Below are 51,009 nucleotides of genomic sequence, written 5' to 3'. Positions count from 1 at the left end.
AAGTTTTGCCTTGGCCATAACTTGGAGTACTAGCAGTATAGAAATTTGGTTTATTCTTCTTATGATTTGATGACTTCTGTGCACTTTCAATCTTGGAATAGTCAAACTTTCCCTTCTTGGGTGGACCGCCATAATCTGAATTACCCTTCCTAAACTTATTTTCTCTCCTAGTAGCTTCTTCCTTGTCAATTCGTTCCCAAGTAAGAGCAGCTGAAATTAGCTTGGAAAAATCCCCAAGTTGCAAGATTGCCACAGATTTTTGAATGTAACCATTCAAACCCTCTTCAAATCTTCTGCACTTGTCTCTTTCACCATCAATAATACCTCCAGCATAGCGAGAAAGCCTTAGAAAGTTTTGTTGATACTCTGCAATAGACATACTCCCTTATCTTAAATTCAGAAACTTTGTTTTCTTTGCATCACAGTAGATACGAGGGACATATTACACACGAAATGCTTTCACAAAATCATCCCAAGTCAGCACTGGAGGTATTGCTTTTGCATTTGGTACACTTACCCACCAATCATAAGCATCTTTTTGTAAAAGAGAGATAACATACTTAAATTTGGCAGCATTAGTACACTCTAGTTGTTCAAAGACCATCTGTATGCGCTCTATCCATTGTTCAGCTACTGTGGGATCAGTGGTGCCTTCAAATTCAACTCCACCCTTTTTCCTCATCTTCTAAAAATTCATTTCACTAGGTTCTGACATTGTCCCAGCCAAGTGACGAAAGAACTCAACCATCTGAAATGGAGGAGTCATAATAAGAGTACTATGACCCATTACTCTTGGATTATTGCCCACTTCATTTTCACTAACACGATGATGATTTAGGTTAGGCAAAGGTACCTCATCTCCTTCTTGGAGGTGAGGTGGAGCATTATAATGGACTTGACTTTCATCAACGGATTCAATATCTCTATTCGAAGAAGAGGCCATATTAAAATTCCTATAAAAGATAAGATCACACTGCATTAGGGACATGTACATGATTTATATGTACAAGGAATACAACAAATTATATTAAACAAGTATGCAAAATTTTATAATCTCCAAGTTATTTTCAAGAAAGAAAATAACAAAAATATTAGGTACGATCACAACAAAAATCCTAGAATCACAAACCTAGGCTCTGATACCAAAACTTGTAGCAAACCCCTTTGGGAGAGTGCTACTTGCGAAACAAATCAAATTTACTACTTACACCATTAAGAAGATATAAATAATAAAAATATTCAAAATAATTAAGTAGCGGAAACAGGCCCATGCGATGAGGTCCAAAGTGCAATATTTTTATTTTTGAAAATACTCTTCATAATTTTTATTTTATTTTTTAAAATGAAATACAATGTCAAAATTTCAACATAAGGTGATACAACCCTTCTTGAAAAATCAACATATTAAAGAAACTTTCTAACAAAATTATACTTTCATTCGACATCACTGCAAGTTTGTATTGTACATAAATTTCAAACTATCGTTTATAAAAAGGAAAACTAGTTTTCTCCTTTGTACATATATATAAGACAAAGTATAAATTTAACATATTACAATACTTGAGTTATTAACACACCTTAAAACAGGAAAATAAGTTACCAAATTCAAGTTACAAGATTTTGGTCTTAATATCCAAGCCTCTAAATAACATACATAAGTGTGACATATATATCTTGTACAAATCCCAAAACTATACAAAATCATGGTGCATATACAAATGTGATCTCCATAAGTGCTCCCAAAAAGACTACTTCATAAGGCCGTATTCAAATTTCATCATCTACATTACCGACGATGGAAAACAACTATCGCTAAGCATAAAGCTTAGTGGCGTCTAAACTTTGGGCTTGGATCTATTAACTTCTTCAATTCTCATTTTCAGTCATAGGTAGATCAAATGAAACATAATTTAAAACAAGCAAACAAATATATCAAAAGTATCAAATATCAACCCTTAAAGTATTTTCAAATATCAATAACAATGTTCAAGATTCAAGAGTTGAGAAAGCATTTACAATCAATCCAAGAAAGCTTGTAAAATATCCACTTTTCGCCCAACATGTACGTCATGCCATTACACTAAGCATAATCAGATATCAAGATGGACCGAAGTCCCAAATCAAGTAGGGTCAAAACCCAATAGTCAAGAGAATCAAGAACCATATTAAAAATGGCTTCCTAGTTCATTCTTAACACAGACAAGTTTCATAATTTCAGACGAACTATAAATCCAAAGTCAAAATGGAAAAAGATCCAAATTAAGAGGCATGCCAAGATGAGTGACAAAGTCACTTCCACAAGAAGGACAAAGTCCCAACAAGAATGCAAAATGATCAAACAATCCATACGAGTGGGCGATTTAGCAAATATCTTGCGATACTTGATATAACACGAATACAATGCTATTAATTGAAGACAATAAAAATAAAATATGAGGTTATTTTAAAATATTCCAGCAAGTAAAAAGAGTACAAAGTTTATACACAAACCTTGGTGTTTTACCACAAAATAGTTCAACCACAACTTCAGGACGTTCGAATCGTCTACGCCCTAGACAAACCAAATCCGTCCACTTCCTCAAACACTTCCCCTTAGATTTTACAAGGATATATATACCTTAAATACATAATAAAATATCTATATAAGTTCAGTGATTTAACATTTCAAATTAAACATGATATTGGTGAAAATTACCCAAAATGTTTGAAACAGAAATTCTGGACAGCATCATTGTCTCGTGTTATGACTCAGATTTGAATATGAAAAAGGACACACTAGAGTGTGTGGTCTTCTTTAGAGTTGTAGATATGTGTCTTAGTGTTTCATAACATCTTTAATCACCCCGATATCAATTTTGTACAAAATATTATGCTAAACGTACTAACAGTAGTACAGGGAGGGTTTGTAAAATAGAAAATCTGGGCAGCACTTGCCCTGTACTTCATCACCTATTTTTGGGTAAATAAAAGACAAACCTCATTTTGGTTCCTTCATAAGAGTTATAGATATATGAAATAGCTTTTAAGAAAGTCTTATATCACTTAATACGAAACTCGATACAAAAATATATGAAGAAAACATTAATAGTTGTCTAGTGTAAAAACGGGTTTAGTAACTTACCACAAAAGAGATGAGCAACTTGAGCTTCACCAAGAACGAATTTTGTTGGTTGGTTTAGTGGAAATTTATGGTGATTTTCATGAAGTTTTCAGGTGATAAGAAGGAGAGAGGGCATAGGTTTTCTTTTTCTTGAAAGAATGAAAATGGGAAGTTTATGGAAGACTAAGTCAATCAAAGTTATCTTGAAGAATTTTGGATAAATATGAAATAAAAATGGCTGCCCAACTACTAAATATCCTTAGATAAATACAAAAGGGTGGTAGCCCAAAAATATAATTATAATGTATTTAACAACAATTCATCAAAATAATATTAAGTGTTACACATAGCAACACCATGGAACTTCTTTGTCAATATTAACACAACCTAGAGTAAGGAATTTTCATGTATTGTAAATTTCACGTTTAGGAAGTGTGAAGTATAACTATCTCCTCATTATAAAGATGCCCAATCGAAAATATAAATATTATTAAATATTTGGGGTGGTACAGGGCGGTTTCCTTCTCCAAAGCCAACTGGTCTATTTTGCTCTTCCATCGTCGGTCGTGGCTTGAATCTCGTTCATCTCGATTCGGAGTTGGTCGATCTAGTTGATCTTCTGTTGGACCTGCGAGGTTGTTTTGTTAACCACCACGACTTTTTCCTCGTTTATAAGTTGAAAGACCTTTACCTTATTTACCAGGTCGGCATGTTTCCGCCTCAGGGTTGAAGCTTCCTTCTAAGACCTATCTAGCTCGGCTGGAAGGTCCTTGACGGACCTGTCTTGTTGTTCGCTGAGTAACTTATACATATCCTGCTTTCGAACCTGCTACTTGAGCTGGAGCTCGAGCTAGTTGACCTCACCGCGATACTGGAGGATACTCTCATGGTGAATTACCGAGGCCTGCAAAACAATGAAAGTCGTGAGAGATATCAAAACCTAAGTAATATTCAAGAAGACGTAGCTATGTCTTACCAGGTTTAGCGCCTGCTGCGCCTCATTTAAAAGACACGACACATACACCTTGTTCATCTTTGCCCGGTCTTCCTCGGCCATTGTACATTGGAGGTAGCAGGCTATTCCCACGAGAGTAGATAGAACCCAGGCATCCATCTGGACAGTAAGAATAACTGCTCTCTTGCGACCAGGGTCCACACTCAAAGCGGGAAACTAATTAACCAACTTTGGGATTGAACTCGGCCCTCCAGCTTATGAAGATACATCCTTATTCAGGATATCCAGGTCGCCAGCCCGAAAATATCTTCCAAAGTAGACGAATCCACGCCATTGCAGAAGGAATGAAGGGGGCCATCCGCACCATGGGCTCCTTCACTTGACTCCTCTTTTCCTGCTTGGGCCTCCTCAAGTATGGACACAGTGTAAGAGGGCGTCCCCATTATTTCTATTAAACTGATCGCTTCCTTCGGTGCAGAACCGGTCTCATCCCTTATACCCGTATCGACCTCTAGAGACTAAGGGTGGTTAGCCTCACGAATCTCCCCTTCGATTGCCGCCTGCTCCCCAGGAGGGGTCGATCCATGGGCAACAAAAATGACATCTTCTTCCAAATCATCCCTGAGCCGGAGAAGTGAGTCGGAATCTAGTACCCTGGAGCCGGTATTCTTCTTGGTCTTACGAACCACCCTCTTCTTTGGCTTCACCTCATAACCCGGGAGGCCTGAAGATTTTCTTTTCCTCTTCTTCTTTTCCACCACTGAAGCCCCGGATTGTCCCGTAACATAGGGATCAACGGATAAGGACATGTCCTTATCACCTTCTAACGGACTAATTTCGGTGGTCTTAGGCAAACCTGTGAAATAAAAAAAAGGTCAGTGTTACGTAAGTTAAGAGCACGGTAATGTCTATTCAAAGGAGAACATTACCATGAGAACGTGCCTCTCATCGGCCCTTCGAAAGCTTGCGACATGAGCGCTCGAAGTATGACATATATTTGTAGATGCCTTCGATCAACTCCTTGAGCCGGGGGACCGCATTTGGAACCCGGGCAACAGCTGCGCAACCACAAATACAAATGATGAAAATGGAAATGAGTAAGAATTGACACTTAAGGAAAGACTGCACTTACGAGATACATTCCATTTTTTGGGGAATGGCATAAACTCGGGGGATGGGGGTTATTATATCTTCGGTCTTCACCCGAACAAAGCGTCCCTGCCAGCCTCGGTCTCGATCCTTGTTAATGCTCAAAAAGGGGGCCTTGCTGGCCCAGCAAGTAAGCTTGATTAGTCCCCTTAGAAAATTCGAGGACTATATAGATGGAGCAGGTGGTCGATGGTGAACCAATGAGACTCGGTGTTATTCACAAAATAACGGTGGAGTATCATGATCCTCCATAGAGACGGGTGGATTTTCCCAAGAACATCCCGTATCTCTTGTAAAAATCCAAAACAACTAGGTCTACCGGGCCCATCGTGAAGGGATAAGTGTAAACACTTAAATACCCCTCCACATGGGTAGTGATTTTGTCTTGGGCCCGGGGACTACCACGTCCTTATCTCCCCATTTACAATCCTCTCGGACAGTGGGCATCTATCTTCGGTGACAGAGCATATATATCTCAATGCACATTCACCTAGGTCTTGTTTGGAAGAGGCCTTCTCGACCTTGAAGTCGTCTGCAATTGAACAACCCCCGGGAATAAAGCTTTTCAAGGGGGCTCGGGGGCCAGTTCGGTGGCAGCCACTTCGGGAGAATCTGTCTCGAGGACGACCATTTCGAGAGCAGCCGCTTCGGTACAGGCGACCGGATGGGAAGATGAAGAGGCATCCTGTTGAGGAACTTACTCGGAAGTTTTAGCCATTAGTATAGAGAAAGCTTGAAAATTTAGAGAAAAGGTATAGAGATTTGAAGGAGCAAGTTTAAAGACTGAAGAAAAAAGTATGAAGACTTAAAGATTTGAAGCAAATATGGGTAGGAACCTAAGAACAATTCTGAAGATTTGAAGATCAAAGGGAAATATATGAAAGTTTGAAAGAAGTTGATAATAGCCGGGAAATTTGAAGGTAGAAGCCTGATTGGAAGTGGAAAAAGAGCAAAGGGTAGAAGCTTTTATAGGACAAGCACGCGACGCTTCGTATTCGGAGGAACCAGCCGATAGTTGACACGTGCCCAAAATCAGAACTACGTAATTGATGGGACATTTTGACTTCTTCATTTTTTTCGGTTGTAGCATACGAAGGAAGGAATCGGAGAACATCTATCTTTTCTTATCATTTCGTCAAACCTCCTCTCTGAGAAACGAGGGAACTATTTGTATACGGGTAAAAACGGGGCCAGTGAGCACCCTGATTTCTCCGTGGGGCAAACGAAGCAAGAACATAACTACAAAAAATCAGAATCGAAGCTAGGAACCTCTCGTACCAAGGTCTGAACAAAGCATCTGCCACCGGAGCCATCGACTACACCCCCCGAATTCGGTTCGAGCTCCAAGACCTCAGAAAGTATTACCAAATGTCCGCACACGATGAATAAATATCTGTGATATCCGTGCCCAACCAGATATCACGATGTGGATCTCGGCCCGTATCGACAGCGGATCAGTGATTAACGAAAGAATTTTACCTTTTTAGAGTTATACTAGGAATGAAACTCTACTAATATATAAAGGGAGTGATATTTATTCCAAAAAGATACTATAACACGTATATCAAGGCAATATACATTTGTTTTCTTTGCTTCTAAGAGTTATTTGAAAAGTTCTTATTTCTGCCCGTAGTTCATCATAAGTATTTGGCTTCGAACTGAGGGCAGAACAGTCACTAAGCTCAGACCCAAGCTTGGGCCTAACATCATAACTGGTTTGGTTATTTATTCTATCTTCAATTCACCTATTTAGAGCTATTGATTACTTGTATTGAATTAGTCCACATATCCTTAAAATCGGGTACAAATTCAATTGTTATTAATTTTTAAGGATAAACAATGTCTCTTCTTTCTTTTTTCATGTATACAAATTTTGCAGAACCACTAAATCAAAGCTCATTCCAGAGTCATCATCTTCATTTTCATAATATCCAATATCCGAGTCTTTATCTATATCGTCCTCTTTTGAATGTTGTGAGGTTGCTTTTTCTTTCTGTGATCCTCCTTCCAATATGTGTTTATCCGTTGCAAGAATTTTTCTAATATCTGCTTAATGATATTTTCTATTTTTTCAGTATTCCTTTTTCTTGATATTACTTGTCTTCTCCTGGATGTCTCTCCTATATATAAACAAACGAATAAGTTAGAGAAATAACATGAAAATGAATTTGTATTGAGGTAACTTAAAGCAAGAGAATTAAAGCTCAGCTAAACCCCGTAAAAAGAAAATAAAAAAAATAGATAAACAAGTGATAAACTAAAAACTTCAACCTTTGTACTTCAGTTATGCGTATGAACCGTCTATAAATATTTCCTCATGGGACGAGTTAATAAGGATACCTCTTTAGATGTTCGGGCTTATGCATAACGTTCCTTAACGGGTAAGTTGTTACGACATATATGGGGTGACATTGGAAATATGGTTGTTAGCTTCCTGGAGGCGCTTAGAAAGGCGAGCACCAGTTTTTCTAGGTGAGGGTAACTAGTTTTGGCCTCACCTAAGGTCATACTAATATAATAAATTGGAAATTGCGTACCTTGTTCTTCCCGAACTAGGACTCCACTTATCGATATCTCCGAGACCACCAAGTACAGTTGTTCGTCTGTCTTTGGTGTGTGAAGAAGCGACGAGCTCGATAAGTACCTCGTTAGCTCCTCCAAAGCTCGTTTGCATTCAGGAGTCCATGAAAAGTTATTCTTCTTTTTCAATAGTGAGAAGAATTGGTGGCTTTTAACGAACGACCTCCAAATAAATCGCCCAGGGTGGCTATGCGCCCGGTAAGCCTTTGCACGACCTTTACGTTGTTCACAACCGTGATATCTTCGATGGCTTTGATCTTGTCGGGATTGATCTCGATTCCTTAGTTGGATACCATGAACCCGAGTAATTTACCTGATCTGACTTTGAACGCACATTTTTCCAGGTTCAGCTTCATATTGTACTTCTTTAATATGCTGAAGGTTTCCTGTAAATATTTTAAATGGTCCTCTACTCGAAGATACTTAACCAACATATCATCAATGTAAACCTCCATCGATTTTCCTATTTTTTCCTCAAATATCCGATTTACTAGGCGTTGATAAGTGGCACCGGCATTGTTTAATCTGAATGGCATCATGTTATAGCAGTACGTGTCGTACTTAGTGATGAATGAGGTTTTTTCCTGATCATTCTGGTCCATCCATATTTGGTTGTACCCGGAATAGGCATCGAGAAGACTGAGGGTTAGGCATAGGGAAAGAGTCTTTTGGACATGCTTTGTTCAGATCCTTATAATCTACGCACATTCTTAATTTGTCCTCTTTTTTAGGGACTAACACTAGGTTTGTTAACCAATTCGGGTATTTAACCTCCCGAATGGACCCTATTTTAAGGAGTTTAGATACCTCATTCTTGATAAAAACATGTTTGACCTCTGACTGGGGCCTCTTGTTCTGCTTGACCGGATTGATTTTCGGGTTCATGCTTAGCTTGCGAGTGGTTATCTCCGGTGGGATCCATGTCATATCAAGATGGGACCAAGCTAAACAATCTATATTAGCTACAAGAAATTGAATAAGTTTTTACTTGAGCTCGGGAGTTAACCCCGTGCTCAGGTATACCTGCCGATCGGGTAGATGTTCGATCAATATAACTTGTTCCAGCTCTTCGACCGTTGATATGGTTGCGTTGGAGTCATCGGGGATTATAAAAGATCGAGGAACCACGTAATCATCATCTTCATAATTCCTCTGCTTATCCAGTTGGGTCGAGGCTGTTATCAGTGACTGCTATTTGGCCTCTTGGTTTGCGCCCGAATTCGGTTCATTCGATGTTGCGAGCGTTGATATTGGAATCACTTCTTTGACTGCAAATATTTATTTTGTGACCGGTTGTTCCTCATATATTGTCTTAATCCCCCTCTCCCGGAGTAGGGAATTTTAACACTTGGTGAAGAGTTGAGGGCACTACCATCATGTTACGACTCCACGGCTTTCCGAGAAGAGCGTTATACCTCAAGTCTCGTTCGATCACATAAAACGTGGCCTCTCTTATGGTTCTGGTGGTGTGGACCGGTAACATTATCTCCCCCTTGGTGGTTTCACATACCATGTTGAACCCGTTTAGAACTCGTAATGCATGCACGATTTTGTCTTGTAGACTGAGCTGGTCCACGACCCTCGACCGAATGATGTTGGCCGATCTACCTAGATCAATCAACACGCGTTTAATTCGAGTTTTATTTCCGAGTACAGAGATTACCAGTGCATCATTGTGAGGTTGTACGATCCCTTCCGGATCCTCATCGCTGAAAGATAAAATTCCTTCCGGTATGTAGTCTTGAGTTCGTTTCTTCCTAGTGTTGGATACTTTGGTGCGTTTCAACATCGGCCCATGTGGGATATCGACTCCATCGATGATCATATTAATGACGTGTTGAGGTTTGGTATCTTCCTGTTCTGTCTGTTTGTTAGAATACTTATTCCTGAAATGATTCTTGGCCCGGTCGCTCAAGAATTCTCGAAGGTGCCCATTGTTGAATAGTTCGATTACTTTTTCTCTCAGTTGTCGACAATTTTCTTTCTATAACCATGAGTCCCGTGATATTTTCACATATGGTTAGGATCCCTTTGATCTGGATTGGATTGTAGAGGTTGAGGCCATTTTGTATCCTTGATTATCCTGATAGTTGATACGGTGGTAGCATCATTGACATTAAAGTTGTATTCCGACAGCCTCACCGCTTCTTTAGGCCCGATGGACCTGTCGAAGCTGTTTTTGGTCACGAGACCCTGGTTGCTTCGACCTTGGTCATTTATCCTTTCGTTTCTTATGCGGGTTCCTCCCGGACCTACTACTCCTCTGATATCCATTACATGGCAGATATCGATCCATGTTTGATCTTGGTTCATGATCGATGTCTCTCTTGACTCTATAGAGGGTTATGACGGGATAAACAGACTCTGAAGGGGCCCTGAGTTGGTCATCTTCGCCTCTGATTTTTGATTGATACTAGTTATGTACATCGTCCCAGGTAACGACAGGGTATTCTATCAAATTCTGCTTCAGTTGTTGTGAAGCCACCGAGCTTCGAATATTAAGTCCCTGGGTGAAAGATTGAATAGCCCAATCATCAGCGACTGACGGTAGATCCATTCGTTCCATTTGAAAATGGGACACGAATTCCCTGAGCATCTCGTTATCCTTCTGTTTGACTTTGAAAAGTCTGATTTCCTGGTTTCGACCTTGATGGCACCAACATGTGTTTTTACGAAAAAGTCTGTAAGCATAGCAAATGAGTCAATAGAATTAGGAGGTAAGTTATGATACCATATCATAGCTCCATTTGATAGGGTCTCCCCAAATATTTTCAGTAGAACAGACTCGATCTCGTCATCTTCCAAGTCGTTCCCTTTGATGGCACATGTGTAAAAGGTTACATGCTCGTTTGAATTGGTCGTTCTGTTATATTTAGGTATTTCGCACATACGGAACTTCTTGGGGATTGGCTTTGGATCTACGCTCTGAGGAAAGGATTTTTGCATGAAATTCTTGGAATCCAGTCGTTCCGTTATATTTAGGTATTTTGCGCATACGGAACTTCTTGGGGCTTGGCTCTGGCTCTGCAACTGAGGTATCGCCACCTGTTGAGCTTCCGTAGGCTGATCCTGTCTTCTTAATTGTTTTGTGTGTTTCGAGATACCGATCGGCCCCCACCGCGAATAGTATTTTCAGTGTCGGTAGGCAAGTTTTCATAGATAGCCACATATGAATTAAGATCAATCGGATCAGTGAGCGGAATTCCAACGGGATCAGCAGGTGGCCCTACGTTACCAGGAACCATGTTGTTATTCTCACTTTGATGACCGGACTCGTTGTCGATATGTAAGGGTGCTAATTGAGAGTTTGGCATTTTTGGCCTAAAATCAAAGACATTTCAAAGAGCAAGTATAAAGTAGTGTGTGTTATGGAGATTTGTATCAAACAACCACTATTATTCTTAGCCCCACAGTGGGTGCCAAACTGTTTACCCTCAAAATCGGATAACAATTGAATTTATTAGGGGTTTAAAGAATATGCGGATTAACTTGATACAAAGCGATAAATTAGATTTGAAATAAATAGCGATAGAGTAATTGCAAACCACACGAATTAGATGATTTCAGCATTCTTTTTTCTTGAAATTACTTGTCTTCTCTTGTATGTCTCTCCTATATATAAACAAATGAATAAGTTAGAGAAACAACGTGGAAATGAATTTGTATTGAGGTAACTTAAAGCAGGAGAATTAAAGCTTAGGTAAACCCCGTAAAAAGAAAATAAAAAATAGATAAACAACTGATAAACTAAAAACTTCAACCTCTGTACTTCAGTTATGCGTATGAACCTCTATTCCAACTATGCAGGGGTTTACTCCAAAACAATATCAGCGAATTCTCAAACTCTTAAGAAAATAACCTCAGCCAGCAGAAGTTGCCAAAATGGCAAGTAAATCACTCACTGAACATAGCTGTTAGATTATTGATTTTGGTGCTTCAAATCATATGGTATCATCCTTGAATCTCTTGTCAAGTATCACCCAAATACCTGTACCCAAATCATCCTCAGTCCATCTGCCAATGGTAATAGCACCAAAATTACTCATACTGGTTCCTGCAACCTATTTAACTCAGAAACCATTCATAATGTTCTCTATGTACCTGAATTCAAATATAATTTGTTGTCTATCTCCAAATATACTAAAGAGTTAAATAGTGTTGTCCACTTTTATCCTCATTTATGTATCTTTCAGGACCTCTCCAGTGGCATGGTGAAGGGGATTGGTAGACTCAAAGGAGGTCTCTACATCTTCAATCCTTCAGCACCTGTTACTGCCTCTTCTTTCTCCAATTGTATGACAGTTTCACATCAACCAAGTTCAAGCTTCTTATGGCATCAAATACTGGTCCATGCCCCTATGACAGTCTTACAAACTATACCTCGGATAAATAAATACTTGTCTAAGTCATCTGCTTGTAATTGCCCTATTTGTCCTCTTGCTAGACAAGTTAGATTGCCATTTCCTATTAGCACTTTTAAATCTGTTTGTTCTTTTGAACTAGTCCATATGGATGTTTGGGGACCCTATAGAGTATTTACTTACAATGGCTTCAAATACTTTCTAACTCTTGTTGATGACTATACTAGAATGACATGGACTTTTCTCTTAAGACTCAAGAGTGATGTGTATGTTGTTTAGAAAGACTTCCTTCAACTTGTAGAAAACCAATTTGGCACTACTGTCAAGTGTGTCAGGTTTGACAATGGACATGAATTTTTTAATACTCTTTGTTTCAATCTTTTTAAGTCCAAAGGAATAATTCATCAAAGCAGTTATGTGCAAACTCCACAACATAATGGAGTTGTAGAGAGAAAGCATAGATATCTTCTTGAAATAGGAAGAGCCTTAAGATTTCAAGCCAACATACCCTTAAGATTCTGGGGTGATTGCATTCTAAGAGCAACCTACATCATAAATAGGCTTCCTAGTTCTGTTCTACCAGGAAAATCTCCTTATGAGATGTTCCATGGAAGACCTCCTTCTTTTGATCATATGAGAACACTGGGATGTCTTTATTATGCCACAAAGACTGACTTCCATGATAAATTCAACCCTAAGTCTACACTTGGAGTGTTCATGGCATATGCACTAATACAAAAGGGATATAAAGTATATGATATTGCTGCTAACAAATATATGGTTAGAAGGGATGTTGTCTTCAAGGAAGGGATATTTCCTTTCAAATATCCTAAACACAGGTTCCTAGTGATCCCTGATCCAAATCCAAGTCACCTTGTTTCAGACATATTTCCCCCTTCCACCATAGCACCAGAACCTTCTATCACTAATGAACCAGAAGTCACTATAGCTGATCCTTCAAATGATTCAACAAATTCACCTGCTCCTTTCTCTAATTCTCTTGATAGCTCTCCTGGTATTCCTACTCATTCCTCCTCCCCTACTCCTCATTTGCTTGCAGATTCATCATCTGACATTCATGATGGATCAAACTCACACTCAAGTGTTATCCCAGTTACATATCCCACACAGGTTAGGAAGTCGGGTAGGGTCTCTAAGCCTCATATCTGGCTGACTGACTATGTACATCCTTCACTGCCTTCTACTTTTGCTTCTACTTTATCCCTCTACCCTATACACTAGTTCATTTCCTATTCTCATCTTTCACCTACTTTTCAATCCTACCTTGCCTCTTTTTCTTCTGACACTGAACCATCATCTTTCTCCCAAGCTGTCAAAGATGACATATGGAGCAAGTCTATGAAACTTGAGATCGAAGCATTAGAACAAAACAACACTTGGGAGGTAGTGAATCTGCCTCCTGAAAAAGTTCCTATAGGATATAAATGGGTGTACAAAATTAAATACAATGATGATGGCACAGTGGAAAGGTTCAAGGCAAGACTAGTAGCAAAGGGCTATACTCAGCAGGAATGGATTGACTTTCATGATACCTTCTCACCTGTGGCCAAACTGACTACAATGAGAATTGTTATTGCAGTTGTTGCACTCAGATAGTGGTCAATCTATCAAATGGATGTACATAATGCATTTTTGAATGGTGACTTACATGAAGAAGCTTACATGACTATGCCTCAGGGATTTGGTAGCCAGAGGGAGTATAGGGTATGTAGACTGCTCAAATCCCTCTATGGCTTGAAACAAGCCTCTAGACAATGGAACTTGAAGCTAACACAAGCTCTTCTCAAATCTGGTTTTCATCAAAGCAGACATGATTACTCCTTGTTTACTAAAACAACTAATGAAAAATTTATTCTCATACTTGTCTATGTAGATGACTTACTTATTACAGGTAATGATCAAGAGGAGATTAATGCATCAAAATCATCTTTGCATCAAAACTTCAAGCTGAAAGATCTTAGAGAATTGAGATATTTTCTAGGAATTGAAATTGCTAGATCAGCAGAAGGTATCTTTATGTCTCAAAAGAAATATACCTTGGAGATGATTTCAGAGGCATGACTCTCAGGATCAAAGCCCAAGAAGACCCCAATGGAACAAAACTCGAAGCTCACAAGCACAGAATTGATGACATTGTGAAAAAGAATGCTGATGACAGCATCCTGGAGGATAGAAGTCTTTTTCAAAGATTGGTTGGAAAGCTTGTGTATTTGACAATCACAAGATCTGACATTGCATATGCTGTGCAAAATCTAAGCCAATTTATACATTCTCCAAAGAAATCTCATTATGAATCTGCATTACATATTGTGAGATATATTAAAGATCAACATGGACTTAGACTTCTCATATCCAGCAATAGTGTAGAAAGAGTTCAGAGATTCTGTGATTCAAATTTGGGATCATGTCCTATGTCCAGGAAGTCAATTACAGGGTTCTGTATCAAACTGGGGATGTCTCTTATTACATGAAAGGCAAAGAAGAAGACTACCATTTCGATGAGCTCAGCTGAAGCTGAGTACAAAAGTATTGCACATACAGTGGCAGAGTTGACATGGTTAAGTGGTTTGCTGAAGGAACTTACAGTAGACATTAAAGAACCTATGGAGTTGTTTTGCGATAACAAAGTTTCCTTACAAATTGCTTCAAATCCTATGTACCACGAAAGGACTAAACACATAAAAATTGATTGCCATTTCATAAAGGAGAAAATTCAAGAGGGATTGATCAAGACTGGGCACATAGGAAGTAATGAACAACCGGCTGATATCTTGACAAAGGCCTTGGAACACCAACAACATGCAGTTCTGGTATCCAAGTTGGGAATGAAAAATATTTTTCATTCTCAACTTGAGGGAGAGTGTAGAAATTAGTAGCTTAACTGTGGCATCTATGCTTCTCCTCTGCACCTGCTCGAACCATCTAAGCGTCGCTTCCCGCATCTTGTCGTCCATAGGAGTCACGCCACATTCTCTCGAATATCTTCATTCCTAATCTTATCTGCTCGCACATCGATCTCAACATCCTCATTTCTGACACTTTCATCTTCTGGGTTTGAGAATTCTTGGTTGCCCAACACTGAGCCTCATACAGCATGGCCGGTCTAACCACCGCTCTATAGAACTTGCCTTTAAGTTTCGGTACCACTTATTACACAGGACTCCAGATGCTAACCTCCATTTCATCCACACTCCTATATGATACATGACTATATATGTATGCAATATATAAGAATATAGAGAGGGAACAACTATCATTAATCATCCTCGAATCCTCCAATAACATTAACAACATTTTTCAGAAAATAAGAACTCGTGTTCCGGTGCTGAAACCATAACAAAAGAAAAAGGAAAAAAGACTAAGGATGTTTTGAGAAAATTAGAGATGATGAGAAAATATATATATATGGATTATTTTCTTGTCGAGACCTTTACTTTTTTTCATCACGTGGAAGTAGAATTAATTCTTATTTATTTAATTCTATCCATGTGGAGAGGAAAGAAATATCTATGCTCAACTATTCTGGTATATTTTTAATGGGAGTTTTTGGTGTTGCATTATATGGTTCTAAGGAACCAAAAATAAATTTTGAAACATTAGTTAATCAGTCATATCTAAAGTTTTAACTGGGAAATACTCTAATGTTACTTATGGAGAAAAGGTTATATCAAGTTTTAATTTTTTTTTATTTTGCTCTCTCTCTCTTGAGTATTTGCATTATTCAATTTAAACAATTATTCTTGCATATGTTCCATAATCAAGTAATTGTAGAAGACTCAACAACTTTTTAAGAGAACCTATGACTATCTTGAATTTTGGTGATTGTATGGGGTTTATATTCCTCTTGAACCAAGTATTATTCCCAAGTAATTAATTCCTATTTATACCTCTCGTTACCACAAGCAAGCTTTTCATAATTCTCTTGTGCGCACTGTAATCATGTCACTGGCTTTTCACTACGGCACTAATATTCTAGTATGGTGAACTAGAAAGGATTTCAGTTGGTGGAAAGCAATCAGATATGATTGTGTCATCCAGTATGCTTGCTCATGTACCTCTCTCCTAAAAGAGTAAGATAATTGTGTGTGTGTGTGGGGGGGGGGGGGTTGGAAGGTAGAACTTATTATGATCTACAACTCCTTTTGTGAGAACTCTCACAATTACCTAATGCATACAGTACTTCTCTAACTAAAGTTAGCTGTACAAAATGATAAACTACTGTATCTCTGGCTTCCTCTTTTGAGACTTTACAACCCCAAAATGAACAAAATAAGCATCCAAAAAAACATAGTTCTGCACAAAACCCTGATAAATTATAAGAACAGTAGATCAGTGCTTGTACTTACAGATAGATGTTTCCATTTTTACAAAAGGGAAGTACTCGTGGGATTTGCGAAGAGATGTCATTTTAAAATAATCTTTGAATTCATGAATTGTCTTCCAAGAAGGCCACTGAGAATTGCAGGTGGCCCAGCTTTAGTTTCAAACATTTTTTGCGCAATGATATGGTTATCCAGAATCATCATCTCTAACAAAGTTCTGCAACTCTTTAAGACAAAAAGGCAATATATTAGCATTTCACAGAGGCATCCACTTCCAACCAAGAGGTTGCGAGTTCGAGTCGCCCCAAAAGCAAGGTGGGAGTTTTGGAGGGAGGGAGCCGAGGGTCTATCGGAAACAGCCTCTCTACCCCAGGGTAGGGGTAAGGTCTGCGTACAAACTACCCTCCCCAGACCCCACTAGTGGGATTATACTGGGTTGTGGTTGTTCTCAGAGGCATTCAAAGCATGTACTAACAACCTTTCTCTAAAATCATCTAATTTGGAATTCTAAGTTACAGATTTTCATACAATATTACAGAATCTGGCACTTTTGATCACTAAGAAAGAAACTGTATACTTCCTCAGCTAAGTAGCAATATATGATAGACATTACTCTAGTGCAAACCCCAGAACTACAGAAGTTCTTGGAAAGAAGTTGAATGTCAAAGGTGGTATTTATAAGCTCTCAGGTACTTGGCTCCACGATTAGATAAATGGGAGAAAAACTAGTCCAATTAAACTTAGATTGCAAATCTCTTTATAGCAACAAATACTTGGCAGCAAGAAGATGCAGTTAAGACTGATAAGTTTTGAACAAGAGCAATAAATTACATTCATTTTTGGGAGGACAAGGCCGAGAAGGTCCTCGGATATTATTTTACCAGAACTGTAACCATGTAATTCAGTTCATATGATAAATAGAAAATTCAGGTCACACTATGAAATCATTATGATCTTTTCCCGGGGTGACTTCTGTTTGTTCAGTCAATCGGAAACGTACACTGGGGCACTGATGAATAGTTTGTTCATGGAAAGTTTACAAATGGATATATACCTGAGGATTCAGACCATGCATCTGGTCAATAACATTATCCTGCAACAAAAATTAAAAGATGCATTTATAAGTTCATATCGGGAAGAGGCTTCATCATAAATAATGACCGTAGTAATCACTTTCTATCCATGCAAATTAACCGTGCCAACATCACTTCTGTAATGGTCTACAGCTACATGTCATAATCAACTGATATGCACCACATTTTATATAAGATACCGTAAGTTTAAAAGTGCATACCTCTAGAATTCCTGGATTCTGCATTATGATACCCAGAGCACGAGACACAAGTTTTCTGTAGACAATGTTGTTGACAGTGCCATCACCATCAATCCAAAACAATATTGGCTTACAGAAATGAGATTTTGCAGTTTGGAAGTCCAGTGAATCATGTCCATTTGTGCTTTGCCTTTCAAGTAAAGGTTCAGAAGGTTGCTTTTGATCAGTGGGATTATGGAGTTCAGCGGCTTCATATTTGCTTGGTGCTGCCCCTTTAGAAACTCCCGCAGGAATGACCAAAGAATCTTGTCGAGCAACAGACACAGTGGACAAGACATACTTAGAACGATATAACGAATCAACCACATGAACAGAATCATAAGCATTGACCTGCATTGAAGGTTCAATAGGTTATAGGCGCAAATTACAGAAAGTGGAAATCTCCCCCAATTAATCATTTCATATCTTGTCTCTCTGTAGCATCACTGAAAAACCATTACCAATTTACCAAGATGAAAGGAGCAGGGAAAAGGATCAATCGTAAATCAGATAATGACAAGATGTCTATCTTTGCCAACTTACACCCTTTTCTACTCCATAGGTGTGTATCAATCATGCGAATTTGTCTGGTGGATAAGACATTTACCTGCACCAGGGCATTGACTTAGCTTACTTGGAACAAACATACTAATAGCCTGTTTGGCCAAGTTGTTTTGGACCAAAAATGTTTTTTTTAAGCCAAAAGTGCTTTTTTCCAAAAATTGAAGTGTTTGGCTAAGCTTTTGAAGAGAAGCAGAAGCAGTTTTGGAGAAGCAGAAAAAAGTAGCTTCTCTCCAAAAGCACTTTTTTGAAAAGCACTTTTGAGAAAAATACACTTAGAAGCAGGTTTTAAAAGTTTGGCCAAATACTAATTTGAGAAGTGTTTTTCAAATTAATTAGCCAAACACAAACTACTTCTTACCAAAAGTACTTTTGAGAAAAAACACTTCTCAAAATAAGCTGATTTTTGCAGCTTGGCCAAACAGGCTATAATTCCTTGTTTTCTGGCACAACCCTCAATAAATAGTTTGTGTAGTTTTACGATCTATCCTCTTTCTAGAGGGGGGCATTTTTCTGGACACTATTACCAATACAAAAGGGAAAAAAGGTTACATGGTCCAAAGTATTGCAGTATACAAATTCCTCTATCTAAACCAACCAGGCCTTGGAAAAGGGAAACGAACCATATCACTAGTCCCACTATAAGAAATAATCCATCCATCTCATAAAGATAGATCTAGTTTGATTGGAGTGGAGTTTAAGAGAGTAAATGTTTGAATTACATTTCCAAGTTGATAGAGAAGTGCTTAAATAATAGTTTGAACTTTGAAAGAGTGGAATAGTTAATTGAAAATATGTCACATCAAGTTGAAACAATACAAACTTGTAGTAATAAACCTATACTAATAAGAATTTTTGGAGGGACTTAAATTTACCATTTGTCGAAATAGTTCTAGCTTTTCCAGACTGACCAAAAAAAAGGAGGTCAATTTTAATGGAATGGAGAGAGTACTTCTCTGCCTACTTTCTTTTATACTTGTCTAATCTCAAATTACCACCACTAGGAAAAAAAATTAAAATTGACAACTACAAAGCATAGTACCTTCAATACTTGTCCAAAAGTTTCAAGGACGTCGATAATAACGCCCAGCATCTTTTCCCCTGATAAGGGACAAAAACTCATCGCATCACTCTTGTGATATTTTAATCAAACAGAAAAGTAATGTGAAAAAAGAAGGGTTTCATACCCTGAACATCCACAGACATTGAGATTTCTTTCATGCTTAGACCCTGGTCACCAGCCTTTTGAACGGCTAAAAGTAAAGACCTATAGAGCCCTGGGTTAAGTGCAGAACTTTCCTTTTTAGAAGAAAAGGAGCAAAACTGTTCAGCACAGCTTGCCATGGCTTCCCAGAGCAACTCTTTGGAAGACACTGCTGTGTATCTGTAATTCTCATTCTCATGTGTTTCCTTTACATGATTTTGTCCTTCGATGTGAGATGCACTACTGCTAGCTTCAAGAACTGACATGAACTTGACTTGATTATCTTCACCAATTTGTGTCAAGGGCTGATAGTCATCATCTTTAAAAAGTTCTACAGCTTCTCTGCTTAAAAATGTTGCACGGCTCAAGGATAAAGTAATATCAGGAAAACCCTTTGCTCTGCGACCCTCACCTTCGCCAATCAACCATGGTCTCAATTTCTTACTCCTGTTTCCATCCCAAAACTCACAAATATTATGTTTACGTTTGAAAGTTCTGGCATCCTTAGCCTCTCCAATGCCTTCATCTGGAAGGCATGGTATAATTGACAGTTCTCCTGAAGACAATAGACCACATAAAGTTAAGACATCACCACATTGCATGTCCGGCGGAAGAACAACCCCACCATTTATCATCTCTTTTTCTCTTTGATGCAGCCAGGTTGAAAATCTAGCTGCTTGTGCTCCAGTTTCTCTTTGAAGCGGAGATAAAAACATACTAAGCGTGGGATCCATGTCATATCAAGATAGTTGATACGGTGGTAGCATTATTGACATTAAAGTTGTATTCCGACAGCCTCACCGCTTCTTTAGGCCCGATGGACCTGTCGAAGCTGTTTTTGGTCACGAGACCCTGGTTGCTTCGACCTTGGTCATTTATCCTTTCGTTTCTTATGCGGGTTCCTCCCGGACCTACTACTCCTCTGATATCCATTACATGGCAGATATCGATCCATGTTTGATCTTGGTTCATGATCGATGTCTCTCTTGACTCTATAGAGGGTTATGACGGGATAAACAGACTCTGAAGGGGCCCTGAGTTGGTCATCTTCGCCTCTGATTTTTGATTGATACTAGTTATGTACATCGTCCCAGGTAACGACAGGGTATTCTATCAAATTCTGCTTCAGTTGTTGTGAAGCCACCGAGCTTCGAATATTAAGTCCCTGGGTGAAAGATTGAATAGCCCAATCATCAGCGACTGACGGTAGATCCATTCGTTCCATTTGAAAATGGGACACGAATTCCCTGAGCATCTCGTTATCCTTCTGTTTGACTTTGAAAAGTCTGATTTCCTGGTTTCGACCTTGATGGCACCAACATGTGTTTTTACGAAAAAGTCTGTAAGCATAGCAAATGAGTCAATAGAATTAGGAGGTAAGTTATGATACCATATCATAGCTCCATTTGATAGGGTCTCCCCAAATATTTTCAGTAGAACAGACTCGATCTCGTCATCTTCCAAGTCGTTCCCTTTGATGGCACATGTGTAAAAGGTTACATGCTCGTTTGAATCGGTCGTTCTGTTATATTTAGGTATTTCGCACATACGGAACTTCTTGGGGATTGGCTTTGGATCTACGCTCTGAGGAAAGGATTTTTGCATGAAATTCTTGGAATCCAGTCGTTCCGTTATATTTAGGTATTTTGCGCATACGGAACTTCTTGGGGCTTGGCTCTGGCTCTGCAACTGAGGTATCGCCACCTGTTGAGCTTCCGTAGGCTGATCCTGTCTTCTTAATTGTTTTGTGTGTTTCGAGATACCGATCGGCCCCCACCGCGAATAGTATTTTCAGTGTCGGTAGGCAAGTTTTCATAGATAGCCACATATGAATTAAGATCAATCGGATCAGTGAGCGGAATTCCAACGGGATCAGCGGGTGGCCCTACGTTACCAGGAACCATGTTGTTATTCTCACTTTGATGACCGGACTCGTTGTCGATATGTAAGGGTGCTAATTGAGAGTTTGGCATTTTTGGCCTAAAATCAAAGACATTTCAAAGAGCAAGTATAAAGTAGTGTGTGTTATGGAGATTTGTATCAAACAACCACTATTATTCTTAGCCCCACAGTGGGTGCCAAACTGTTTACCCTCAAAATCGGATAACAATTGAATTTATTAGGGGTTTAAAGAATATGCGGATTAACTTGATACAAAGCGATAAATTAGATTTGAAATAAATAGCGATAGAGTAATTGCAAACCACACGAATTAGATGATTTCAGCATTCTTTTTTCTTGAAATTACTTGTCTTCTCTTGTATGTCTCTCCTATATATAAACAAATGAATAAGTTAGAGAAACAACGTGGAAATGAATTTGTATTGAGGTAACTTAAAGCAGGAGAATTAAAGCTTAGGTAAACCCCGTAAAAAGAAAATAAAAAATAGATAAACAACTGATAAACTAAAAACTTCAACCTCTGTACTTCAGTTATGCGTATGAACCTCTATTCCAACTATGCAGGGGTTTACTCCAAAACAATATCAGCGAATTCTCAAACTCTTAAGAAAATAACCTCAGCCAGCAGAAGTTGCCAAAATGGCAAGTAAATCACTCACTGAACATAGCTGTTAGATTATTGATTTTGGTGCTTCAAATCATATGGTATCATCCTTGAATCTCTTGTCAAGTATCACCCAAATACCTGTACCCAAATCATCCTCAGTCCATCTGCCAATGGTAATAGCACCAAAATTACTCATACTGGTTCCTGCAACCTATTTAACTCAGAAACCATTCATAATGTTCTCTATGTACCTGAATTCAAATATAATTTGTTGTCTATCTCCAAATATACTAAAGAGTTAAATAGTGTTGTCCACTTTTATCCTCATTTATGTATCTTTCAGGACCTCTCCAGTGGCATGGTGAAGGGGATTGGTAGACTCAAAGGAGGTCTCTACATCTTCAATCCTTCAGCACCTGTTACTGCCTCTTCTTTCTCCAATTGTATGACAGTTTCACATCAACCAAGTTCAAGCTTCTTATGGCATCAAATACTGGTCCATGCCCCTATGACAGTCTTACAAACTATACCTCGGATAAATAAATACTTGTCTAAGTCATCTGCTTGTAATTGCCCTATTTGTCCTCTTGCTAGACAAGTTAGATTGCCATTTCCTATTAGCACTTTTAAATCTGTTTGTTCTTTTGAACTAGTCCATATGGATGTTTGGGGACCCTATAGAGTATTTACTTACAATGGCTTCAAATACTTTCTAACTCTTGTTGATGACTATACTAGAATGACATGGACTTTTCTCTTAAGACTCAAGAGTGATGTGTATGTTGTTTAGAAAGACTTCCTTCAACTTGTAGAAAACCAATTTGGCACTACTGTCAAGTGTGTCAGGTTTGACAATGGACATGAATTTTTTAATACTCTTTGTTTCAATCTTTTTAAGTCCAAAGGAATAATTCATCAAAGCAGTTATGTGCAAACTCCACAACATAATGGAGTTGTAGAGAGAAAGCATAGATATCTTCTTGAAATAGGAAGAGCCTTAAGATTTCAAGCCAACATACCCTTAAGATTCTGGGGTGATTGCATTCTAAGAGCAACCTACATCATAAATAGGCTTCCTAGTTCTGTTCTACCAGGAAAATCTCCTTATGAGATGTTCCATGGAAGACCTCCTTCTTTTGATCATATGAGAACACTGGGATGTCTTTATTATGCCACAAAGACTGACTTCCATGATAAATTCAACCCTAAGTCTACACTTGGAGTGTTCATGGCATATGCACTAATACAAAAGGGATATAAAGTATATGATATTGCTGCTAACAAATATATGGTTAGAAGGGATGTTGTCTTCAAGGAAGGGATATTTCCTTTCAAATATCCTAAACACAGGTTCCTAGTGATCCCTGATCCAAATCCAAGTCACCTTGTTTCAGACATATTTCCCCCTTCCACCATAGCACCAGAACCTTCTATCACTAATGAACCAGAAGTCACTATAGCTGATCCTTCAAATGATTCAACAAATTCACCTGCTCCTTTCTCTAATTCTCTTGATAGCTCTCCTGGTATTCCTACTCATTCCTCCTCCCCTACTCCTCATTTGCTTGCAGATTCATCATCTGACATTCATGATGGATCAAACTCACACTCAAGTGTTATCCCAGTTACATATCCCACACAGGTTAGGAAGTCGGGTAGGGTCTCTAAGCCTCATATCTGGCTGACTGACTATGTACATCCTTCACTGCCTTCTACTTTTGCTTCTACTTTATCCCTCTACCCTATACACTAGTTCATTTCCTATTCTCATCTTTCACCTACTTTTCAATCCTACCTTGCCTCTTTTTCTTCTGACACTGAACCATCATCTTTCTCCCAAGCTGTCAAAGATGACATATGGAGCAAGTCTATGAAACTTGAGATCGAAGCATTAGAACAAAACAACACTTGGGAGGTAGTGAATCTGCCTCCTGAAAAAGTTCCTATAGGATATAAATGGGTGTACAAAATTAAATACAATGATGATGGCACAGTGGAAAGGTTCAAGGCAAGACTAGTAGCAAAGGGCTATACTCAGCAGGAATGGATTGACTTTCATGATACCTTCTCACCTGTGGCCAAACTGACTACAATGAGAATTGTTATTGCAGTTGTTGCACTCAGATAGTGGTCAATCTATCAAATGGATGTACATAATGCATTTTTGAATGGTGACTTACATGAAGAAGCTTACATGACTATGCCTCAGGGATTTGGTAGCCAGAGGGAGTATAGGGTATGTAGACTGCTCAAATCCCTCTATGGCTTGAAACAAGCCTCTAGACAATGGAACTTGAAGCTAACACAAGCTCTTCTCAAATCTGGTTTTCATCAAAGCAGACATGATTACTCCTTGTTTACTAAAACAACTAATGAAAAATTTATTCTCATACTTGTCTATGTAGATGACTTACTTATTACAGGTAATGATCAAGAGGAGATTAATGCATCAAAATCATCTTTGCATCAAAACTTCAAGCTGAAAGATCTTAGAGAATTGAGATATTTTCTAGGAATTGAAATTGCTAGATCAGCAGAAGGTATCTTTATGTCTCAAAAGAAATATACCTTGGAGATGATTTCAGAGGCATGACTCTCAGGATCAAAGCCCAAGAAGACCCCAATGGAACAAAACTCGAAGCTCACAAGCACAGAATTGATGACATTGTGAAAAAGAATGCTGATGACAGCATCCTGGAGGATAGAAGTCTTTTTCAAAGATTGGTTGGAAAGCTTGTGTATTTGACAATCACAAGATCTGACATTGCATATGCTGTGCAAAATCTAAGCCAATTTATACATTCTCCAAAGAAATCTCATTATGAATCTGCATTACATATTGTGAGATATATTAAAGATCAACATGGACTTAGACTTCTCATATCCAGCAATAGTGTAGAAAGAGTTCAGAGATTCTGTGATTCAAATTTGGGATCATGTCCTATGTCCAGGAAGTCAATTACAGGGTTCTGTATCAAACTGGGGATGTCTCTTATTTCATGAAAGGCAAAGAAGAAGACTACCATTTCGATGAGCTCAGCTGAAGCTGAGTACAAAAGTATTGCACATACAGTGGCAGAGTTGACATGGTTAAGTGGTTTGCTGAAGGAACTTACAGTAGACATTAAAGAACCTATGGAGTTGTTTTGCGATAACAAAGTTTCCTTACAAATTGCTTCAAATCCTATGTACCACGAAAGGACTAAACACATAAAAATTGATTGCCATTTCATAAAGGAGAAAATTCAAGAGGGATTGATCAAGACTGGGCACATAGGAAGTAATGAACAACCGGCTGATATCTTGACAAAGGCCTTGGAACACCAACAACATGCAGTTCTGGTATCCAAGTTGGGAATGAAAAATATTTTTCATTCTCAACTTGAGGGAGAGTGTAGAAATTAGTAGCTTAATGCAGTTGTACCTAAGGCTATTTAAGTAATACTGTTCTAGAAGGTGTATAAGTGTAATTAGAGTTAGGTCGGCTAGTGGTTATATATGTATGTACAGTGCATTTCATTTGGTTGGTCGAAAAAAGCAGAGCTTAGTTCTCTCTCTATCTTTTCTCTTTCTCTTCTTCCTTCATCTCTGGAAGTCGATGCTCACGAAGAGCTCAACAATGGCAGACCTAGAGCTTACTTTTGACAAATATACTCAAAGAAAAATAACAGAGAAACAAGAGTGAACATTTACTTCTTCTTTCTTTTGTGTTGGAGTTTTCTTTTATTCAATCTTTATTGTTTCTGCTCCTAGTTTATACTAGAAGAATTTATTGAATCTCGAAGAATATGCCTAATTTTATTCATTATAGTATAGGCGAAATATCCTCAAAAACCGTGTCTTTAACAAGCCTGAAGCTAAATCTTATCCGCATAATCCAATATTTTTACAACAAAAAGGAACCATATTTTTTAGTTTCCTCCGCAATGTTTAAGTTGATAAACAAAAATAAAGCCACAAAAAAGGATATTGGAATAAGAAATATGTAAAAAAGTTCATAGAAACCACCAAAAGATATTACTCCTATTAATTATTATCCTGCAGCGGTTTCTCCAAAGGTGAAAATATTATGCCGTCTCTGAAGTCCAAAATAGTTTTCCCCCATATCCACATCCAAAGAGATATACTGATGAAAAAAAAAGGAAAAAAAGAAGAGATATACTGTCTTCCTCATCATTATTCTCTGTGCATGTAATTAAGTATACTATCTCTCTCTAAAACCTTTATTGATTTCTCCGGTCGATCGCTGATGTCCCATTCACGGAATATATTTTCTTCTTCTGACTCGTACGAAGTAACGTCGACAGGATCAGTTCATAGTGGTCCAACCCAACATCCTTTTCTTCCTTTCCCCTTCCCCTTTCTTCTTTTGGGTCTCCCATCAGTTTGGGAGGACAGTTCCCGCTTTCTGACTATGGCGTTGACGTCTTTTGGGTGGGGGGAGGGTATTTCCTCCTATAAAATGGAACTCTCTAGCTCGCCGAAGAGCATCACCACCCATATAACTCACAATACCCAGAAGCAGCACTATGTCTTCAAAGTCTTACAGTGAGGAGGATGAGTACTCTACTGATTATGGCGAAGTAGAATACTCTCGAGAAGGGTATAGCGACGAAGAGAATGAATCTGAAGAAGAAGAAAATGAGGATGAAAGTGGAGGAGGAGGAAAAAATGCAGATGAAGTAGAAAACGAAGGAGGGGAAGAAGAAAATGAAGATGATGAATCTGGAGATGGAGGAGAAGATCTAACTGAAGATGAAGAGGAAGAAAATGAGGATGAAAATGGAGAAGGAGAAGAAGAAGAAAATGAGGATGAATCCGAGGAAGTAGAAAACGGAGGGGATGAGAAGGATGAATCCGAGGATGATAGTAGTGGAGGAGATGACGACCCCATGAAGTGGAAGCCTTGGCTTCAGCAGAAAAAATACTACGGAAACGCAAAAAAGTATTTGGTTCAATTTGATGCTGGTATAGAGAACTGTGATGATCTCACTCTTGATTCTGATTGGGACTGGCACAACCCCAATTCATTTCTTGACATCAGTGTAAGTATCGAGCTTATGTGACTGTTTTGAGTACTTTTGTTATATTAAAAACACATTAGTGTAGTCATATTCTTATTTGTTTTACGATATTACCTACTACTTATTACTTCTTTGAAAGGTAACCAAAAGAGCCAACCTGTTCCAATTATACATAGATCCAATTGTACTTAATTACATTTCTTTCTGATCATCATCCTTTTTCTATAATTTTTCTTGCAAATGTTGGATAGTGGAAATGCTTGGCATGTGGGTTTGAGAACCGTAATAGTGTGCATTACGACGGAAAAGTGACTTGCTTAGACAAGGCATACCGTGGTTTTATCCCCAGGCCTCCCGGTGATGGACTAGTTCATCTCAACGAGAGGGTAAAAATATTTGTTTCCTTCTTTCCTGTGTTACGCTTGGATTTTTCCCCCTCTATATATTGTTTAACCGAGAACTTTTTATATGGATTAATTTCCTTAGTGTACGGAGTGCAATCAACGATTTTGGGCTCAAATGGATATCTCACGTCTGCAACCACTTGACATTAAATATCACACTGGAATTATGATGAGTCTCAATGTGTTTGGGGCGGAGCCTACATCTTACCACAATCCTCCCGAAATGATGGTCACTTCGGTAAAATATTGTAATTGGATACTTACATATTACGTTTAGTATTTCATCTACTGATTAATGACTCGTTGAAACTATATTATTAGGTGTTAAACGGCGTGTCTTTCACTCATAGGCACATAACGCCGGACCCTACCGCTGAGTGGAAGCATGTGGTTGAGGGCTTGCCGGAGAATGAATGGCCTGTTGTCTGTGACATTGTGTTCGAGTTCTGGGATGTTGGGACTATACCACGAACTTGAGCCTAGCTAGGCCGATGGATAAAGTGATAAACCTTGGCTATGAGTTATGACTATGAGGAGTGTTTAGTGAAGTAGCAGTGTGACTAGTACTATATTAACCCCCCCTCAAACTCCAAAATGTGGAACAAGTTATTAGTTGTACTAATTAATTAGACTCCTTAAGATTCTCAGTACTGCTTTGTAACCAAATTAAGTGACGGCTTGTAATACCCCTACCCGGCCTGAGAATGCTTTAAAATATTACTATCAAAGTAACGTACTCCATTTGATTTTCTCTTTTTCGTTTTCTCACAAAATATTAGGAAAGAAAAGTGTTTACCCTCAAAATTGAGTAACAATTAAACTTATATTGTGGTTTTAAGGATATGTGATTTAAACCAGCACCAATTAATAAACAACGAATTAAATAGATAAATTGGACAGTAAAATAAATCAAACCGGTCTGCAAACAATGCCTCAACCTTGATTCAAAATAGTCTCGAGGTTAGTTAATAAGAACAGCAGAGGATGGAACAAGCAGTGATGAACAGTAAGTAAGACAAAAAATGCAACGTATATGTATATTTTTATCAGTGAATCATGATGATTTACAAATGATTGGAACTCCTCTTTATATAGTAGAGGAAACCTAATTATGTTATGTCTCTCATTTTAGAAGAAAATCGTATAAACAGCCAGTTAACCGCTTCTGATTTGGTCCGTTCCGAGATTCACGCCATGATCCTCGACCAATTACGGATATTCGTCCTGAGATTCATGCCATGATCTTCGACCGGTTACTGATATCTCGCCATTCCGTTATTATACTTCCCTCGAAGTCGGTCATACTTGGTCTCGATTGTTGCTGGTCTCGGTTCAATGTACACTTCGATCTCTAGGCTCGATGTCTTATCTTCGAGCTCGGGTCTAATTTATTACGAGGCTACCCCCGATGCAACTCCTTTGTCTCGATCAAACAGCAAAATCGGGTAGGCCCGATTTTGACCGTATACAGATAGTCCCCTCGTTTCTTGAAGTGTAACGAGAAGAAATGAACTGAGCCTTCGATCTAGTACCCCGACCAATTATGACGTCAACATCGTGACGTAAGTGACAGAAGCGATTAAAGCATCGCATCTGCATAGTCCCCAAGGTCATTAATTAACGCCAGTTGATGGTCGGCCACCAGTACTTTCAAATCATCAAAGTGGCTATTATAAATAAACCATCTTCATAATCTTCTCAAACTTTACCTTCAAACTTTCTTCTATTATTAAAAAGCTCTTTTATTCTCTTCAAGTTCATCACTTTGCCGGTTTCCGTTTGCCAATCGAACACAAATTTCGTCTTCTTCTTCCTTAAACCTCATATAACAATAGAAAAAACATCAAAGACCGTTCCTCAAGAAGAAAAGGCCTCCTCATCGCGGCCGGCCGATGACAAGACACCGGTGGAGCCACGTATCGAAGAGTGCATCCCCGGGCCATATGAACTTACTTCCGATTTTAAAATCAAAAAATTCTCTTCGGTTCCTGGCCGATGCGAGCCCATGTCTAGATATATCTGTTCGATATCCGAAAGCGATCTCGAGCAGGATAAAAACGACTGCCACTGTGAAAATAAAGAGGTGGTGATTCCTACCCCCGAGGAGGACATCACCACTCATGTGAAAGGGTTCTTAAGTGTGTATACTTACCCTTTCACACTAGGTTCTGTCGATCCTATCATAATCGACTTCTGCAGCCAATACCGGGTAATCCTAGGCCTGATCTACCCCTCTTTTTGGCACATTGTCATTTTGCTCAGATTCTTCTCGAGAAAGATCGAGGGTATGTCTTTCACCTTCAATTATCTCATTAGGCTATACAACCCTTGTCTTTATCGGGGCGAACTGATAAGGCTTCAGCGTCGGGCTACGAAGGTACTATTCTCGAGCATAGACGAGGACAAGGATTGAGGGTGGATAGGCCGGTTTGTTCTAGTCAGGACCTCAGACTTAATCCCCGCCGAGAAGATGCCATTCCCCGTAGAATGGAACATGAAGCGTAAGGAGAACCTCACCGATAACGTTTGATTACTTGTTATGTTTCCTTTACCTCTTCTCATCTATATTCTTCTTTATGGTGCAGCTTCCCCCTGGTTCCCTGGTGTAGTCCCGGACCTTGTAGGTTGGGTTCGACAACTGGTTTCAACCTCTTCATATGTTGAGCGCTCGTGGCGCGATTTGGCCAAGGGCCGATGTGAGGCCAAAGATCATGGTAAGTTCCCTTGTCCATGTTTGATGCTTTCTTGTGAAATACGTTTTTCAAACTTGATTTCTTCTCATACAGGTCTTGGAGATAATGTCGTCATGAGGCCGCCTCCAATCGGGGAAGGGGAGGCCCCAAAGCCGACCAAAGACAATAAAAGGAGAAGGTCCTCGACTCCATATACCCTAAAGCCCAAGAAAAGCAGGGCTCGAAAGTCGAAGACCGATCCCTCTGTTCTGTCTGCCGATGTAGCCGAAACACTACGAGATAAAGACGAGGAGGGATAAGATGCCGACTCCCTGCTGGTGGCTCGAAAGAGGGAAGGCATCGAAGCTTCGAGAACTACTAAGCTGGTGACGATCGAGGAGGTTTAGCCGCATATGGAGGTGATCTCGGGGGAAGGTCCGAGTAGGATCCCCGAGTCATCGGGTGTTGATGATGCCTCCTGTCGTGATGAGCAACCGACGGGCATGCCCGAAGGGTCTAGTTCTGAGGCCCTTCAAAGAGAAGGGAATGCCCTGAGTGACTCGCTCGGGGCAATTAATATCGATGATTCGCCGCCCTACCCAACATTCTCCGAGGGGCAGTTTCGGGATGCCCGATCCATGGGGACCCCCGAAGGGGACGATATATTTCGTGGGTGCTTCACGGGGGTCGATGTTGTTTCCGACCTTGATGCATCACTCATTTTTGATGAGGCTCAACGACTTCTGAACCAAGTGAGTTTTAGCCCATGCTACCATGCTTGTGTTTGTTCTTATTTCTCTAAATCTGATTTCCTTTCTTTCTGTACAGGCTACAACGCTCCATCGAGAAGCGTCTTCTAAGTACCGAGCTGAGCTAGCCCGATGTGAGGTTGATCTCAAAAAGCTTACAGAGGAGAGAAACTCTCTCAAACTCCTCTATGTGCAAAAAGAAGAGGAGATCGTGAGCATTCGAGAATAGCTGACAAGAGCTCATCGAGATCAGACCAAGCTCATTGAACGGGTAATGTAAATTTTTGGGAGCTTGTTATGTATTGACTTGATATTGGTAACTAACACTTTGATCCTGAAGGTTCAGCAGAAGGCTGAATTGGTTGAGAAGCTTCGTGAGGAGGCCACGATGAAAGAGTCAGAGACTTTAGGGTGGAAGCAAAAAATGGACCGTCTCGCCTCGGAGAAAGAAACGGTTTGGTCCCAACTGTCTTCGGTTGAGCATCAAATATAAAGTGTGAAGGAGGAGAACTTGGCCCGAGCCTAGAAGGTTGAAGAGCTCGAGACTCGGTTGGACATTGAGCTTGCAAGGGCCATATCCGAGGCAGAGGCAATCGTGGCCTCCTACCGAGCTGACGCCGAAGCCACTAACACTCGGGCAAAGGAAATTTCTGATGCTGCTGAGGTTACATTGTCCTGTGTTGCCGAGCATGCTAGACGCCAGTCTCGAAGAGAGACTCTTGAGGAGGTACATGCTTGTGGCTTCGACCTCACGACTGATATTGAGAATGCGAAGTTTTTGGAGGATGAGGCCGGAGTTTTGCTTTCCGATGAAGAAGACTCTACGAGTGGATCCGAGGGCGGAGATGAAGATGAAGCTCAAGAAGATGCGGTTCCCGAGGAGGACTAGGCACTTAGGATTTTTTTTCTCCTTTTGTTTTTTGTGCAAGACCCTGAGTGTTCTTTGTAAATACTTTGCATATATGAAAGATTTGTTTTTTCCATTTCGTCTCCGATTTCTGATTTATCATAAATTCTGTTTTGCCTTTGCCTTGTGAAAACTTTGTTGCAATCGGGTTACTGTAGCCTCTATCATCTAGTGAGAAATAGCTCGAACTCAAAGTAGAATAAACCCATAGGTTTTTTAGTTAAGCGAGGAGCGAGTCCCCGAGCTTAACAATAATGTTCAGGATTTTGATTTCGGATGGTTTGATTGAAGCCATTAATATACTGATTTTATAGCCGAGTTCAAGTAAGTTTCGAACTCACAGTAACAAACCCCTTAAGGTTTTTATATCAAATAATGATGAATCCTCGAGCTATATTTTATTTGAGCCCGAAATAGTGGAACCCTTAGGTCCGAATTGAGTGAGAACAAAATCTCGAACTCTAAGTGTATTGGCCCTTAGGTTCTTTGGATTAGGCCGATATGTCCTCTAAATGATGACTAGTTTTTCCCTTTTTCGGCTTAGAAGACTTAGTAAAATAAAAATTTCTTTATACCTTAACATGTATTCTTTACCCATTGGTTTTTTTGAGGGTTCGATGTCGATTGAAACCCCTTTTCTTTTTGTGCCTTAGCATGTTTGTGTTAATACAATTTGATACCTCTTAAGGTTTTTTGAGGGCTGATTTTATCGAAGCCCCTTTTGATTACATGCCGAGGGTAGCCTTTTTTAACCGTTTTTTCAAAGAATTCGAAGGCTTATTTTTATTGCAAAATTCGCACGTCTCCAAGTCGCTTTAATTTGGTCGTAGCCTTTGGGTATGCCTCTTGGGCTTATTTCCCAATAATACTTCGAACTTGTTCGAAGTGTTAGTCCCTGAGAATGATGGCTTTGTCTTGTAGATCGAGGGGTGCCTCTTTGAGGTCTTATGAATTTGAGTTTAAATTATTCGAATATGTCGATCGTTGACGGCAGTCCCCGAGTGTACGAGGTATATTTACACTTGGCCCTTGAGACATTTCTCACAAAATCATAAGTATGGAGCTTGTATAGTAGAAAATTTGCTTTGAGACACAAAATTTTTGATATAAAAAGAATGCTTCTTTGTATAATTTATACATGCGTACATGTTTTGCCATCGGGTCTCGACTAATCTATACGAAAACTGTTCAATCGACCGTTTGGCCCATTACAAAGTTTCTCTATCGAGACCCTTTGACACAAAATATTTTCCTCAAAAATGTAACATCCAAGGGTGATGCCCCTCAGTATTCGAGGTTAATTGTAAAGAAGCCTTGGATACTGTTGAATGGTCCTCAGGTAGCACATAGTTGTTGCCTCGTTAAAAACATCACCGGATAAACCCACCTGGGACAAAAACCGATCTAAAGGAAAAAGAGTGCAATGCGTGCTTTTAAAACCTGAGGTCTCGATATCTTCGATCGATCATCTGCAATGAGTTAGTGTCGAATATATAAATGAAAAAAATAAAATAAAGTCATACCTTAGCAATAATACCGTTTGAGAAGCGATATGTTCCAATTATTTTTCAGTTGTTCGTCGTTCATCGTGCCGAGCTTATAAGATCCCTTTACGATGATGTCAAGGATTTGGTTGGGTCATTCCCAATTTGGGCCGAGCTTTCCTTCATTAGTATCTCGAGTGTTGATGGTGACTTTCCTCAGGACTAAGTTCCCGACTCTGAAGTGGCAAAGTTTGGTTCTCCTATTAAAGTATCTTTCGATTCGTTGCTTTTGTGCAGCCATTCGAACGAGTGCGGCTTCTCATTTTTCATCCAATAATTCGAGGGTAGTATTCATAGCCTCGTGATTTGACTCTTCAGTTGTATGTCGAAACCTGGCACTGGATTCCCCGACTTCGACTGGAATCAAGGCTTCGTATCTATATACCAACGAGAACGGGGTTTCCCCCGTACCGGACTTTGACAATGTTCGATATGACCAAAGAACTTCAGGTAGAATTTCTCTCCATTTCCCTTTAGCGTCATTCAACATTTTCTTTAGGTTTTGAATAATAGTCTTTTTCATCAACTCGGCATATCCGTTCCCACTAGGATGATACGACGTTGAAATATCCTTTTTTATTTTGTGGTCATCGAGGAATTTCGTCACATTACTGCCGATAAATTATTTTCCATTGTCACATACTATTTCGGCACGTATTCGAAGTCGACATACTATGTGATCCCAGATGAAGTCTATAACCTCTTTCTCTCTCACTTTTTCGAACGCGTGTGCTTCAACCCATTTAGAGAAATAGTCAGTCATAAATAAAATGAACTTGGATTTACTTGGAGCTGATGGCAGAGGGCCGACGATATTCATCCCCCATTTCATGAATGGCCATGGGGATAAGATTGAATGAAGTTGTTCTCCGGGATGATGGATCATTGGTGCAAACCCTTGACATTTATCACATTTTCGAACAAACTCCTTAGTGTCTTTTTCCATGATATCCCAGTAGTATCCTGCTCTAATGATTTTGTGAATTAGTGATTCGGCGCCGGAGTGGTTCCCACAAGTGCCTTCATGGACCTCTCATAGAACATAATCGGTGTCTCTTGGTCCTAAGCATACTGCCAATGGTCCATCGAATGTCCTTCTATATAATGTTCCATCTTCAGCCAATGTGAATCGAGCAGCTCTGGTTCGTATGCCCCTCAACTCTTTAGGGTCTGATGGGAGCTTTCAGTTCTTTAAGTATTCAATATATTTATTCCTCCAATCCTAGGTTAAGTTTGTAGAGTTTATCTCGGCGTGACCTTCCCTGATTAAGGATCTCGAGGGTTGAACGACAGTCCCCGAGCTGATCTCATCTTCCTCGACCGATGACCCTAAACTTACAAGTGCATCGGCCTTACTGTTTTGTTCTCGAGGTACATGCTGTAAAGTCCATTTCTTGAAATAGTGCAAGGTTACCTGCAGCTTGTCCAAATACCTTTGCATTCTATCCTCTCGAACTTCAAATGTTTTATTTACTTGGTTCACCACCAGTAAAGAGTCACACTTAGCTTCAATGACTTCTGCTCCTAAGCTTTTAGCTAGCTCGAGACCTGCAATCATGGCCTCGTACTCGGCGTCATTGTTAGTCAACCTAGAAGTTTTGATAGATGGCCTAATAGTGCTACCTGTGGGCGACTTCAAAACTATGCCTAGCCCGGACCCCTTCACATTCTAAGAACCATCTGTGAAAAGGGTCCATACCCCCGATGATGTACCCGATTTTAATAAGAGTTCCTTTTCGACTTCGGGTACGAGGGTTGGTGTGAAATCAGCCACGAAGTCTACTAAATTTTGAGACTTGATGGCCGTCCGAGGTTGATATTTGATATCATACCCACTGAGTTTGACGGACCATTTGGCCAACCGGCCCGATAGTTCGGGTTTATGCAAAATATTATGAACTGGGTAAGTGGTTAATACGCATATGGGGTGACATTGAAAGTATGGTCTTAGCTTTCTAGAGGCGTTTATCAGTGCAAGTGCCAATTTCTCCAAATGTGAATATCTAGTTTCTGCTTCTCCTAAGGTTCGACTTACATAATAAACGAAAAATTGCGTACCTTGCTCTTCCCGAACTAGGACACCACTTTCCGCGATTTTTGATACTGCCAAGTACAAGCAAAGTTTTTCAGTTTCCTTTGGAATGTGAAGTAGTGGTGAGCTCGATAGGTATCGCTTCAATTCCTCTAATGCTTGTTGGCATTTCGGGGTCCAGGCGAAATCGTTCTTTTTTTTTAGCAGAGAGACAAATCTGTGACTTCGATCCGATGACCTCGAAATGAATTGGCCTAAGGCAGTTATCCGTCCGATCAGCCTCTGTACGTCTTTTACACTGTCCACGACGGTGATGTCTTCAATGGGCTTGATTTTATCGGGGTTGATCTCGATCCCCCGATTCGATACCATGAAGCCAAGGAACTTTCCCGAACCGACCCCGAAAGCATATTTCTCTGGGTTGAGCTTCATGTTGTATCTCCTTAAAATCTCGAATGTTTCCTGCAAATGAGCCAAATAGTCCTCTGCGCGCACGAACTTAACTAGCATGTCATCAATATAAACTTCCATTGATTTACCTATTTTTTCTTCGAATATTTTATTTACTAGGCGTTGGTAAGTAGCTCCTGCATTTTTTATTCCGAAGGGCATTACATTATAACAATATGTTTCATACTTGGTGATAAATGAAGTCTTTTCTCGGTCCTCTAGGTTCATTTGGATTTGATTGTACCCGGAATAGGCATCGAGAAAAGTAAGGATCTCATGGCCAGCCGTGGCATCGATCATACGATCGATGTTAGGCAGTGGAAAAGAATCTTTGGGGAACGCCTTGTTTAAATCCTTATAATTTACACACATTCTAAGTTTGTTCCTTTTTTAGGGACTATAACTACATTGGCTAACCATTCGGGATATTTCACCTCCCGAATACACCCTATTTTTGAGATCTTTAGTTACCTCGTCCTTAATGAATGCGTGTTTTACCTCAGACTGGGGTCTTCTCTTTTGCTTCACTGGTTTGAACCTAGGGTCCAGGCATAGCCGATGCGTCGTTATCTCCGGAGGGATCCCTGTCATGTCTAAATGGGACCAAGCAAAACAATCTATGTTATCAATAAGAAATTGAATATGGTTTTTCCTGAGTTTGGGGTTAATCCCGTTCCCAGGTATACCTTTATCTAGGGTAGGTACTCGAACAATATAACTTGTTCCATCTCTTCGACCGTTGATTTGGTGGCGTCAGAATCTCCGGGAACAATAAAAGTTTGAGGGGTCAGAAAATCCTCATCTTCCTTGATTCGGTCAAGGCTGGTGGTTGTGATTGCTATTTGACTTCCTGTTTACTTTTAATGCTCGACCTTTCCGAGGTTGATAGTATCGATATCGGTGTTACCTCATCGACCGCAAACATTTCCTTTGCAGCATGCTGCTCCCCGTATATTATTTTTACAACGGCCAACGTCGGGAATTTCATCATTTGGTGGAGAGTCAAAGGGACTGCCCTCATATTGTGGATCCAAGGCCTTCCGAGTAGGGAATTGTACCTCATGTCGCCCCCGAATACGTGGAACTTAGTATCTTGAATGGTTCCAACCACGTTCACCGGTAGAATAATCTCCCATTTAGTTATTTCACTGGCCATATTGAAGCCGCTTAAGGCCTGAGCTGCGGGCACGATTTGATTTTGTAGGCCGAGCTGCTCCACGACCCTCGATCGGATGATATTCGCCGAGCTACCTGGATCTACTAAAACACACTTAACTTGAACTTTATTTAACAAGATAGAAATTACCACAACGTCGTTGTGGGGCTGAGATATGCATTCTGCTTCTTCGTCGTTGAATGATAAAGTGTTTTCGGGCACATAATCTCGGGTTCATTTTTCCCTAGTGATTTGTAAGGACCCGTAAATATTTAAACCAAAAACTCGGGGTTTCGTGGTGCCAAAAACTTGCAAGGTTACCGCGGTTCTGACCTTTTGGATTGAACAATACCCTACGAACTGAGAGAAAAATATTTCGCAGAAGAACGCATTTTTGTGGACTATTATACGGCTGCATAATCACTCTGTGAACCGCATAATGGCCGCAGAGTGAAGAAGTACGTTGGCCAATATGAGGTCAGCTTTGCGGTCAATTATGCGACCGCATAACCACTATGCGGACCGCATATCGATCGCATAATCCCTCTTGAGTTTTTGCGGAGGGAGTTATGCGGTGCATTATGCGACCGCAGAACGAGTAAGTGGACCGCATACTGGTCGCATACCTGGGCCGTAAGTTTGGGCCCCTGAGAGACATTTCTACGGTCACTTTGCGGACCGCATAACAATTGTGCGGTCGTATATGCAACCGCAGACCTGTGTCGGGGCACCCATTTGCTTAATTTAAAACTCGGCTCCCATTCTGTTAAAAGACCCATTTAGTCCATTTTGAAGCTCATTTCTCATATTTCTAGTGTGAGATAGAGAGGGTTCTAGAGGTAGGGCCTAATTTTCATCAATTAATCTTCAACCATAACTCAAAGCTTGGAAATACTCAAGTAGAACACCAAATTCTTCATCCAAAAAGGTAAGATTTCATCACCCCAGCTCTTAATTTCAAACATAGTTATTATGGGGTAGTAGGGTAATACTTCATGGGTATGGGAGTGGTTCATCTTGCATGCATGTGATAAAGAGTGTGGGAAAAATAAAAAGTGAACTAGAACTATGTAAATTTTCCTAATTTTGGGTTCAATTTGTATATTGCAAAAATAGATTGAGGTTGCTAAGGGTTCCGGATAATTGTAGAGTTTAAAGAAGTGTAATTGAGGTATGTATGGCTAACTCTTTTCTTCTTAGAATTGAACTCATGGTATCTGAATAATTGGTGTAAGTTCCAACTTGATCATACTAGGATTTTTTGCCTTAGTGTGTTGGATTGAAAGATTCATGTTCCCTAATTATTTTAGATAGTTACCATGTCATCATGATATTTGAGAACGAAATCATGATTTTCCAAGTTCCTTCCCTTATGTGTGAAATGCCTTATGTGACAGTGCTTATCAACATGAATGATGATGTTATTTGAACGAATACAAAGGGAAAGACTTGAATTGTAAAATACTCCCAAGTGTCAAGAACTACTTAATACATGAGGTTGTTTGTTCCATGTAACGAAAGATGGGAAAGAGTTGTGAATTGAGTGAACAACTGAAAGAGGTTATGTCTCAAGTGAGATGGCTTAGCCGATCGGGCCAAGATCGGATGCCATGTTGTACACATGGTGGCGTTTGTGTTGGAATCATTGATTTACAATGTGGATATGGATATGTCTCACTTGAGATGGCTTAGCCGGTCGGGGCGAGACCAGACTCCATGTAAAAAACACGGTGGCATTGTGAGTTGTGGTTTTGGCACTAAAGATTATTAACCTAAAAGATGGAAAGATTGAATTGGAAATTATGTGATCCTTACTTGGTGTTTCTTTGTATTTCTGTGAAGTACTTATTGATTGTTGTGACTTCCTTCTCTTTGTTTCACTGTTCATTCTACTAAGATTGGTGTTTGCCTTACAAACTAGTACTATTCGACAGTACTAACGTCCATTTTGACGGGGGCGCTACATCTTTGAATGGATGTAGGTGGTTCCATCGCAGATAGCACTGATCGTAGATAGTGGTATTCTCCCTCACATCATCACAACAGTCTTGGTGAGCCCCATTTCTTCCTCGGGTCGTGTAGTCCTTTTTTTGTATAAGTTTTCATATTTTTGAGGTATAGCCGGGGCCTTGTTGTTGGCATTGTCATGTTACTCTTTTGAACCCTTAGAGGCTCCGTAGACGTTTATGTGGGTCATGTATATATGTTGGGGTAGTCGTTGGATCGAGTTGTATTTTGGAAACTTAATTATGACATAATGTATATAATGAAAAATGAACTAGCAACGTTTATATATTTATATAACTGATCTCCTCCCTATTTTTACAAATAGTGATGTGTTCCCTTTTTGGATTATGAATGAGTCGGGTAGGAAAGGTTTAATAGGCTTTCTCGACCATGTTCACTCGGTTGAGCGCCAGTCGCGCTCCCTTAGGTTGGGGCTTGACAAACTTGGTATCAGAGCCTAAGGTTTTAAAATGTCCTAGGATGTCTCGGAGCCGTGTCTAGTATATCCCTTCTTATCGGTGTGTTGTCGACCACATCTATAATTAGGGGGCTACTTGGACATTTAAGAATGATACCCTCCATTGTTGTCTATATAGTGTGATAGAGCAGAGCGTGAGGTTGTTTTCCCCTAACTCGTGCATTGTTCTAACCTTCAGTAAATGGCACCTAAGAAGAGAGCGAGAATTGGCCAAGAAGCCAATACCACCCCAGGAGTGGTTGTTGATCCCTTACTTGATAACGTTGGTAAGGAAAATCCCCCTTCTATCACACTGCCTGATTCGTCTATTCCAGAACATACTACCCCAGTTCCTACACCCGCGGAGGGTGCCACAATCCCTCCCACCGATATACCTGTTCCACCTCCAGCCCCAGCTCCCGGTATTTTTGATAGAGATCTTAGAGGAGCTATTCAGATGCTGACTCAGTTAGTATCTTCCCAGGCTTAGAGGTCAAATGTTGCACCCACCTCATTTAGCTTGCCAGGAGATTCTTCCGGTTCTAGGGTAAACAGGTTCCTTCAGTTAGACCCTCTAGTGTTCACAGGTAGTGATCCCGGGGCAGACCCTCAAGATTTCATTGATGAGATGCATAAGACTCTCCGAGTTATGCGTTCTACAGATACAGAGGGATTTGATTTGGCCTCATATCGTCTGAAAGGAGTGGCATATTCCTGGTTTGAGATGTGTGAGGATTCCCGTGAGAAGGGGATCCCTCCGGCGAGGAGTGAGTTTGAAGATGCCTTCATAGACCATTTCTTGCCTGCTGAGACTAAGGCAGCCCGTGTTGTGGAGTTTGAGACACTTAAACAGGGTAGTAAAAGTGTGTGCGAATATCACATGGAGTTCGTGCGCCTGTCAAAGTATGTTGTTCATATGATGTCGGCTATGGAGGCTAGGGTGCGTCGATTTGTGCAGGGCCTTATCTCTTTGGTTATTCACGAGGCTACCACAGCTGCTCTAAATTCCGATATGAACTATGGGAAGATGGTGGCATTTGCCCAAGCTACGGAGGCTCAAAAGTTAAAGCTCAGGATAGAACGGGAAAGTAGTAGTAGGGCCCGATCAGTGGGCAACCTTGGGGATTCATTCGGAGGTGGGAGATTAGTTTTTCAGGGAGGATCATCAGGGCCACCCCAGTCTTATGCTCAGTATTCAGCTAGTGCCCTGCCATCAGGGCACGGGCAGCAGCAGAGGAGTCGCTTTAGGCCCGGTCAGGGCAGCAGGGGGTCCCACCATCAAGGCCGATCAGGAGGGAGATTCTAGAGCAGCAGAGGGCCCCATGCCCTAAGTGTGGGAGGATACATTCGGGAGTCTCATACCTGGACATGCCAGTATGTTACGGATGCAGATGAGAGGTCATATTGAGATGGAGTGTCGTGCATCCCGTCAGGGTACAGGCAGGGGCACAACTCAGTCATCCAGTCCTATAGCTGCTACATCTTCAGCACCCCCTCCAACTCGAGGCTCTTCAGCACCCACAGGGCATGGTGCAGCTAGGGGTGGTGCACAGAGTTCGGGAGGACCCGACCGATTATATGCTATGAGTGGTCGACAGAGTGCAAAGGCTTCCCCAGATGTCGTCACAGGTATATTGACTGTTCAATCTCATGATGTTTATGCCCTTATTGATCCCGGATCTTCTTTGTCCTATTTTACTCCTTGTGTTGCTACGAGCTTCGGGGTAGAACCGGAACAGCTTCATGAGCCGTTATTTGTATCTACTCAGGTTAGCGAGTCTATTATGGTCGCACGGGTTTATATGGATTGTGTTGTCACGGTGCGTGGTCGGGATACCATGGCTGATCTCATTGAACTAGGGATGATTGATTTTGATGTAATAATGGGAATGGACTGGCTTTATTCATGTTTTGCCAAACTTGATTGCCGAAACAAAATTATGAAGCTTGAGTTTCCTAACGAGCCATCTGTTGAGTGGGAGGGGAATAATGTTATGCCAAAAGGTATGTTTATTTCTTACCTTAAGGCCACAAAGATGATAAGGAAGGGGTGTATTTATCATTTGGTCCGAGTTACGGACACCACTGCTGAGGTGCCTGCCCTTAAATCTGTATCAATTATGAATGAATTCCCTGATGTATTTCCGGATGAGCTCCCTGGAATTTCTCCAGACAGGGAGATTGATTTTGGGATTGATGTGATGCGGGGCATGTAGCCTATATCCATTCCACCTTATAGAATGGCGTCGGCAGAATTAAAAGAGCTAAAGGAACAACTAAGGGATTTTCTAGAGAAAGGTTTCATCCAACCGAGTGTATCACCTTGGGGCAAACCAGTTCTCTTTGTCAGAAAGAAAGATGGATCACTGCGGATGTGTATTGAATACCGGAAAGTCAAAATCAAAAACAAATACCCATTGCCTAGAATAGATGATTTTTTTGATCAATAACAAGGCGCTAAATTCTTCTCCAAAATTGATTTGCGGTCTGGGTACCATCAATTGAAGGTAAGGGAGCAGGATATTCCGAAAACAACTTTTAGAACCCGGTATGGGCACTTTGATTTTTTGGTAATGTCTTTCGAGCTAACAAATGCCCCAGCAGCTTTCATGGATCTTATGAATCGAGTCGTCAAGCCGTTCCTCGACTCCTTTGTGATAGTATTCATTGACGACATCCTTGTATATTCACGAAATTGAGAGGATCACGCCGATCACCTCAGGGAAGTTCTGCAAACTCTTTATCAACACCAATTGTATGCAAAGTTCTCGATATGTGAATTTTGTCTTGAATCTGTTACATTCCTGGGTCATGTCGTCTCTGGAGAAGGAATTAAGGTTGATCCTCAAAAGAATGCAGCGGTGAAGGATTGGCCTAGACCTACTACTCCAACAGATATTCGCAGTTTCTTAGGTTTGGCCGAGTATTATAGGAGGTTCGTGGAGGGTTTCTCCACTCTTGCCTCTCCAGTGACTAAATTGACGAAGAAGGCGGTTAAGTTCCAGTGGTCCGATGCTTGTGAAAGGAGCTTCTAGGAATTGAAATCAAGATTGACTCCGACGCTGGTATTGACCCTGCCAGAGGGTACCGAGGGGTTTGTGGTGTATTGCGATGCTTCAAGGATTGGTCTTGGGTGTGTATTAATGCAACTTGGTAAGGTTGTAGCATATGCTTCAAGGCAACTTAAGAATCATGAAAAGAACTATCCAACTCATGACTTAGAGCTTGCGGCGGTGGTTTTTGCATTAAAAATTTTGCGTCATTATTTGTATGGAGTCTATGTAGATGTATTCACGGACCACAAGAGTCTTCAGTACATTTTTAAGCAAAAGGAATTTAACTTAAGGCAGAGAAGGGGGCTTGAATTTCTCAAAGATTATGACATCGACATTTTGTATCATCCGGGGAAAGCTAATGTGGTAGCGGATGATCTTAGTCGGAAATCTATGGGTAGTTTGGCTCACTTGGAGGCATGTCAAAGGCCCTTGGCCCGAGAGGTTCACCAGTTAGCCAGTTTGGGAGTTCGTCTTGCGGACTCTAATGAAGAGGGAGTGATTGTGCGGAATAGGGCGGAATCATCGCTTGTGACGGAGGTCAAGGAGAAGCAATACAATGATCCAGTGTTGGTGCAGCTGAAGGAAGGGATTCATAAACATAAGACTACGACTTTTTCTCTTGGCACGGTTGACGGTACATTACGGTACCAAGGACGACTATGTGTTCCAAAAGTAGATGGTCTTCGGGAAAGAATCATGGTAGAAACTCATACTTCTAGATATTCCGTGCACCTCTACAAAAATGTATCATGACCTCAAGGAAGTTTACTGGTGGAATAACATGAAAAGGGGTGTGGCGGACTTTGTGGAAAAATATTCAAACTGTCAACAGGTAAAGGCCGAGCATCAAAGGACCGGTGGGTTAGCACAGAGTATAGAAATTCCAATGTGGAAATGGGAAATGATCAATATGGATTTTGTGGTAGGGTTACCATGCACTCCGCGTAATATGCTCAATTGTATATCAAGTAAATAGTTAGGCTTCATGGCACTCCAGTTTCCATCATTTTCGATCGAGGGGCCCAGTTCACATCTAATTTCTGGAAGACATTTCAGCAACGTTTGGGTAGGTAGGTAAATCTTAGCACGGCTTTCCATCCACAGACTGACGGGCAAGCAGAGCGGACTATTCAGATGCTTGAGGACATGTTGCGTGAGTGTGTGCTTGACTTCAAGGGTAGTTGGGATGATCATTTGCCGCTCATAGAATTTGCTTATAACAACAGTTTCCATGCCAGTATTCCGATGGCGCCGTTTGAGGCCTTGTATGGTAGAAGATGTATGTCACGACCCGAAATTTTCCACTGACGGGACCGTGATGGCGCCTAACATTTCACTTGCTAGGCAAGCCAACGTTAGAGAATCATTAAACCAATTCCTTATTTCCATTCAATAATTAACAATAATTAACTAATATGAAATATAATGAGTGTGGAATATCATAAAACTGTATTAATTACTATCACCCGGATCTGGAGTCACAATTCACAAGTATTCTAGAATTTACTACAAGTAATAGTCTAAAAGAAATACAACTGTCTGAATGAAAGAAAATAGTAGGGCATAAAATATATACAGGGACTTCAAGGTCTGTGAACGCCGACAGATCTACCTTGAGTCTCCGGACAACAGACCAATAACAAAAATCTCGATCAACCTGAGCCGGTATCAAAATCTGCACAAAAAGTGTAGAGTGCAACACCAGTACAGCCGACGCCATGTACTGGTAAGTGTCAATCCTAACTTCGATGAAATAGTGACGAGGCTAAGGCAAGGCACCTACAAATCAAAATGTACAATTTAACAGTGTATATACAAATAACAGAAATAAAGAACTAAACCGGAATTGTCGGGAAAGGAATATACTGTGGGGAATACAAAATAAAGAACTACAACAGAATGATCACCGGAGCATTCAATATACCATGAATCAACAGGAATAGTGAATACAGTAAGGAAAAATGCATGGCATCACCCTTCATGCTTTTACTCTCAATCTCACCATAAAATTAATAGAAACGGCACGGCATCACCCTTCGTGCATTAACTCTCATATCATGGCACGGCATCACCCTTCGTGCATTAACACTCATAATATGGCACGACATCACCCTTCGTGCATTAATACTCACAATATGGCACGGTATCACTCTTCGTGCATTAACACTCCCCCTTACCATAATGCAATGCATAAATAACAACAGAGAGATAGAATAACAAGTACAAACCTTATTTCAACATTTGGTTCCATAATATCAATCTCAACTTTGAAATAAAAACTCAATTATCACCAGAAAATCCGTAAACATGATAAGAACGATAAATTGAACAACACTAGTATAACACGTAGCAATTTGGCATAGGAAACAGACAATATAAGAAAAATAGAGAAATATGAAAAACAGGTAAATTGGTAGCGCATAAGTACTCGTCACCTCACATATACGCCGCTCACATGGATTTCACTTAGCAAGTAATCTAAGGTTTCGAATTTCCTCAAGTCAAGGTTAGACACGACACGTACCTCGCTCTGAAAGCCATTTAATTCTCAATCACAGCTTTTTCTTTGGGATTCACCTCTAAACCATTCGTATCTATTCAAAAATGACTTAATAATATCAAATACTGCTAAATAAATCAATTATATTGCATAAATTAAATTTCTCAAATTTTCCTCCAAAAAGTCGAAAACATCGACCCCGAGTTCGTTTGGTCAAAACCCGAGGTTCGTACCAAAATCCATTTACCCATTCATCCCCGAGCCCGAATGTATAATTGGTTTTGGAATCCGACCTCAAATTGAGGTCTAAATCCCCAAATTTTTGAAATTCCTAGTTTCTACCCTAACCCCTAATTCTACCATGAAAACTCTAGATTTTAGGTTGAAAATTAAAGAAATGTAATGGGTAATTGAAAGAAAATGGTTTAGAATCACTTACCAACACTTTGGGGTAAATCGCCTCACACTTTTTGGTTTTTGAGAAAAATAAGTTTTTGGCTAAATCCCGTGTTTGGATTCTGTTAAGTGCAGGGCGACAGTGTTCATCGCGTTCGCGAGAACACTGTTGCGTTCGCGAAGAGTATAGGCTGCCAAGCCTTCGCGTTAGTGAGACAGAGCTCGCGTTCACGTAGGCTACCCTTCCCTGGGCTTCACATTCGCAAGACAGTGTCCGCGTTCGCGATGAAGAAAAGGTTGACTCCCCCTCCCCAGTGCCTAACACTACGCGTTCGCGAGGATCTGGTCACTTTCGCGAAGGGTAACACCCCCATTGCTTCGCGACCAAGCCTTTGCGTTCGCGAAGTAGAAAACTTCAGCTGCCCAGTTTACTATTCGCGTTCGCGAGAGTACCTTCGCGAACGCGGAGAAGGACATGCCAGAACACCTGCAGCAGCAAAATACTAGATTTTCAAAGTCCAAAACATCCCGTGGCCTATTCGAAACTCATCCGAGCTCTCGGGGCTCCAAACCAAACATGCACACAAGTCTAAAAATATCATATGAACCTGCTCGCACGATCAAATCGCCAAAATAATACTTAGAAGTACGAATTTAGCACCAAATCAAATGAAATTCACGAGAATACTTTAAAATTTCTATTTTCTCAACTAGACGTCCGAATCATGTCAAATCAACTCCGTTTCTCACCAAATTTCACAGACGGGTCTTAAATATCATAATGAACCTGTATCAGGCTCCGAAACCAAAATACGGACCCAATACTAACAATGTCAAATATCAATCAATTCTTAAAAACAAATAATTTTTAAACTTTTAATTTTCATCAAAAATTCATAACTGAAGCTAGGGACCTCCGAATTTGATTTTGGGCATACGCCCAGGTCCTATAATTCGATACGAACCTACCGGAACCGTCAAAGCACGGAACCGGGCCCGTTTACCGAACATGTTGACCGAAGTCATCTAAAATCAACTTTTAAGGCAAAAATGCTTCTTTTTATTTGTTTTCAACATAAAAGCTTTATGGAAACCTGCCCTGACTACGCACGCAAATCGAGGAGGGTAAAATAAGATTTTTAAGGCTTAAGAGTGCAGATTCGAGTTTTAAAACATAAGATGACCTTTTGGGTCATCACAATGTAGATCGTTGATTGGGTGGTTCGAGGTTGGAGAAGACGAACTAATGGAAAAGGTTAAGATCATAAAAGAGTAGTTGCAAACTGCTCAGAGTCATCAAAAATCCTATTCTGATGTTCGTCGCAGAAACTTAGAGTTCAAGAAAGATGATTGGGTGTTCTGGAAAGTATCTCCCATGAAGGGGATCATGCGGTTTGGAAAGAAAGGGAAATTAAGTCCGAGGTATGTCGGTTCATATAGAATTACTCAAAAGATAGGTCAGGTGGCGTACAAGCTTGATCTACCACCTGAGATATCATTAGTGCACCCGGTATTCCATGTGTCTATGTTGAAGAAGGTAATTGGAGATCCGTCCGCTATCGTGACGGTTGAGACCATCGAGATTAGTGAAGAATTGTCATACAAAGAGATTCCGATTGCTATCCTTGATAGACATGTCCGCAAGTTCGGGAACAAATAAATTGCATCCGTAAAGGTATTATGGCGAAACCAGCAAGTCGAAGAAGCTACTTGGGAAGCAGAGTTAAAATGAAAAAGAAGTACCCTCATTTATTTGAATAGCTATGTATTAGATTTATAAAGTTGTCCCCCAAAAAATTGTGTATCACTTGTTCGGCTAATATAAAGACACTACTTTCTAGTTATATGTCCCCCCATGAGGCTTCAGTTGGTGTTATTTTGCATTCTGTTGTGTCATTTAATTCTATATATGTTGTTAAGGTGTGTTTCGGGGGTTCTCTGATAGGTGGATAGGCCTAAATACAAATGAAAATTTTGGCGAAATTCTCAGAAAGTTAGGAAGTTAGGCAAATCTAGGGTTGATATTACGTGGTACAATTGAAATTGTGTTATGCAAACCTTGATCCTCATTTGAAGACGAATGATCTTAAGTGGGGGAGGATGTAAGGACCCGTAAAAATTTAAACTAAAAACTCAGGTTTTCGTGGTGCCAAGGTAGATTCATGCGTTATTATAGTAGAAATTCATCGCGGCGAGCTAGCTCGCCGCGGTTTAGACTTTTCGGATTGGACATTACCCTATGGACTGAGAAGAAAATATTTCGCAGAAGAACGCATTTTTGTGGCCCATTATGCGGCCGCATAATCACTCTGCGGATCGCATAATGGCCGCACAGTGAAGCAGTACGTTGGCCAATTTGAGGACAACTTTGCGGTTGATTATGCGACCGCATAACCACTATACGGACCGCATATCGATCGCATAATCTCTCTTGATTTTTGGCGGAGGGAGTTCTGCGGTGCATTATACGCCCGCAAAAGGAGTATGCGGACCGCATACTAGTCGCATACTGGTCGCATACATGGGCCGTAAGTTCAGGCCCCTGAGAGCCATTTCTTCGGTCACTTTGCGGACCGCATAACAACTATGTGGTCGTATATGTGACCGCAGACCTGTGTCGGGGCACCCATTTTCTTAATTTAAAACTCGGCCCCCATTCCGTTAAAACACCCATTTAGTCCATTTTGAAGCTCATTTCTCATATTTCTAGTGTGGGAGAGAGAGGGTTCTATAGGGAGGGCTTAATTTTCATCAATTAATCTTCAACCATCACTCAAATCTTGGAAATACTCAAGTAGAGCACCAAATTCTTCATCTAAAAAGGTAAGATTTCATCACCCCAGCTCTTAATTTCAAACATAGCTATAATGGGGTACTGGGGTAATACTTCATGGGTATTAGAGTGGTTCATCTTGCATGCATGTGATAAAGAGTGTGGAAAAAATAAAAAGTGAACTAGAACTATGAACATTTTCCTAATTTTGGGTTCAATTTGTATATTGCAAAAATAGATTGAGGTTGCTAAGGGTTCCGGATAATTGTAGAGTTTAAAGATGCGCAATTGAGGTATGTATGGCTAACTCTTTTCCTCTTAGAATTGAACTCCTGGTGTCCGAATAATTGGTGTAAGTTCCAACTTGATCATATTAGAATTGTTTGCCTTAGTGTGTTGGATTGAAAGATTCATGTTCCTTAATTGTTTTAGATGGTTACCATGTCATCATGCTATTTGAGAACGAAATCATGATTTTCCAAGATCCTTCCCTTATGTTTGAAATGTCTTATGTGACGGTGCTTATCAACATGAATTATGATGTTATTTGAACGAATACAAAGGGAAATACTTGAATTGTAAAATACTCCCAAGTGCCAAGAACTACTTAATACATGAGGTTGTTTGTGCCATGTAACGAAAGATGGGAAAGAGTTGTGAATTGAGTGAACAATTGAAAGAGGTTATGTCTCAAGTGAGATGGCTTAGCCGATCGGGCCGAGATCGGACGCCATGTTGTACACATGGTGGAATTTGTGTTGGAATCATTGATTTACAACGTGGATATGTCTCACTTGAGATGGCTTAGCCGGTCGGGTCGAGACCGGACTCCATGTAAAAATACGGTGGCATTGTGATTTGTTGGTTTGGCACTAAAGATTATTAACCGAAAAGATGGAAAGATTGAATTGTAAATTATGTGATCCTTACTTGGTGTTTCTTTGTATTTCTGTGAAGTACTTATTGATTGTTGTGACTGCCTTCTCTTTGTTTCACTATTCATTCTACTAAGATTGGTGTTTGCCTTACATACTAGTACTATTCAACAGTACTAACGTCCTTTTTGCCGGGGGCGCTACATCTTTGAATGGATGTAGGTGGTTCCATCGCAGATAGTGCTGATCGTAGATAGTGGTGTTCTCCCTCACACTCACCACAACAGTCTTGGTGAGCCCTATTTCTTCCTGGGGTCGTGTAGTCCTTTTTTGTATAAGTTTCCATATTTTGAGGTATAGCCGGGGCCTAGTTGCCGGCATTGTCATGTTACTCTTTTGTACCCTTAGAGGCTCCGTAGACGTTTATGTGGGTCATGTATGTATGTTGGAGTGGTCGTTGGATCGAGTTGTATTTTGGAAACTTAACTATGACATGATGTATATAATAAAAAATGAACTAGCAACGTTTATATATTTATATAACTGATCGCTTCCCTATTTTTACAAATGGTGATGCATTCCCTTTTTGGATTATGAATGAGTCGGGTAGGAAAGGTTTAATAGGCTTGATCGACCGTGTTCACTCGGTTGAGCACCAGTCGTGCTCCCCGAGGTTGGGGCGTGACATGATTGATACCTTAGTGCGTTTGAATATGGGTCCCTGTGGGATGTCGACCCCACCGATGATCATATGAATGACATGTTGGAGTTCCTCCTGTTCATTTTTCCTATTGGCGTCCCTTTCTCTGAAATGATTCTTGGCTCGATCGCTGAGGAATTCTCGAAGGTGGCCCTCATTGAATAGACGGTCTACCTCCTCCCTTAATTGCCAGCAATCCTTAGGTCTTGTGACCATGCGTGCCATGATACTTGCACATCAAATTTGGGTTTCTTTGGGAAAGATCGACTTGTATGGGTCTCGGCCACCTAGTATCTTTGATCCTTCCGATTGCCGATACAATGCTTGATGCACCGATGCTAAAGTTATATTTCGATAACTGAGGTGCCTCTGTGGGATCTACATACTTGTCAAAACCACTTTTGCTCATAAGTCCCCGAGAATTCTGTCCTCGATCACTTCTTCGATCGCTCTGGGCAGAATTGCATCCTGAACCATTGTTCCTTCGATCTGCGGTATATGGCTGATATAGGTCTATGTTAGATATTGGATCCCTGTCGACGTCCCTCTGGTTTTTAACTGCCGACCTGTTTGTATGTACTGAACTGAAAGGGTTTCCTAATTGGCCGTCCTCGACCATGATCTTCGATTGATATCTATTGTGCACATCTGCCCAAGTTATAGCTGGATACTCGATCAAATTTTGTTTCAACTGTCGTGATACTATCGAACTTCGCTCGTTCATCCCTTGGGTGAAATCTTAAACGGCCCAATCATCTGTGATCGGTTGCAATTCCATGCGTTCCATTTGAAATCGGGATACGAACTCCATCAGCATTTCACTATCCCTTTGTCTTACCTTGAAAAGGTCTGATTTCCTCGTTGCGACCTTTTTGGCCCCAGCATGTGCCTTTACGAAAGAATCTACTAACATGGAAAATGAATCGATGGAATTTGGTGGTAGGTTGTGATACCAAATCATTGCTTCCTTCGAAAGGGTCTCTCCGAATATTTTCAACAGCATAGATTTAATTTCATCATCTTCTAAATCGTTACCCTTGATGGCGCATGTATATGAAATAACATGCTCATTGGGATCAGTGGTCCCATTATATTTGGGTATGTCTGGAATAAGAAACTTCTTTGGAATAGGCTTCGGAGCCGCACGTGGAGGAAACGATTTTTGTACAAACTTCTTTGAATCAATCCCTTTCAAGATTGGCGGTGCCCCCGGTATCTGGTCAACTCGAGAGT

General features: G+C 40.3%; 3 protein-coding genes across 3 annotated transcripts in view; 1 reads left to right on the top strand and 2 right to left on the bottom strand.

The window, feature by feature from the left end:
* The window catches only part of LOC142164128 (uncharacterized), a 1,263-nt gene extending 884 nt beyond the window's left edge, over window positions 1-379 (bottom strand). The window contains exon 1 of the mRNA XM_075221312.1: window positions 1-379. This exon is cut by the window's left edge and continues 884 nt beyond it. Within this exon, the coding sequence (XP_075077413.1) occupies window positions 1-379 (379 nt within the window).
* Window positions 380-16,318: 15,939 nt separating this feature from the next.
* Window positions 16,319-20,299, bottom strand: LOC107772692 (uncharacterized). Its single transcript, XM_075221311.1, has 5 exons — window positions 19,549-20,299; window positions 19,404-19,462; window positions 17,783-18,151; window positions 17,543-17,581; window positions 16,319-16,713 (listed from the first exon to the last, which is right to left on the bottom strand). Exons 1-5 carry the CDS (start codon window positions 20,297-20,299, stop codon window positions 16,570-16,572), a joined length of 1,362 nt encoding a protein of 453 aa, XP_075077412.1. The 3' UTR covers window positions 16,319-16,569.
* A 6,238-nt stretch (window positions 20,300-26,537) lies between these two features.
* On the top strand, window positions 26,538-28,228 carry LOC142164395 (uncharacterized). The gene is made up of 4 exons (XM_075222373.1): window positions 26,538-27,119; window positions 27,350-27,484; window positions 27,585-27,740; window positions 27,824-28,228. Exons 1-4 carry the CDS (start codon window positions 26,604-26,606, stop codon window positions 27,977-27,979), a joined length of 963 nt encoding a protein of 320 aa, XP_075078474.1. The 5' UTR covers window positions 26,538-26,603; the 3' UTR covers window positions 27,980-28,228.
* Window positions 28,229-51,009: the final 22,781 nt, after the last annotated feature.

Source organism: Nicotiana tabacum, chromosome 9, assembly GCF_000715075.1.
Source record: "Nicotiana tabacum cultivar K326 chromosome 9, ASM71507v2, whole genome shotgun sequence".
Classification (NCBI taxonomy): Eukaryota; Viridiplantae; Streptophyta; class Magnoliopsida; order Solanales; family Solanaceae; genus Nicotiana; species Nicotiana tabacum.
The sequence above is the reverse complement of the archived record's forward strand: the minus strand, read 5'-3'. Positions and strand labels throughout refer to the sequence as shown.

Coding starts and splice junctions, on each gene's coding strand:
- LOC107772692 (XM_075221311.1), bottom strand. CDS start 20,299: ATGGATCCCACGCTTAGTATGTTTTTATCTCCGCTTCAAAGAGAAACT. Junction 19,463..19,548: donor AATGTCTGTGGATGTTCAGG/GTATGAAACCCT, acceptor GTCCCTTATCAG/GGGAAAAGATGCTGGGCGTT. Junction 18,152..19,403: donor CTTTTGGACAAGTATTGAAG/GTACTATGCTTT, acceptor CCTTCAATGCAG/GTCAATGCTTATGATTCTGT.
- LOC142164395 (XM_075222373.1), top strand. CDS start 26,604: ATGTCTTCAAAGTCTTACAGTGAGGAGGATGAGTACTCTACTGATTAT. Junction 27,485..27,584: donor TAGTTCATCTCAACGAGAGG/GTAAAAATATTT, acceptor TAATTTCCTTAG/TGTACGGAGTGCAATCAACG. Junction 27,741..27,823: donor CCGAAATGATGGTCACTTCG/GTAAAATATTGT, acceptor CTATATTATTAG/GTGTTAAACGGCGTGTCTTT.